This window comes from Pinus tabuliformis, chromosome 1_2 (genome assembly GCF_031772625.1).
Source record: "Pinus tabuliformis cultivar Carrire ecotype Pingquan chromosome 1_2, CPIR1, whole genome shotgun sequence".
Taxonomy (NCBI): Eukaryota; Viridiplantae; Streptophyta; class Pinopsida; order Pinales; family Pinaceae; genus Pinus; species Pinus tabuliformis.
The window spans coordinates 217,836,420-217,908,508 of record NC_142298.1 but is presented as its reverse complement, the minus strand read 5'-3'; the positions used below and the strand labels follow the sequence as shown (position 1 = coordinate 217,908,508).

General features: G+C 42.4%; 1 protein-coding gene and 1 pseudogene across 8 annotated transcripts; one reads left to right on the top strand and one right to left on the bottom strand.

Annotated features, from left to right (window-relative positions):
- The first annotated feature begins 13,980 nt into the window (after positions 1 to 13,980).
- On the top strand, positions 13,981 to 15,494 carry LOC149205209 (25S ribosomal RNA; annotated as a pseudogene).
- A 32,114-nt stretch (positions 15,495 to 47,608) lies between these two features.
- On the bottom strand, positions 47,609 to 50,273 carry LOC149205208 (bZIP transcription factor 16-like). Of its 8 annotated transcripts, none has more exons than XR_016252422.1 (7): positions 50,052 to 50,273; positions 49,807 to 49,864; positions 49,662 to 49,674; positions 49,026 to 49,327; positions 48,189 to 48,266; positions 47,868 to 48,014; positions 47,698 to 47,772 (listed from the first exon to the last, which is right to left on the bottom strand). XR_016252422.1 is itself a non-coding variant. In XM_089394952.1 (5 exons), the coding sequence occupies exons 3-5, from the start codon at positions 49,245 to 49,247 to the stop codon at positions 47,976 to 47,978; spliced, it is 339 nt and encodes a 112-aa protein (XP_089251078.1). In that variant the 5' UTR covers positions 49,248 to 49,327; positions 49,626 to 49,674; positions 49,807 to 50,020; the 3' UTR covers positions 47,881 to 47,975. The 8 variants fall into 8 exon arrangements, 1 of the variants encoding a protein (XP_089251078.1); XR_016252420.1 differs by having other exon boundaries at positions 49,626 to 49,674; positions 50,052 to 50,269; XR_016252421.1 differs by lacking the exon at positions 49,662 to 49,674.
- Between the last annotated feature and the right edge of the window lie 21,816 nt (positions 50,274 to 72,089).

The following is a 72,089-nucleotide window of genomic DNA, read 5'->3' as shown; positions in this document are numbered from 1 at the left end:
CCATCACCCCCTTACTCGAATCTTGGCTACCAGCTGGTCTTTCCACTCCCTAGATGCCATGGGTAGATCTGGAGGGTTAACCTTGGGCATATGCAATCGTACCATCAAGACTCTGAGAGTCTGAGGACAATGGGGATATTTAGGAGCGGACATCTACTCTCCTACTCTTGAAGTAGACTTCTGGAGAAAATTGCTTAATTCAACCCTCCTCCAACAAGATAACATCATCATAGGGGGGGACCTAAATTTATCCTTTGGGTATGCAGAATCTTGGGGCAATCAAGCACAGGTGGATGTGTTGTCTGTATTCTTTGAAAACCTCCTGGAGAACCATAGCTTAATTAATATCCCCTAGGCCAAATTACAGCCTACCTAGAGGAATAATAGAGCAAGGGATGCAAGCCTAGCCATATGGCTCGATAGGTTCCTCATGAAAGAATTTTTGGTCAATAGGGGATCCTGTATCATATAATGGGCAGGATCTGGAGGCTTATCTGATCATAGGCCTATCTACCTAGAGCTGCAAGATGCAATCTAAAAACCAAAGGCCCCGTTCAAATTTAATTCCACATGGCTATGGAATGTGGACTACTTAAAAATGGTGACCGAATTTTGGAAGGCTAACCCTCTCAGCTCCGCAGGGAACCTCATGCATGATTCCGCGCATAATATGAAGGAGTTGAAGTCCCTCTCCAAGATTTGGGCTAAGAGGAAAAGGGAAGTGGAAGAGCATCTTCTCAGAATAACAGAGGAAGAAATCTACTCATTTGAGGAGGTCACTGGAGGATTCATAGTATCTTAGGAGCAAAAAGAAAAATACACAACAACTTTTCAGAAGAGAACTGAAATCTTAGGAGATAGAGAAGAGAGCTAGAAACTCTATAGTTGAGTCATCTGGTTGAAGGAGGGGGGTGACAACACTAAATTCTATCATAAACATGCCAACAGGAGGAAGGAGATTAACACAATATGAGACCTTAAAGATACACATGGATGATCAGTACAATCTTTCCAAGAGCTCGCAGCACTGGCATGTTCACATTTCAAAGACATATATAAGGCTCCTCCTAATGCCACCCTGGCTGAAGTAATGCGAATTGCACAGCTCTTTCCCAGTTATGTAGACCAGGAGGCAGAATAGGAACTCATGCGAGAAGTTACACTAGAAGAGCTAGAAGCTACTTTGAAGTGGCTTAAGAAGGACAAAAGTCCAAGGCCGGATGGATGGACAGTGGAATTTTACATTGCCTTCTTCGAAGTCTTAGGAACAGAACTCTTGCGAATCATAGAGGAGAGTAGAAGGAGTGAAAGGATATCAAACATCCTTAAATCCACTTTTATCGCCCTCATCCCCAAAGTTGACAAGCCCTCTTCCTTTGATGACTATAGGCCTATATCCTTATGCAACTGCATATATAAAATTATAGCCAAGAAGTCCAACTGACCTTGCCCATCTTTAATCTGTACAGACACTTCGTGTGCCAAACCCACCACTTTAGCTCTTGAGTTCACTACCTTGACCTCCACATTCGATGGGAAGATCTTCAGTCCAACTTCCTTTGCTAACCACATCATCATAAAGTTATGTGTGGGCCCTGTGTCCACTAGTACTTGGATGGTCTCGCCATGAACCACCAAGTCTACGAAACCTAGACTGTTAATCCATGGTTTCTCCATAACTTTTGTCTACATAATTTCCCGGTCTCTGCAATTCCCTCTGATACCACTTGTCATGCCCCCAATTATTTTTTCATAAATTGGCTTTCATACGACATCAGCCAAATAGTTAACATTATTCATCTTTAAATATTTCCCGAACTACGCCTAACATTCATTCTTTAAAACCAGTAATATTAATGTGTGGAAACCATTAATAGAACATTCAACAATAGAGAAACACTTAACTGTATGCAGAATAATACTCTTTTATTAAATATTTCAATTTACAAGTTCCCCAGGAGACAAGCTCGACCAGCTTTACATAACTTTCTGAATGACTGTGTCATTTTCCCAACTCGGGTGCACCACCTTGTGCTGCTAGCTCACCAAACTCAGTTGCCTCTGCACATTGGTCACACTGTTCAACAATACACATTTATCATTTTGCACTGCCTGGCACTCCTACTCGCGGTCGCCTTACACGATTCACCCGTCGGTCTTATCATTTGACAGGCGCACACGCCCGTGTCACCCTACCTGAATGCACCTTACCACATTCGCTTGAACCACCTGCCATGTGGGCTCATGTGCACATCCAATTTGTGTCCACCGCAAAACCTTCACAATGTGAACTCCACACTTCCACTTTGCTTCTCCATCAACTCGCCGTTAGGTTTATATATATGAACTCCATCATTGTGTGGGGGTGTTTGGCCGACCCACCAACCGCACATCTAAACTCGTCAGCTCGTTTATTTTATAACATTTCAGCCCACTGTAATATATGTGGCCACCCAACCGTGGTGACTCTTCACTGTTTCGGCTCAAGTCGGCTTGTGGGCTCGAACATTTGCTCCCCCACTATAAGCCCACGACCTAGCTCGTAGCCCACACCCACTCGTCTGCTCGCCAAGTCTTCCCCAACTCACCCTCACGCTTGTGTCTTGCCCATCGCCAGTTCATCCATCTGCCTGGTTCCACTGCTCAGGCATGCCTGGTGGGTGCTCCCATGCCACCTGACCGTCGTAACAACCACAGGGCGTTATAGTTTCGGTTGTGTTGGTGCCCATGTAAACACATTTAGGCGAGTCGTTCGAGGGCATCTATGTAAACTCATTCAGCGGTCATTTGAGGGCGTCCGTGTAAACTCATTCGGGTGGGTCATTTTAGGGCGTTCAGGCGGGTCATTTGAGGGCGTCCATGTAAACTCGTTTGGGCGGGTCGTTTGAGGGTGTCCATGTAAACTCATTTGGGCGGGTTGTTTGAGGGAGTTCATGTAAACTTGTTTGGGTGGGTCGTTCGAGGGCACCTGAGTAAACTCGTTTAGGTGGGTTGTTTGAGGGCGTTCGTGTAAACTTGTTTGGGTGGGTCGTTCGAGGGCACCTGAGTAAACTTGTTTAGGTGGGTTGTTTGAGGGCGTTCGTGTAAACTTGTTCGGTGGGGTCGTCCTGTGTGAGGGCGCGCCCGGGCACATGAGCCCATAACAAAAATGCTAAGTTGTGACTCGAGGTGGGTTTTATGCATGTTCGTCTAGCTCATTTACCCGGCTCTCCCTTGTTCCTTTGTTTCAGTCGTGTGGGTGCCCATGTAAACTCATTTAGGCAGGTCGTTTGAGGGTGTCTGTGTAAACTCATTCGGGTGGGTCATTCAAGCAGGTCGTTTGAGGGTGTCCGTGTAAACTCAATCGGGTAGGTCGTTCGGGTAGGTCATTTGAGGGCATTTGTGTAAACTCGTTTGGGCGGGTCATTCGAGGGCGCCTATGTAATCTCGTTCAAGCGAGTCATTTGAGGGCGTTTGTGTAAACTCATTCAGTCAGGCCGTTCAATGTGAAGGCGCACCCGGGCACATGAGCCCGTATAAAAAATGCTAAGTTATGACCCGGGGTGGGCTTTGTGCACGTTCATGCAACGCGTTTGCCTGGCTCTCCCTTGTTCCTTCATTTCAGTCATGTGGGCACCCATGTAAACTCATTCGGGTGGGGCATTTAAGAGCATCCATGTCAACTCGTCCAGGCAGGTTGTTTGAGGGCATCTGTGTAAACCCATTTGGGTGAGACATTTGAGGGGATCCATGTAAACTCATTCAGGCAGGTGATTTGAGGGCATTAGTGTAAACTCATTCAGGCGAGTCGTTCAAGTGAGTCGTTTGAGGGAGTCCATATAAACTTGTTTGGGTGGGTCATTTGAGGGCGTTCATGTAAACTTGTTTGGGCAAGTCATTCGAGTGCGCCCATGTAAACTAATTCAGGTGGGTCATTTCAGGGCATTCGTGTAAGCTCATTCGGTCGGGTTGTTCAGTGTGAGGGTGCACCCAAGCACACAAGCCCGTATAAAAAATGCTAAGTTGTGACCCAAGGTGGGCTTTGCGTAGCTCGTTTGCCCGGCTCTCCCTTGTGCCTTCGTTTCAGTCATGTGGGCACCCATGTAAACTCATTTGGGCGAGTTGTTTGAGGGAATCTATGTAAACTCATTCAAGCGAGTCATTTGAGATTGTCCATGTAAACTCATTTGGGCGGGTCAGTCGAGGTTGCTGGTGTAAACTCGTTCGGGCGGGTCATTTGAAGGAATTTGTGTAAACTGATTCGGTCGGGTCGTTCAATGTGAGGGTGTGCTGGGGCACAGGAGCCCATATCAAAAATTCTATGTTGTGACCCGGGGTGGGCTTTGTGCACGTTCATGTAGCTCATTTTCCTGGCTATCCATTGTGCCTTCGTTTTAGTCATGTGGGTACCCATGCAAACTCGTTCAAGTGGGTTGTTTGAGGGCGTCCATGTAAACTCATTCGGGCAGGTCGTTTGAGGGCATTCGTGTAAACTTGTTCGAGTGGGTCGTTCGGGCGAGTTATTCAACAACGCCCATGTAAATTCGTTTGAGCAGGTCAGTTGAGGGTGTTCGTGTAAACTCTTTCAGTTGGGTCGTTCAGTGTGAGGGAAGGCCTAGGCACATGAGCCCATATCAGAAATGCTAAGTTGGGACCCGGGGTGGGCTTTGTGCACGTTCGTGCAGCTCATTTGTCTGGCTCTCCCTTGTGCCTTCATTTCGGTCGTGTGGGCGCCCATGTAAACTCATTCGGGCGGGTCGTTTGAGGACATCCATGTAAACTCGTTCGGGCGGGCCATTTGATCTCGTCCATGTAAACTCGCTCGGGCGAGTCAGTTGAGGGCGTCTATGTAAACTCATTCGGGTGGGTCATTTGAGGGTGTTGTTGTAAACTCGTTCGCGCAGGTCATTCAAGGGTGCTCGTGTAAACTCGTTCGAGCGGGTCATTTGAGGGCATTCATGTAAACTCTTTCAGTCGGGTTGTTCAGTGTGAGGGCATGCTCGGGCACACGAGCTCGTATCAAAAATGTTATGTTTTGACCTGGAGGAGGCCTTGTGCATGTTTGTGCAGCTCGTTTTCCTAGCTCTCCCATGTGCCTTCATTTCGGTTATGTGTGTGCCCATGTAAACTCATTCGGGCGGGTCATTTGAGGGAGTCCATGTAAACTTGTTCAGGCGAGTCGTTTGGGCGGGTAATTTGAGGGAGTCCATCTAAACTCATTCGAGCTGGTTGTTTGAGGGCATTTGTGTAAACTCACTTGGGTAGATCATTTGAGGGCACTAGTGTACACTTGTTCGGGCGGGTCATTTGAGGGCGTTCATGTATACTCATTCAGTTAGGTCGTTCAGTGTGAGGGTGCGCACGGGCACATGAGCCCGTATCAAAAATTCTAAGTTGTGACCCGAGGTGGGCTTTGTGCACGTTCGTGCAGATCATTTGCCTGAATCTCCTTTATGCCTTCGTTTTGGTCGTGTGGGTGCCCAGGTAAACTCGTTTGGGCGGTCGTTTGAGGGCATCCATGTAAACTCGTTCGAGCGGGTCGTTATATGGCGCCCATGTAAACTTGTTCGGGCGGGTCGTTCAAAGGCGCCCATGTAAACGTGTTCAGTCGAGTCGTTCACTGTGAGGGCACACCCAGGCACACAAGCCCATATCAAAAATGCTAATTTGTTACACAGGGTGGACTTTGTGCACGTTTTTGTAGCTCCTTTGCCTAGCTCTACCTTTTGCCTTCATTTCAGTCATGTGTGGGCGCCCATGTAAACTCGTTCGGGTGGATTGTTTGAAGGTTTTCGTGTAAACATGTTCAGACAGGTTGTTTGAGGGCATTCATGTAAACTCGTTCGAGGGCGGCCATGTAAAATCTTTTGGGTGTATCATTCGAGGGCACCCATGTAAACTTGCTTAGTCAGGTTGTTTAGTGTGAGGGTGCACCCGGGCACACGAGCCCGTATCAAAATTGCTAAGTTGTGACCAGGGTTGGGCTTTGTGCACGTTCGTGTAGCTTATTTGCCCAGCTCTCCTTTGTACCTTCATTTCGGTTGTGTGTGGGGGCCCATGTAAACTCTTTTGGGTGGGTCGGGTCGGGTCGTGTCATGCCCCTACACTGGCGGTACACTTCCAATGGCATTATAGCGAGGTGCGGCACCACTGACCCTTTTCTTTTCACCAATACTCACAGTCATGGACTACGCCTAACATTTGTACTTATTTTATCTCTTCGTTACCAAGCATTAAGTTATCCTTTATACACGATGAAAACCATAAACATTCATCATAACAACATTAACATGTATAAATGCACAACAGTATAAAGGGAGGGGCAACTCCCCGATGTGAGTCTGCCCATATATCAATATATATAAATCTTCAACTTTCAAAGTACAAGTCAAATCTTGGAGGAAACCCCAAATTTACACTTAGCCAAATTTTACATTCATCAGCAAAGTCAGTTTCCCAGCTTGTTGGCACCTCCGAATCATCACCACACGTTCTTCCCAACTCTCCATTTACTCCCTAACACATTCGTTTAGCTTGCCGAACAAGCCGTGTCATTTTCCCAACTCGGGCGCACTCCCTGTGTCCATGTTGCGCAAATTGGGTGCCCTCTGCATGCCTCATCACACCACTGTTCACCAAACCCAACACTTTGTTGTTCAGTTCACCCGACGCACCCAACCATAGGTCATCTCACCCTTTTCATCAACTCACATTCGATGGGCGCACCTTCATGTTTCCCTGCATGAACCACCACCCCGTCGACCAACGTTTACCCAAATCATTTAGTGGGCACACCCATTGTGCATCCCTGCCTGACATTCATTCATTTACTCTGCCGGTTCACCCGTCGTGCAGGTTCATGACACCTGCACCTTGCGCCTTTGACCACAGAACTCTTATGTCCAACTCGCACTTCGCACTTGTTGTTCGTTGTCCAAGTGATGCCTCCATACCAACTCACCTCCGCCTATATATAAGCTTGTCCACTCATTGTATGGTTGCTCAGTCGACCTGCCAATCCATTGCACAACCATTGGCATGTCCGCTTGTTTACATCATCGGCCCACACGTTATAACATGTGGCCGCCCCACCAATACATTGGCCGTCCATACGACCTCCCAACCATTGTGACTCTCACCCATCGCTCAAGTCATCTCATGGGCTTGAGCATTTACTCACCCACTATAAGTCCACGGATTTGGCATTCTCCATGCTCACCCGCTTTCCCATCTCATCTACAACTCACTCACTTTCCGTGCCTTTGCCAACCTCAGCTCATCCCTCCACTATTCAGCTCACCCGGCGGGTCGCCATTGTCGTTCATCCGTCGTGACAACTACAGGGTGTTACATCCTCCCCCACTAGAAGTCATTGCTATCCTCAACAATCCGACCATCCACCATCACTGCCATACAACATCTCATAATCCATTAGAATATTCATATCCTTGATCCATGATATCAACTAACCCATACTTTGCAAACATCCCTACAACATATGAAAAATGACTGTCTCCACCATGTGTCATCCCATCATGTGAACTACTGCCATGACACTCCAACATAATTCTAACACATCTCTACACACTAGCATCCCTCATGACTCGAACTAGTCAGATAGCTAATCCAACTGTTGCACTCAAACCATAAGAATGCACATCCTTATGTCATCATCAATCTTTTCTCAAACTTTTGTCATAATCCTGAACTCATCAAGAATCTACTCCAAACCCATGCTTAGGTCCATGGAATCTCCATCCCATCTGCAACATGCCATGATGCTAATGCCAAACCATTCCTGCATCATCTACTTGTCATACCTGCTCAACTCTTTAAGGACTTACTACCATGAAAAGCTAACAGTGAGCCCCATCTTCTAAGTCATCTAAGAATATGTGGAGGGAGCGGAGCCTGAAGGCTCTCCCTCATTAATCAGCTCAATCCACATGTCTAGATCTTCCACCTCCATCCTCTGAAGATAAGTATCCCAATCCTCCACGTGGATATTTGGACTCATATAGTTCTCATCATTGTCATCATCATCCTCAACTTCCTTTAGCCTCCTAGACAAATCCAAGATACTATCGGACAATGTTTTGATAACTTGTGACTATTCTGCAAGCTTTTCCTCAGCAGTAGACATCTACTTACATACCTCATCCATGCGCTTCTTTTCCTCCATATGCATCACTGCCAACTTACACTCGGGTCTCGATACTCCAATGGTTGGAACACCAATGGGTACATCTTCCCTTCTATCATAAATTTACAGCATCTTCAAATGTGGTACTATCATCACATCATAGTGTTTCAAGAACTCCATTCTTAGTACAACTTCATAGTCATCAATCTGCACTACCGTGAAGTCGACTTTCCCGGTCCACTCACCTAGTGTTTTGTCCACTTTTTCAGCCACACCAATCACAGAATTAGGAGGAGAATTCACCGTCTTAATCTGTGCCTGCACTGGTACAAATTTTAGCCCAATCCTTCTTGCAACATCTTCACTCATGAAGTTGTGAGTAACCTCACTACCCACCATAGTGAGTACATCTGAACTCTAACCTTCATCTGAACATATTCCAAACTGTTCCTTTCCGGATCTCTTCGTGAGACTGATTCCATAGCAGCTGCAGCTCCAAGAATCTACATCACTCCCATAGAATTTTCTTCTTTTTTCATATTAGATTGTGCTATCGTAGCCACTTTCAGTCTTGAAGAAAAATTCTTCACTGTATGTGGTTCCACACATATCCAACACTTCAATGGCTTCTTCATCTTTGACTTGTCATTCGATTTCAAAGCATCATGTTTCAAAGCATCATGGTTCATTTTTAAACGAGCTTGACACAAGATCGGGAACAATGCTCGTAGCCCTTGGTTCATTTTTTAACGAGCTTGACACGAGATCGAGAACTATGCTAGTCACTCTGCGGTTCATTTTTAAATGAGGTTGACACAGGAACAAACTATTCTCGTGCACCTTGTTTCATTTTTTCACGAGGTCGACACAAGATCAGAACTATCCTCGTAACCCTGTTCATGGGCCATCCAAGAATGTGGCTCCCAAGAGGTCTTCACGGGATGGAAGAAATGCACTCTGGGAGGAACACATGTCAGGGTGCACCAATGATAGGTCGGGTTCCAATGCCCCCAGTACATCTTGTACTAGACCAGCTGTATGGTCATCAGGAGAGGTGGAAATGGAATGGGTAGCCACATAATTGACCTGTGGCAAGGAAGGTACTGCTGGCGAGCAAGAACTAGTAGGGGGTGACGGCTGCGCAGGAGGCACCGGGGACTAACGAACAATAATTGATCGATGGTCACCATTCTGCCATCATGCGGAAAACAAACCACATGGAAAATGGAAGAAACGAGGGCCCCCATGGCATAAATATAGTCATGGCCAAGGAGAAGACTGAAATTCGCACCTTGGACAACCATGACATCTATATAGACAGTTTTCCCCCCAAAGTAACATGCAACTTTGGGAGGATTCCCATAGGTTGACAGGGTTCTCCATCGAACGCCAACAGATTCTCTGTAACCGACACAAGCTGTGGGGAACCCAAAGCTTGCCAAGTAGTTGAAGGCATAAGACTGATAGACGCACCCTCGTCCAGGACAGTTCTAGGTACAGCCTTATCGTAGGCCTATACTGTGATATCGAAAGGCACATAGGATGGAAGGTGGAAAGCAATCAAGTGAATCCAATTGAAAGTGATGACCAAACTACTTGGTGGGGGAATCGTATGATTGCCCCTGTGCCCCCCAGGACCCAGAGAAGGACTCCCCAAATCAGCTGGGATAGGAGAGTCGTTTTCAAACTCTAGAGAATCTGATGAGACGAGAAGAACATGAGCATGATGCTCTCCCGAGATAGAGCAATCAACAGGTGGTGAAGCTAAGTCGACACTCTTTCCGACCAATGGTTGGTCTGGAACAGGCTGAATGTAGCCAGGCTCGGAAGAGGGAGGACAGACAAGAGAAGAATCTGAGTCAATTTCTTTGTCGATGGAGGGAGGGTCTAAAGAGAGCCACTGATAACCAATGGGGAGTTGGGGTGAAGAAGCTGTAGGACTTTCGAAAATGGGGGAAGCTTTATCCATGAGTGGACAAAGGTGAAGGGGATGGTTGCCTTCACATAGTCTACAGGGGAATCGAATATTCCTATCCTTCTTACCATTTCCAGTTGCTAGGATAACATCGCCTTGAGCTTCAGAGGACGATGAGGGATGATCCAGATCATAAGACCATACTTCTAGGATCCTTGGAATGCCAGTACAATCACGAAGAAGATGGTCACCCTTGCATAACTTACAAGGGAACTTAAGCTTCCGTAGAGTAGTAGAAGGTGGTTCGACCTGGGGTGGACTTGAAGTAGTAACTACACATGTGGCCTGGGGTTTATCGGACTTCTTCTTCTTCTTTGTCTTCTTCTTCTTCTTCTTAGGCTCCCGGTTACTAGGTGTGAAGCTTTCACTAAGCAAAGGGGGAGAGGAGGAGGAAGAGATAGGAGAAGAAGGCGTAGGATCAACCTTGGAATCAACATGTTGAGGTTCGGATGGAGACGGTGGAACAGGAGTCATGACGCTCAAGACCACTGAGGTTGAAAAAAACCATACGGGCAAACCAATCGTTAACCCAGGCAAAGACAATGTTGCCATGTACGGAGCACCGGCATTTCCAAAAGGAGGAAATGGACCAAGATTTCCTTCTAGGGGAAAACCTTGGCCAGTAGACTCGGGGAATGTTGCCATTGAGAACGAGCCTAAAAACACTCTTATCACAACCAAGAACTAGAACTTTTACCAGGAATATTTCGTGGGTGGTAAAATTTATGACATGAGAACAAAACTTGACCTTTTGATGTTTCAAGAGTCGAGAAAAGGATGAAAAGGTGACTCTATCTCTTTCAAGGTTTAATGAGCCTGAAAGGACAAGTGCTCAAATGGACATTTTCTTTTAGGGAATCCGAAAAGGAACGAAAGTGACTACTCTTGAGAACTAGGAAAAAGGTTTACCAGACAAATCCGTAAAACTGCATATATACCTTGGCAATCATATGAAAACCAAGGACTTTTCGTACAACAGTCAATCTTCCCGAATGTTGTGTTCGGTGCGTTACGGTTTGTAAGGTGGCAGACACAGCTTCCTATGGATAAAGGATGATAATCTAGTGGGGTCTCCCCATATACTCGATGGTACGTGGGAGCACAATTCCGTACTAGACCACTATTGATTCACCGAAGGAGGAATCACCCAACCTTGAGTGGAAAAAGAAGTGACTAGGTTTAACAACGACGGAGCACGTCTCTAGCCTAGACCTCTAAATGTGTGCGTTATGCTCCAATGCGTTGTTAGATTTAGTCAGTTCATTTTAAAGTTGATCTTGGATTATGTTTCAGTTTTCAGGCCTTACCGTATGTATATAACAAAACCTAGGATGCAGCTAGAATGAATGAAATATCCTTTTTTTTTAATGAACACCTACCTATGGGAGGGTAAAGAGATCATTCCCAAACCAAGAAAACCAAGGCAAGAGAACAGTCACTCAATGAAAGCAGACATCAAACGCTAAAGTGCACGGATACTACTAATGAGAGATTTAATCAGTCGCTTTTCAATATGCAACTTTGAAATGAAAATTCACTTTCACTTTCGCATGATAAATGAAATGCAATCTTTTTTATTTTGATGCCTTTAATCTAAAAGAAACCAATAAGCAACAAAAAAATGTGGAAAAATGGTTGGTCCAAACAATTGTAATCTATGTCCAGGTAGTGAAGAGAAATCGAATCAATGCCAATATTGGTCCAATAACAATCACTAAACAATCAACTGAAAGTAAGAAAAGGGGAAGGCTCAATCAAACCAACAGCAAGCAGAAAACGAAACCTTGCAAACAAGCAACTGAGCAAAACTAATCCAAAGGACTTGAAATAATAAAACTAGGTCACAAAGAAAAAAGAAAATATTCGTTCAACAAAGCTCAAGAGAGTGCCTCAACCTCTAAATAGTGAAAAACAAGTCATCAAACAAGTGAAAACATTGAAAGACTAGCAAGACTGATAGATTCAGGAGGCAGAATTGAAAAATTCAACTCTACAGCGATCAACGCAAGCAATACACTAGCAATAAAGCGCTGATAAGGAACAATACGCAACAACAAAGAGATGTCAGCGTGGAAGTACACGACTTTTCCACGATGGTCCGATTTACAGAACCATCACGACTATTAAGCATGATAACGCGATGAATAGGATACTACAAAAGGGGTGACGTGATGACAACACGACTATTAAATTAAAATCCACGATGATGTTCAAACAGCAACAGGCGAACCAAAAAACTCCCAAATAAAAAACAATCAATCTTTAAGAAAATAAAGATATTTCCAAGATGAGGCCAGGAAACTCAGAAAACAAGTAACTAATCCCCAAAACTCCAAAAGAGACCAAAACAAAAATCAAGACAAGAGTAAACAATAAAAGAACAAAGGCCAGCTCCCCATCGGAGTCGCCAATTTGTGATGGAGGAAATTGTTCCCTCTGTGGACAGAGGCAACCCCTCTAGCCCTAGAGTGGGTCTAGTCACAAATAAGGACAAAACAATAATAGCTTTCCTTAAATAGTTCAATTTGGAGGCCTACCTCAACCGGTGGTCGATGGAGTTCCATTGTGTTGCTCCAACTTCCGCTTCCTTCTCCTAATGAGTAATCAACCTAAAACAATGCAAAGGAAATACAACAAAGCACGTAACCAGAACAACAATGATCTATTTACCCACAAAGTCAAGAAGTCATGAGCTATCTAGTACATTACATACAAGACATAGGAAAACATCATTGACTGCATTAATTTTCAAATAGAGTAATCTTACAACCAAAGTCTTGACGTCACAAGCCTTCTTAGAGGGATCCAGCCAACATGTTCCTCGAGCATTCACTCTATGAAGATGGATCTCCCAATACACAAGTCTCTCTCACTCACAAGTTTTACACAAGATCAAAGGCACTTCACAACCTTCCTCAAGCTATCAACAATCCCACACTTGTCACACTCACACCAGCTATCTAAAATGCTCACAAGTACTAACAACACTATCAACAACCACTCCAAAGACTAAGAATTCCAAACTAGTAGCACATAGCAATGGTGGGAGTTTAAATAGGAGAAGGAGTCTCCATGAAAGGTGGGAGGATGAGCTTATCTCCAAGGAAGGTAGCACAAATGATGGAACAACCATGCCAGAGAAAGGAGGGTGACATAAACTAGGCCAACAACTAGGTCTGGAGTCATTTGGAAGGCTGACTGTTGGGACAAATTAACCCAATCTGGATCATTGCGGGCACATAACTAGTCTTCCATGCTGACATTGCTATTGAATAACGTAGCTAGTCATGTCATCACGGGAAACTACAAGCGACAGTTGCACTAGCACATGAAATTCAACCATTGCGGGAATCACGTGTACTTCCGCGATGGCAGTGCTTCTGGACTATTTTGGAGCGCCCTTCAGTGCGTTTGTTAAGCCAACAAACGCGATGAGGCAGAAACGTTTTGGAAAAGTGGGTCATTTGGCAGCATCATAGAGCATGAGCATGAATGATTTTGGACTCATGACACAGTAGGAAGGCTGGGATGAAGGCAGTGACAAATTACTGTGTAACACTTGTATCAAGGGTGCACTCTGCACGAGCATCGAAAGGGAATCGGATTAATATTCCCATACTGGGACATGGCGGTGGGTCTCAACATTAGGAAATCTAGAGATATTGTCGGGGGCCTCAGGAAGAGTTATATTTTCCTTTTAACAACTTTCCCAACCTAGAATCGGTTCACCTGGAGATAGGGTCGAGTAGCTGGAAGAGCACCACACACCTTGCGGTGTCTGGTGCGACCTTAGTGAAACTTGAAAATTTGGAGGACCGAGTACCATTCATGCTCGGTCATACTCATAATTGCATCAAGTCTCCAAGGTGAACAACCTCTGGTCAATAGAACAATTTAGGTAAGGGAAGTCAAAAAAATGGATCTGTAACTTCGGGAAAATGATTGGCTCTGAGGGCTGGGCCTAGGGGTCTGTGCCCTCAACTAGTGGGTTGTCGGAAGTCTACCTGAGCTACTCTCACTGCGATGGTGGGTAGTCACTTGCCATTTGGGCTACGGGTGTAGAATGTCCCCTACTTGGGGATTATCCCTAGGCAGCCAATAGTGACTCAGAACTGGTACAGACAAGGGGAATCCGACTGTTTAATTAAAACAAAGCATTGTTATGGTCCCTGCGGATGCTAATGCAATGTGATTTCTACCTAGTGCTCTGAATGTCAAAGTGAAGAAATTCAACCAAGCGCGAGTAAATGGCAAGAGTAATTATGACTCCCTTAAGGTGGCCAAATGCCTCGTCATCTAATTAGTGACGTACATGAGTGGATTAATGAGATTCCCACTATCCCTATCTACTATCTAGTGAAACCACAGCCAAGGGAATGGGCTTGGCAAAATCAGCGGGGAAAGAAGACCCTATTGAGCTTGACTCTAGTCCAAATTTGTTAAATGACTTGAGAGGTGTAGAAGTGGAAGCCTTTTCGGTGCAAGTGAAATACCACTACTTTTAACGTTATTTTACTTATTCTGTGGGGCAAAGATGGGACACTGCCCCTGTTTCTGGCCTTAAGGTATGTTTCGATAGGTCGATCTGGGTGGAAGACATTGTCAGGTGGGGAGTTTGGTTGGGGCAGAACATCTGTTAAAATATAATGTAGGTGTCCTAAAATGAGCTCAATGAGAACAAAAATATCATGTGGAACAAAAGGGTAAAAGCTCATTTGATTTTGATTTTCAGTATGAATACAAACCATGAAAGTGTGGCCTATCGATCCTTTAGATTTTTGGAATTTGAAGCTAGAGGTGTCAGAAAAGTTACGACAGGGATAACTGGATTGTGGTAGCCAAGTGTTCATAGCGACATTGCTTTTTGATCCTTCGATGTCAGCTCTTCCTATCATTGTGAAGCAGAATTCACCAAGTGTTGGATTGTTCACCCACCAATAGGGAACACGAGATAGGTTTAGAATGTTGTGAGACAGGTTAGTTTTACCCTACTGATGAACCACACCACAGTATTAATTCAACTTAGTACAAGAGGAACCATTGATTCACATGATTGGTCATCGCACTTGGTTGAAAGGCCAGTGGTGTGAAGCTATCATGTGTAAGATTATGACTGAATTCCTCTAAGTCAAAATCTGCGCTAGAAGCGGTGCATGTCACTCTTCATCTGTATCTCGACCAACAGTAGGGGCATCGTTTTGTTGCCCCCAGGGGCCCGCGTCATTTTCAAACCGTGACCATTAAGCATCTCAGTTAGGGCAGCTTTGAAGTTCAATTCCAAATGGTCGTTGAGAAGAATCCTTTGCAGACGACTTAAATATGCGACAGGGTATTTTAAGTGGTCGACTGGCCTTGCTGCCCTATCCACTGATATTCAGCCCTTGGTCACCTCGATTCAGAGCTTCGCTCTTGTCACACATTATTCAAAGAAATCCGAACAACTCTCTTGCTCTCGCGCCTTTGCCTCTTCCTCTAGCTGACAATTTTTTATTGCTCGGAGGCAGGAAATTTGGGGTTTCCATGTGGTGGGCTCCAGTATTGTAGCAATAATGCTACAACTCCTGGAGCTTCCTTCTCTAATTTTATCAACCCGGTAGTTCGTAACAAACTTGGAAGCGATAGTGCTGTATGCACAAGTACTAGCTCTTGTCGCAGCTGTCACTTGGTCAGCTGGCACAAGTCTGCTAGGGCTCAAGCCAACTTCTATATGGTCTCAGAAGAAGATTTCTAATTGATGAACAAAGACTATCTGAAAGGAAATTAATCTATGTTGCAAGAATGAACTGAAAGTCAACCAAGCATGGAAACCCTAGTAAACCCTAATCTGACTAGTTTAACCCCTACAATGCAATGATGCGAATGTAACTCTCTAAAAATGATGCCATTACTTCTAGTGATGTGAGATGCATGAAATTAAACTACTTTCATTGAAAAGAACATTGTTTTCATATTTTTGCTTAAGTGGTTGGAGTGATTATGACAATGTTTCTTATTAGGGTTTGACTGTGCAGGGGTCGTGTGAAGGAAAGAAAGCTTGGGAAAGGTCAGGGAGGCTAGGAGAGGTTCCAGGGGATCTCTAACATCATCCCACAGAAGTTCCACATGTTCAGATGCTCAACAACCGAGTTTGCAGGCTTCTACAGGATGTCTGTAGGGGATCCTACAGGAAGTCTTGGGATTTCTACAGGAAGTCTGCTAACTTCTACAGGATGGTCTGTGGTTGGAGTTTTGGGTGATGGAGGAGTGGTATGGGTGGAGCGGTAGGATGGAAAGGAAGCTTGTGATGGCTCAGGGACAGAGAAATAAGATGGAGAAAGATTGGGTGCAGTTGGTTGGTGGATGGAAGGATGGAAGTAATGAGAAGCCAAAGAGATGGAACTACGTGAACAGTAGGGGTGTTGGAAGGAAAACGAGCTGAACATGGGTCGAGTAGGTGACTTTAGGCGTGGTTGAGAAGTAGAGGAAGATGGCAGCGTGATGCAATGCAGTGTAAAGGAAACAAATCTGCTATGTCCTGCACAAAACCGAGAATTCCATCAACTTATTCTAACTACGTGATTAAGTCAACGAACAACAGCATAAACCTCAGAGAAAAACCGTGCATGGAGTTGGAATAAAGAAGTACTATTTAAGATCAGAATGCATGACTGTGTTGCAGCTAGAATGAAAGTGTAAGACTGCGTTTTTTTTGTGGTTGGTACGGTCTACACCCCCAATCTCTAAACAGAGATGTCAGTGAGTGCACTGTCAACCTTTTATTGTAGCTCTAGCAAACACTAATCCTTCTACTCTAATCTAAGCAAAAGCACTTGAACCATAAACTAATCCTACTTCAATCACATAACAGAAATCAAATCAGCAGACTGTAATTTCTAAATGCATGTCAAAACAGAGGAATGAAGTGCTGAAAGGAAAAGGAAATAACAATACAAGGGAAAAGGAGGTCTATTGCTCTCAGGTTGGGCCCTAACCTGAGAGCTATAGCTCCCTTAATAACTCAGAATTAGATCCAAATCTGCCTGCCTTTATTAAATCATCAAGATTCTAACATCATGCCAAAACTAGCTTACACAAAGCAAAAACCGAGCTGTAGCTCGTGCTTAGAAATTTCAACAATAGTTCAAAGATTCAAAAAGCTCCTATCAAAGGCTACGGCCTTCATATTTATACATGATGAGGATCAAGGCTGGCTTCCTCAATTAGTGGAGCTTGGCTGTCCAACTAAAAGTAAACTGCTTGTAAACTGCTGTTCCTGTAGAATCCGTTGGCTGCCTCTAAGCTCGATGGGGAGAGATGTTGGAGCTCGGAGTTAGGGTGGAGATCACGAGGGAGGTCATTTAAGACTGTAGACAACCTCCCTATAAACCTGCAATGCCACCCTTGCTGTCTCCTTGTCTCCTTTTGCGTGGTCTTTGCTCCCTTTAATGCCAAAAAACCTAAAATCATCATGTATTAGCCACATAGATATAATGCCTACCCTTCTTCCTACAAATAACACGAATATACTAAGAAATGAATGCATAAGTGATAAAAGATGAAGGGTTGAGCAAGGTAAGTAGGCCAAATGAGCCCAAATTGTTACCAAAAATTGGGGCTCATCATCACCCCCCAGCTAAAATATTTGCTCATCCTTGAGCAATTTTGCTCCGGCTCCTTGTCATTGGCCGAGAACTAGGCTTTGCAATACGCTCTTTCTTTCCTACTTTTGGTGGCTCTGCCTGTTCTGCCCTTGGTGGCGATGAGGGTGTCGTTCCCTCCTTCTTCTCTGTTTTCTTGACCTTGGCCTGGGATTTTGGAGCCGACTGGTCTAACCTTCCTTTCTCAGTAGTTGTTTTTGGGCTTCCCCTCTCATAGTTGACCGATATCTTCGAGGGGGACTTCTCACTCGGTGGAGTAGGGGCATCCCCTGTAGTGACTTGGCTGCTGGATGAGGGCTGTGGTTTACCCGTCTTTATTCGGACACTTCTTCGGGCCTTAAAGTATAGAGGGGTCTCCCTCTTTCTTTTCTCTTTTGGTTTAGGTGGCGTGCTGAGGGCGGCCAGCACAGCTGCTGCCTCCCGTTCTAGAATGTCCGCCTTCTTCTCCTTGGGTTTTACTTTTGCAGGGCTTCCTGTAGAAGACCCTTTCTTTGTTTTCGGGTTTCCTGTAGAAGCCTGTTTCTCTGTTTTCGGGCTTCCTGTAGAAGCCTCTTTATTTGTTTTCGGGCTTCCTGTAGAAGCCTGTTTCTGCTTTCCTGTAGGCACTGTTTTCGGGCTTCCTGTAGAAGCCTGTTTCTGCTCTCATGTAGCCACAGGTGTCACCACCTCGGCTTGCTTTGCTACAGGGGTTTTGCCTTTTGGTTTGGTTGTGGGTGCTGATGAGGTACTTGGGCTGATGTGGACCTCTCTAGCTTTGTCCGTTCTGCTCTGCAACCTTTTCTCCCTAGATGATAAGATGGGTGTGTCAGCTTTCTCCTCAGCATCCTTTTTCTTTTGTTTCTTTTCCTACTTTTTCTTCTGCACTGTGGTCGAGCTCTTCGGGCTTGCTTCTTTCTTTCCTGCGGCCACTGATTATTTTTCCTCACTGCTGGAGGAACCACTTTCTTCAGTCAGCATCCTTATGTCTCCATCCCTTGTCAGATTCCTGAATGCTTCCCATGAGAGGGGAACCTTATATGAATGAATTGCATCCTCAACAAGAAGTTTGATCAATCCATGGTGGGCTACCTGATCAGGTATGCCTTCTTTTAACTTTGTGGCACACTCAATTAGAGACTGTAGCAGGAAATAAGGGATGCTAAGTTTATTTTCTACAAGAAGATCAATCTGGTGCCTCAATTCATTGAGCAACCGAAAGTGATACCCGTACACAATGCTAAAACGGCCTTCACAGGTTATATACTTCATGATTTGCAGGCTAACTTCATTCCACGGTGGCAACAAACTGGTTCTTCTCACCCCATTTTTGTCCTCCGAGAATTCCTCCTCAGGTAGAAAGAATTCTTTCTTTGCCTGCTGGCTCAACTTTCTTTCTTCCTTATCCCATGGTAGACCCATTGGGAGTTCAGTAATTCGACTGATATACTGCAGGGTGAGCTTGAGGCTTAGGCCCCTGAAGGTCACAGTGGCCAATGTTTTAGATTTCGGCCTCAAATCTTGTAAAAATTCTTCTGCCACTTCGTCGTCATAACCCTGCAACTTGTCACAAAAGGATATCCATTGCACCCGTGTAAAGAGCTCCACCACCTCCTGGTTTTCCCTTAACTTTGATGAATCAGTGGGTTCCCGTCTAATAAACCCACTCGGCATGATAAAAACTGCTGCTAGAGGTGGCGAATGCGGAAGAAGTTTAGCTTAATTGGACTGAGCGTAAAATTACGCTTTCGTCGTGCACAAAACTTATCTCTGAGGACCTTAACACAGACTAACTATACTGACATCCTGTAGAATGACAGTCTATGCACAGCAGACGACACTTGCAACCATTTCCTACGACCAGACTGTGGACGACGCTTCTGCCACCTTTAAAAACCAATTGCATGGAGAGTTCAGGGTTACCTTTTTATCTGCCACCTTTTTACGTGAGGAACCCGCCTTCCTATAGAAACAGATTTCCTGTAGGAGCTGCGCGTGATTTCTGAGAAAGACTGCAGTTGGTGAGGGCTCTTGGTGTTGCTTCATAGGCGTTATGATCGCCAAGGCTCGGAGTTCCGAACTACAGAGGGATCCAGATGTTTATTTGAGTTTCAAACGGTGGGTGATAAATGCATGCGGGCAATCTAGCCGATTAGATTTGAATCGGCGGAATCCGTGGCGCGGGGGTGAGCTGTCCCCACCGGACCGTTGGGTGATGTCGTCCCCATCATTTGTCTGCGAGTTCACTTACTGCTGCATCATCCCCCAGCAGATCCACTGCCATTTCTTCTGCTAAATTCGTTTTTCCCGACGGGGATTGCTCTCACGTGCGTGCTGTGCATTCCTTTTCTCACGGCCACCACCCAAACATCTGACTGGACCATTAACCGGTCGACATGGCCAGTCAACTGGCCATACAGCCGCTCAACCCATTCACCTCACACTTTGCAAACAATTCAAAGTAAAATTCATGCAATCTGACGGAAGGAAGGGTCGAGACACTTACCTGCGCGGCTGCAACACGATTTCTCGGGTTTTGGACGATGATGGATCTGTCTGCTACTGGTGGATTTGCACAGGCCCGGAGGTTCACGTTTACAGGCTGCCGACGGTGGAGTTGATGCTTGGCTGCATGCGTCCGCGTTTTCTTTTGCATATGGCCAGCGCTGTGAATAGTATACACTTTAGCGGGCTTCACTGTTACAGGACTCCCACGGGATGTCTTGTGATAGTTCTTCCTCCTTGGATGCATGCTGCATGACGAAGGATCTGGCCTCATGATCCCGCTCCCATAGCTTCTGAATGACTGGAATGGAGATGGTATGAGATCTCAATGTTTTTTCAATGAAAAATTGCTTTTTCTTGAGAACTCATCGATCTGCTTTGCTGGTGCAGGTACTTTGTTGCATGTCGACAAGGATGGTAGGGCGAGGTGACAACAATGTGCAAGGGTGACAACAATAGCTTGCATGCGTCCAAACTGATCCTTAGTCGTTAGATATCCTCATAAAATGGATTCTGGGCCGTTCTGAACTTCTACAGGAAGTTTCCTGTAGAAATACAGAGCTTCCTGTAGAAAGGTTGCGCTTCCTGTAGAAAATCTGCATCTTCCTGTAGAAAACTGCATCTTCCTGTAGAAAACTCAAGCCGTGATAAAATGGTGCACATACCTTGGAGAAAAGGAGTATTCTTAGAGGAGGTGCATGATAAGGATCCTTAGATTTGAGTTGAGAGGCTTCCTCTCCTCCATAGAACACCTGCAACCTGCATGCAACTTTACATTATGAACTTGCTGACCTTGTTTTTTCTCTTTTTTTTCTTTTTTCCTTTTTCTCTTTTTTTTTTTTGAAAGATAACAGGGGCGCCTCAATGAGGTTTTCACCCTTTGCCATCTGCCTTAAGCTCCTCAGGGAGGTTTTCACTCAAGGATCTTTTTTCAATTTTTTTTCCTTTTTTTTTTTTGAAAGACAATAGGGGCGCCTCAATGAGGTTTTCACCCCTACCACCTGCCTTGGGCACCTCAGAAAGGTTTTCACCCAAGGATCTTTATTATTTATTATTATTATTATTTTTAGATCTTTAAGGGTATGCCCAAAGTAGAGGCAGAACCCTTCTCTATGACCAACACCGATTTCTCCATTGTTCTGATGAACTCTTGTCTGGAGAGAGGTTTCCTGTAGATCTTCAATCGATGCCCATTGACAAGCATGGGGATGGCTTCCTCATCAATGGTCCGAATAAGAACAGATCCATTGTCATGACATTTTTCTACTGCATATGGTCCCAACCACCTGGTTCTCAGCTTTCCCTTGAAATCTTTGTATCTAGAGTCATACAACAATGCCCAATCTCCTGGCTGGAATTGCTTGTCATTGAGGTGTTGGTCATGCCACACCTTTCTCTGAAGTTGAACCACTTCCGAATGAAGGAGGGCCTGCATTAGGTGCTCGTCCAGTCCATTCAGCTGCAATAGCCTTTCTTGTTGTGCATGGCTGAGATCTAGGTCCAGCTGAGCTGCCATCCTCAAAGTGTTGTATTCAAATTCAATGGACAGCAAAGCTTTCTTCCCATAGACCAGGTCATAAGGTGTGAAGCCGGTGGTGGTCTTCCAGGTGGTGTTGTAAGCCCAGGTGGCTTCAACCAGGCGATCTGCCCAGTCCTTTCTACTGCCGCTTACCACCTTAGTCAAGATCCCTTCCAATGCTCTATTGGTGACTTCCACCTGCCCATTTGCTTGAGGGTGATAGGGGGTGGAAGTCCTATGCTTGATCTTGTGATGAGCTAGTAGATCTTCAACTAGGTTGGATCTGAACTGGCTCCCTTGATCAGTGACTAGCTCTCTTGGGTATCCAAACTTGTAGAAGATGTTTTCTCTTAAGAACTCGGCCACCTTTTCTTCTGTTGCTGCTTTGATTGCTTTAGTCTCTGCCCACTTTGTCAGGTAGTCAGTACACACAATGATGTAAGACCTTTGCCTTGAAGGAGGGTTGATTGGACCCACAAAGTCCATATCCCACTTCTCAAATGGCTCAAGAGTCACTTGAGGTTGGAGAGGCATCTCATCCCTTTGGTTCGGTTTCCCCATTCTTTGACATTGGTCACACTGGCTGATATATCTTCTGACATCTTGATGAAGTGTGGGCCAATAGTAGCCTGCCTGCAGGATTTTGAAGGCGGTCCTCTTTGCTGAAAAATGTCCTCCACAAGGCCCATCATGACAGGTGAGGAGGATATCAAAGACTTCCTCCTCCCTTACACAACGCCTTAAGATCCGATCGGGGCCAAGCTTGAACAGATTGCCCCCGATCCAAGTAAATGAGGCACTTTTTCTGATGATTCTGCTCTTCTCTCTTGAAGATAGGTGCGGAGGGAACTGTGCTGAAACAAGGTAGTTTGCTATATCAGCAAACCATGGAGAGAGTGCTGAGATAGCAAACAGATGCTCATCGGGCATCTGGTCATCCACTGTTCCATCCTCATCTGCAGACAAATCCAATCTAGATAAAAAGTTAGCAACAACATTTTCTTTACCTGGTTTGTCAACAATGGTTAAGTCAAACTGCTGCAACAAAAGTAACCATCTAATAATACGAGCATTCACATCTGGTTCATTCATTAAATATCTAATTGTAGCATGGTCTATATGTACAAATGTCTGATAGCCAGTGATATATTGTCGGAACTTGTTCAGTGCATGGACCACAGCCAAAAACTCTTTCTCGGTTACAGTGTAATTCAGTTCAGCTTTGGACAAGTTTTTACTAACAAAGTAAATGGCATATGGAAGTTTTTGTTCAACTTGTCCTAAAGCTGCACCTATGGCTTTGTTCGAGGCATCAGTGTGGATGTGGAAAGGTAGGGCCCAGTTTGGACCTATCAAGATTGGGGCTGACAACAACTTGTCCTTTAACTCATTCAAAGCCCTCTGACAATCGTCAGTCCATTTAAACTCCACATCTTTTGCCAAGAGGCCAAACAATGGCGAGGCTCGTTTGCTGAAGTCCTTAATGAATCTCCTGTAATACCCTGCTAATCCTAAGAAACTCCTAACATCCCTTACCTTTTGAGGAGGTGGAACCTTCTTGATGAGAGCAATTTTGTTAGGATCCACCTGTAATCCTTGGCAAGAAATGGTATGGCCCAGTACGGTTCCTTCAGTCATCAGGAATTCACATTTTTCAGGACTAAGGGACAGGTTCATCTCAATGCATTTGGTTAAGACTTTCCCCAGATTGGACAATGCTTCCTGGAAGTTGGCCCCATAAGGAGTGAAGTCATCCATATAGATTTCCACTGCATCATGGACCAGCTCCGAGAAGATGCTTAAGACAGCTCTCTGGAAGGTAGCAGGGGCATTGCATGGCCCAAAGGGAAGAACTCGGTAGGCAAAGGTACCCCAAGGACAAGTGAAGGTGGTCTTATCTTGGTCTTTCGGGCTGATCTGGATCTGGTTGTACCCGCTAAACCCATCCAGGAAAGAGAAGAACTTCTTTCCTGCCAGTCCATACAACACTTGATCTATGAAAGGTAGAGGGAAATGGTCTTTCTTGGTAGCTTTGTTTAGTTCTCGGTAGTCCACACAGATTCTCCATTTCCCATTTTTCTTGGGAACCAACACCAAAGGGGACATCCATTCACTATCTGAGATGGGATAAATGAATCCGGCATCCAACAGTTTTTGCAATTCCTCCTTGACAATGTCCTTAAGGGCTGGATTCATTCTCCTCTGGGGCTGTCTAACCGGTTTACAATCCTCTTTGATATATATGTGATGAGTACAAACTGAAGGATGGACTCCTTTCATCTCCTTATAGCTCCAAGCAAAAGCATCTAGATGGTTGGCCAACAGGCTACACAGCTCCTTTTCCTGGGAAGGAGATAGGGAGGAGCTGATCTTTAACATTCTCTCAGGGCCGAACTCCACATTTTTGACTCTGGGAGTGACAGGGTTGGCTGTACAAAGATCCACTAAGGTGCTGGCTTGGGCATCCTCCACCAGTTTCTCTAAAGGTAGTGCACTGGAAGGTGGATTCTGGATCAAGGTCTCGATCAAGTCATCCTCGGTTGGGGGATTTCTTCTAGTGGTATCTAGGGTGCACAAAGGTGTTGAGTATACTTCATCCTCTTCTCCTTCCTCCAACCAAAGTGGTAAGTCATGCTCTATGGAAGGTTGGGCAGGAGGGTATAGGACTAACTGCTTGGACATAGGACCATTTTTTATGGTCATATTTCCTGCACGACAACTTATGTAAGCATCTGCAGTGGCTAACCAAGGCCTACCCAAAATAAGTGGATATCCAGTAAGTTTTGCCTTGGGTTGCAGAACCAAGAAGTCGGCAGGGTATTCCCAAGAGTCCACAGAGACCAAGACATCCTCCACAATTCCTTCGGGAGTCACAGTGGAGCGATCTGCAAGTTGCAAAACTGTCGAGGTCTTCCTCAAGGAACCCTGAAGATTGAGTTTGAGCATGGTATCTCTGGTCATCACATTAATGGCAGCCCCCAGATCAATCAAGGTGTGAGGTATGATGATGCTATTGATGTGGACATCTACTACAGGACTCCTAGGATCTAGATACTTTGGGCAGATGACTTGTCCGAGCATAAGGTCAGACAGTTGTCCTAAGACATTGATGGTTGAAGCATCTTTCTTTCGCCTACCTGGGTGTTTGAAACACTTTTCCTTAACCAGCTTGTTGTATATTGGCACATCCTTGATGGTTTGGAGAAGGGGTATTTTCACACACAACTGCTTGAGCTCACCCAGAAGCTCATCCTCCTCTGGGTTGGGTTGTGTGGTGGCTGTTAGTCTCTCAGGAAAGGGTGGAATAGCCTTTGGTTCACTTTCCTATTTATCCTCCTCATCCTCTGGGGAGGAGGTTGGCGATCCTGAAGAGTCTTTCCAGATCGAAGATTGATCTCCTGGATCTCCACAGCATAAGTAGGGCATGATGTTTCCCCAATGTATACCTGCTGGGTCTGTCTATTGTTGGGGTTCGAGTTCGGTTGAGCAGGTATTTGAGGTTGCCTTGGCGGAGCAGGAGGTAATGGTTGAGGTTGAACTGGTGGTGGAGGCAGAATGGCAGGAGGAGTGTTGTACTGGGGCCTCCACCCCGACTGAGGTGCATTCCACTGAGGCTGTGACTGGGCATGTGAGTGATATGAATGAGTAGTGGGTTGAGTAGGATACTGAGGTGGGTAAGACCATGGAGGAGGCATGGACCAAGAAGGATGAGCAGGGGGACCCCAGGAAGGCATAGGAGTCGATTGGTTGGGGCTGTAATAAGCTTGGGGTACCCCTTGCATCCCCTGATGGTAAGGTCTAGATCCTTGTGGCCTTCTTTGGTTGAGGAAGTAGAGAGGTTCAGTGGGAGCTTCTGTCCCTTGGTACATGGCTTTAAATCCAGGTAAGGTTGGACATTAGTTTGTGGGATGGTCCTCCTCACAAACAAAACACACTTCAACCGAATGTAATGGACATTCATTCTTAGGGTGTCTCCTTGTACATCTAGGGCAGAAGATAGCCAGGGCTCTCTCAGCTTCTTCCTTCTTCTGCTGGATCCTGAATGTGTCCAGCTGCATGGCAATGGTCTATCTCACCTCACTCTTAAGATCTTCTAATTGGTTTGCAAACTCATGTTTGGAGAAAGGGACACCAGCTGAGAGGAGATTTCCTCTACCTCGTTTCCTAGCTTCCCTGGAGTGATTTCAAAACACAGTCTTGATGTCCTCATAAGGCAGTTGGTAAATGTCCCCCCAGCTAACATGTGAAGGGTATCTAAGAGGTCTTCAGGGACTCCTCGAAGCAGGACCAACTTGAGGGATTCCGGGTCAAGTGTGCACCTGGCCCGCTTATAACTAAGTTGGAATCTCTCCTCATAATCCTCCAAGGACTCATCATTTCCCATGGTCATCCGAAAGATTTCTCCCTTGGTTTCCTTGGACCTACAGTAATCCCGGTACTTGGTATTGAAAGCTTGCTACATTTGAGCCCAAGTAGTGATACTATTCCCAGGTAAGCCCATGAACCAGCGTAATGTTGCATCCTTAAGAGTTGAAGGGAAAAGTTTCAGCTTCTTCTCATCTTTAGTTTAGTCATAGGTCCTACAAAGGACAGCAAACTCAAACAGGAAGGTATCAGGATCTTCAGTGGTCAGTCCATGGAAGTGAGGTAAAGCAGAGGGGCTAATGTTCTTCATTTTCATCTCTCCATTGGTCTCTCGGATGGGGAAGGCACCTTCTATTCTCTCATCTTCTCCTCTATTGTCAGCCATAGCTTCAGATGGATTGGTCTCTAATTCTTCTTCTTCTATAGGATCTTCGTATATCTCAGGAGGTTCACCTATAGGTTCTTCTGGATCACTGTCACCGAAGAAGAGAGAAGGGTCACTCAGTGATGTGGTGGGGGTGTTGGGTAAGAATTTGCCTGTTTTATCTCGATTCCTACGAGGCATGAAATGGAAAGACTTTTTTTGATTGCTTTTGTTTTTTTTCTGTGGTACCTGCAAAACTGAAACAGATTGATCTACAACTAACTATAAAGATGCAGAATTAAATTGAAAGCAGGAAAGAACTAATCTACTCTTGCAGGAATGAAATTGTAGAATTGAAATGCTAACCTATGAAAGTAGGAAATGCTAATCTATGAAAGCAGGAAATGCTAATCTATGAAAGCAGGAAATGCTAATCTATGAAAGCAGGAAATGCTAATCTATGAAAGCAGGAAATGTCTATGCTACTTTTGCAGAATGGAAATGAAGCAAACTACTTAGCAGAAGCAAGAGTAGGAAAGTAGAAGAAAAGCAACAATTACTAATACTCTGACGCTTCCCCGGCAACGGCGCCAAAAATATGGTGGGCTCCAGTATTGTAGCAATAATGCTACAACTCCTGGAGCTTCCTTCTCTAATTTTATCAACCCGGTAATTCCTAACAAACTTGGAAGCGACGGTACTGTATGCACAAGTACTAGCTCTTGTCGTAGCTGTCACTTGGTCAGCTGGCACAAGTCCGCTAGGGCTCAAGCCAACTTCTATATGGTCTCAGAAGAAGCTTTCTAATTGATGAACGAAGACTATCTGAAAGGAAATTAATCTATGTTGCAAGAATGAACTGAAAGTCAACCAAGCATGGAAACCCTAGTAAACCCTAATCTGACTAGTTTAACCCCTACAATGCAATGATGCGAATGTAACTCTCTAAAAATGATGCCATTACTTCTAGTGATGTGAGATGCATGAAATTAAACTACTTTCATTGAAAAGAACATTGTTTTCATATTTTTGCTTAAGTGGTTGGAGTGATTATGACAGTGTTTCTTATTAGGGTTTGACTGTGCAGGGGTCGTGTGAAGGAAAGAAAGCTTGGGAAAGGTTAGGGAGGCTAGGAGAGGTTCCAGGGTATCTCTAACATCATCCCACAGAAGCTCCACACGTTCAGATGCTCAGCAACCGAGTTTGCAGGCTTCTACAGGATGTCTGTAGGGGATCCTACAGGAAGTCTCGGGATTTCTACAGGAAATCTGCTAACTTCTACAGGATGGTCTGTGGTTGGAGTTTTGGGTGATGGAGGAGTGGAGGAGTGGTATGGGTGGAGAGGTAGGATGGAAAGGAAGCTTGTGATGGTTCAGGGACAGAGAAATAAGATGGAGAAAGAGTGGGTGCAGTTGGTTGGTGGATGGAAGGATGGAAGTAATGAGAAGCCAAAGAGATGGAACTATGTGAACAGTAGGGGTGTTGGAAGGCAAACGAGCTGAACAGGGGTCGAGTAGGTGAATTTAGACGCGGTTGAGAAGTAGAGGAAGATGACAGCGTGATGCAATGCAGTGTAAAGGAAACAAATCTACTATGTCCTGCACAAAACCGAGAATTCCATCAACTTATTCTAACTACGTGATTAAGTCAACGAACAACAGCATAAACCTCAGAGAAAAACCGTGCATGGAGTTGGAATAAAGAAGTACTGTTTAAGATCAGAATGCATGACTGTGTTGCAGCTGGAATGAAAGTGTAAGACTGCGTTTTTTTTGGTGGTTGGTACGGTCTACACCCCCAATCTCTAAACAGAGATGGCAGTGAGTGCACTGTCAACCTTTTCTTGGAGCTCTAGCAAACACTAATCCTTCTACTCTAATCTAAGCAAAAGAACTTGAACCATAAACTAATCCTACTTCAATCACATAACAGAAATCAAATCAGCAGACTGTAATTTCTAAATGCATGTCAAAACAGAGGAATGAAGTGCTGAAAGGAAAAGGAAATAACAGTACAAGGGAAAAGGAGGTCTATTGCTCTTAGGTTGGGAACTAACCTGAGAGCTATAGCTCCCTTAATAACTCAGAATTAGATCCAAATCTACCTGCCTTTATTAAATCATCAAGAGTCTAACATCATGCCAAAACTGGCTTACACAAAGCAAAAACCGAGCTGTAGCTCGTGCTTAGAAATTTCAACAATAGTTCAAAGATTCAAAAAGCTCCTATCAAAGGCTATGGCCTTCATATTTATATATGATGAGGATCAAGGCTGGATTCCTCAATTAGTGGAGCTCGGCTGTCCAACTAAAAGTAAACTGCTTGTAAACTGTTGTTCCTGTAGAATCCGTTGGCTGCCTCTAAGCTCGGTGGGGAGAGCTGTTGGAGCTCGGAGTTAGGGTGGAGATCACGAGGGAGGTCATTTAAGACTGTAAACAACCTCCCTATAAACCTGCAATGCCACCCTTGCTGTCTCCTTGTCTCCTTTTGCGTGGTATTTTCTCCCTTTAATGCCAAAAAACCTGAAATCATCATGTATTAGCCACATAGATATAATGCCTGCCCTTCTTCCTACAAATAACACGAATATACTAAGAAATGAATGCATAAGTGATAAAAGATGAAGGGTTGAGCAAGGTAAGTAGGCCAAATGAGCCCAAATTGTTACCAAAAATTGGGGCTCATCACCATGCCGCGACGGAAAAGGTGTCAAAGCCCGAGAAAATTGGGGTTTCCATGTCGCACTCTGGCACCCAAAATTTTGGGTTTCCATGTCGCGCTTTGGCATCAAAAATTTGGGGTTTGCACGTTGTGACGGAAAAGGCACCCAAGCATGGGAAAAAATGGGGTTTCCATGCCGCACCCTAGTGCCCAAAATTTGGGGTTTCCACCCAGCGCCTAAAATTTGGGGCTTCCACTTGGCACAAAAAAATTTGGGGTTTCCATGTCGCACCCAAAATTTGGGGTTTCCATGTTATGCCCAAAATTTGGGGTTTCCACCTGGCACCTAAAATTTGGGGCTTCTGCCCGGTGCAAAAAAATTGGGTTTTCCACATCGTGCCATGTCCAAAACCCCTGGCACCCAAGCCTGGGAAACTTGGGGTTTCCATGTCGCACCCTGGCACCCAAGCCTAGGAAACTTGGGGTTTCCATGTTGCGCCATGGCCGAAACTGGTGGTGCCCAGTTCTGGGGAAACTTGGGGTTTCCACGTCCCACCCTTAATGGAACTACAAGTTTCCACATTTTACGACATGATGCAAATGCGGTGAACCTGGGGTTTCCATGAGGATGCAAACAACCTCGCAAGTCTGTGGAACTTGGGGTGTTTTGAAATTGCTACCCAAGTCTGGGGAACTCACGTTTTCATGTCGCGGCACGGCCGGAACCACCAACAGAAACCACCCAAGTGTGGGAAAATTTGGGTTTCCATGTCACGACACACCCTGAATTGCCCAAGAGTCTATGGAACTTTGGATTTCCATGTCATGGGGTGACGAAAAGCCATCAAAGTCCAGGTAACTCCTGGTGTTAATTTCGCAGCACAATGGAAACTGCTACCCAAGTCAGTGGACACACGGGGTTTCCATTTCGTGTCACGAAAAATATTGCTACCCAAGTCTGGGAAACGTGGGGTTTCCATTTCGCATCATGACAAAAATGGCTACCCAAGTTTGGGAAACGTGAGGTTCCCATGTCGCTCATGCCATGGCTAAAACTGCTGCCCAAGTCTGGGAAGCTTCGGGTTTCCATGTTATCGCACGATAGGGAATGGCTGCCCAAGTTTTGGGAGCTTCAGGTTTCCCTGTCATCGCATGATAGGGAACGACCACACAATTCTACCAAACATGGGGCTTTCCATTCCGTGGCATGACATAAACTACCCAATTATGGGAAAATCGGGTCTTCCATGTCCCGCCATGACAAAAACTGTGACCATGGTGCAGGGAACTTGGGTTTCCATGCTCTGGAACGATAGATAACCGCCCAAGTCCGCGGAACCCAAGGGCTTTTATTTCATATCATGAGGGAAACTACCTAATTCTGGGAACCTCTGGGGTCTCCATCTCCCACCTGGGAAAAACTGCGGCCCTGGTGCAGGGAACTTGGGTTTCCATGTCATAATACGACCGAAATCGCCCAAGTTTATGGAACTCACAGTTTCCATGTTGCATAATGATGAAGAACTATCCAAGTATTGTGAACTCGAGGTTTCCATTTCGTGACGGGGTGGAAACCGCTTGCTTGGTCTGTCTCTGGAACTTGGGTTTCCATGCCTCGTTGCGACGAAAGCCATCTAAGTGTGGGGAAAGTGGGGTTTCCCTGCCCCGCCATGACAATAGCTACCCAAGTGTGTGAAATCTAGGGTTTCCATGTCCCATAGCACCGGAAACCTCTACCACATATGGGGGCAGGGCACCTGGGGTGTCAGGTATTCAAGTCGGGAGCAGCCGAGAGAGTCGAAAGACTGAACCCATAGTACGAGTACCCACATTTGGTTATATACGACTCAGGTGAGTGTTCGGTTATATGCAAAGACTTGACATGACATTCGCTTATGCGCGACGTTGTTGGGTGCCCAGATGAAAGAGGTGACCATGTGTGGATGAGTTAGGACGCGGACAAGTGTGCGATGTGCGGCAATGGGTGTAATTAGCTAAGCATTGGAGCTGACCCATGGGTGTGACGATGCACACGAAGGGATGCAACAGTTCATTGGAATCGAGTTTGTCGAGGCTATGTGGCAGGTCGGCTAGAAATGCATGTTGATGGAGCCAACCCTTGTTATCCCCGAGAGACACAGCCCTTGGGTGAAAGGATGTGTATAAGTAAGAAGGATGGTGTTCAACGAAGGGACATCGAAATTAGACTTCCACATTGTAGAACAAGTGCTAAGGAAGGAGTTGGATGAAAACAGAAGGAAGCGAGTAAGAGGGGTGCACCGGTGGGTGGATTATAGCAGGCAGGTTGGACTTGGTAGTGTGGACAGGTAGAGCAAGGCGAGTTACTGACTGGAAGGTAGGCCACAATGTGTGTGGGCCATGTGCCCTCACTATGGATGCACTGATGGGCAGATTTTGGGCGGCATGGAATGGAAATTCAGGCGGATAGGTGGCATACTTGGGAATGAGCAACAACGGTTGGAATTTAGTTGTGGATTTGTATCATGTAGGCCGTGGGCAGTGTAGCATGACCATACAACACGACGGGTTGAAAGAATAATTGAAGAAGATAAATTGATGGTAAGTTATTTTTGCTGCACTGTTAAGAACACTTATTGGAAAATTGACTAAGTGTTGAAGTAGGCACAGACCGTGTACTCAAGTATTGGTAAGAGGAAAAACCATGGCAGTGCCACACCTGCTTATGTGTGGTTGAAATACTACCACTACGATAGGGGCGTGACATGGGGTCTCCCACTCCCTCCTCGACAAAAGTTGCCAAAGTACGAGGAACCTAGGGATTCCATGCCTCACCTTGTCGAAAGTTCCCAAGTGCGGGAAATTTGGGGTTTCCATGTCTCGTCGTGATGGAAATCACCCAGGTGCAATAAAATTGGTGTTTTCATGTCCCTCCCATGACGGAAGTCGTAGCCCAAGCACATAGACATTGAGTCTGCAACCTCACATCAAGAAAAAGGCTTGGTTGGTCAAGAGAATGAAGGTTTCTTCATTGGTAAAGGATCTCGCTCAGGATTAAAGGTTGGAGTCTCTTCTAGAGCTAGTCTACCAATGACAATCAAAAGTTGAAAGAAGGATAAAGCATTGGGGAACGAAGTGCCGAAGAAACAAAGTACAGAGAGTAGGAAGGACTTGACTTGTGCTTGGAGGATATTCTTGACAAGGGTCTAGGGCTTGGAAATGATCAATAAGAAGCTTCAATAAGAGAAATTTATGAAATGGTTTTCCTCTCTAAGAGAGAGAGGTTTTCCCTAGCAGAGAGCCAACATCTTGTGTTCTTATTCTTATGTTTTTGGCACCACTTTGATGAAGTAAACACACATGCATTAATAAGAAGAGAAGAAGATTAAACTAACAAGATAAATTGTAAAAGAGCTTCACAAATCGTTATCTAGTCTAGAAGAATCCCACTATACCACATTGCCCTAGATTCTTCAACGCGATAACGGAGCTAAGGTAACACATCAAGGAAAGGGAATCTCAAGAACATCCGCAAGGTTGAAGCTTCAAGCCAAGAAGTCTCAATCACATCAAGGACAAGAAGGTCTACCATCTATCATTCATCATGGAAGACTACAAAGCAAGAAGTAACGCCTTGTATAAAGGCACCTACAAGAAGAACAAATCAAAGAGGGACCTACATCAAGCTACACCATCTTGAAAAATGAAAGGCACTACGAGTCAAGTCATCAAGCAAGTCCATTTGAAGAAAGCAACTTGAAGAACATCAAGGTCTAAGGAAGGCAAGCAATCAAGTCTTCATGAAGAAAGCAAGTTCACTACATCTCAAACTCTATCAAGTAAGTATATGTCCCCTTCTAAGTATACCTCAATGTCTTTTTTCAAGGAAAGTAACAAATTGGTTGGGACCACTACATGTCCAAAGTCCAATGATTTGGATACCAAGAATATGGATGCTAGAAAAGGGATTGTCCTAAACATAATAAGGACAACAACAACAAGAGAAAAAGCGAAGAAGCTCATGTAACTCAATAAGTGAAAGAAGAAGACAAGAAGAAAAAGAAGGAAGATCCTCCTATGACTAAGTCAACCTCTTTGCTTAAAGTCTTCTTTCAAAGTTTTGAGTAGTATAGGAGCATATAGAAATAGAACAAATTGCATGGTTAAAGATACCTTCTAGAATATAGGAGCATGGTGTAGATATAACTCAAGATATTCACATAGAAGGAGCATACATATTATAGGGTCTCATCCACAATGAAAAAATGATTGATCATAATCAAAATTCTTAGAAGGCCTCCATCATCAAAGGAAGAAACATTTGCAAGGTAAGGGTCTTCAAGATCCTCTAATAGAATTTTCAAAATAAGTTTCGTACATAAGGGGGTAGATGTCTCATTGGGAGTGCCATTTATGGGATTCAAGAAAGGATGATATATAGGCAAGAGAAGATGAAGCAAGAAAGGTTACACCAATTGAGGAGAACTATCAAATAAAGCTGAGATGATAAAAGCATAATCAAGATGAGGTATGTATGCATCAAATTTTAAAGTCATGTCATCATATATATTGGGTCATGGGAAAAATTCTAAAATCATGATCAAGAATAAAAGGATCTCTTTGGCCAACAATATGCTTGGAGGCATGTACTACAATGGAGTAATGGTCATCATGAAGAAGTGATCTCATAAGGAGTATAAGGTGGTTGACTAATCAATGCAAGAAGAAGCAAATGAAGAAAGAAATCAAGCATGTGAAGAACATCGTGGTCACAAAGAATCGCTATTTGACAAGATTCCTCAACATCTCTCGAAAGAAGGCATGGCAACTCTTACAAAGGAAGAAAAAGATCAAAGGACCCTTGACACAATGAAGGCCTTCGAGATCGTAAGGTGCAGATAACTGATTCAACTCTACGAATATGTCATGATGAAGAATCCATCCAACAAAAGCACCATTTGATGTTGAGCAATATCACGATGAAGTCATTAAGGGCCACTAAATCAAAGTATGGGAACAAGAAAGTACAACTAAGCATCCGTGTGATAAGTATTATGAAGGATAGAAAAGATGATAAAGGAGTAGCTAGATGAAAAAAAGGACCTGATATATATCAAGAAGGCCACTTTCCATGAAGGGAGCAATGACATGACAAACCAGGAGGGAAAGTGATCGATGGCGAGTGCCCTACCAAGAAGAATTTCAAACAAATATTTCATGACATTGACGGAAATAAGGAGATCAAGTAGCTGAAGGACCCACGAAGAATACATTGTTGATGAATGGACAAGTCCATAGCTAAGAGGGAGTTCTAACAAGTTCCCAACTACAAAGGAGCTTGGGCAAGTTCCTTGTCAGAGGAAACTTGGCCATGTCTTCCTAAATCAAGGGGAAGAGATAAACACAAAATTCTTGTCTTCACTTAGCAAGAAAGAATGGGAGGGTTGGGTAATCATCTGGCATTTGATGCTCTTTGAGGATGTGTAGGGCATCCAAGACAAGAGTAGGCAAGGTGAGCGATATTCTTTGAGGGCTGGGAATCCAAGATAAGAATTTTCCTAGAAGGTCATACTTAGGGAACACTTGGGTGGCATGTACCTTGAGAAATAATGAATAAGGTGTTTATAAGCCATTGGTCTTGCCAACATTGTGCTCTAATCTTATGAGAGATAAGGCTGTTAGTCAAGGCCTTGCTATGAACAATGTTAGCTACTATGATGGTATAACAGATGGGTTGCCAATCTGGTTTCTCTTATGTGAATTATTCAAGATTGAAAAATAGCCAAACACCTTGTAATGCTTTATAAATACCTCCCTAGTTAAGAGGGGGTGTTGAAGAAAGTGTAACTGGGTTCAGTCTCCATAAATGTACTTTTGATATTTGTATCTGTTTAAGAAAATAAATATATATATATATATATATATATATATATATATGTATGTATGTATGTATGTATGTATGTATGTATGTATGTATGTATGTATGTATGTATGTATGTATGTATGTATGTATGTATAGATATAGATATATATATCATTGATTTTCTTGCTCATTAAAATAGGCCTAGCACATGTTAAAGTGTTATAGGTGAGTCGAAGAGTTAAAAGAAAATGTTGAAGACCTTAAGGGCATGTTACACCAGGTATATTTATGTGTTAGAGTCAAATATATTCCTACCCTCATGCCTTCGTTTGGGTCATGCGCCCATTCAAACCCCAAATTTTGTTCGAGCGGGCTGGGTCATGCTGTGTCGTGCCATGTGTGGGTGCTTGGGCACATGTGGCCGTGCCGAAAATCCTAAGTCGTGTTCGCCTGTGTCTCTTCTGTACGTTCATGCGACCCATTTACCTGATACTCTCTCATGCATTTATTCAGGTCGTGCACCCATGGAAACCCCAAATTTCATTCGGGCGGGTTGGGTCATGCCGTGTCGTGTGTGGTGCTTGGGCACATGTGGTTGTGCCAAAGATTCTAAGTCATGACCGCCCGTGTGTCTTCTGCACGTTCATGCGACCCATTTTCCCAACGATTCCTCGTGCCTTTGTTCGGGTCGTGCACCCATGGAAACCCCAATTTTCATTCGGGCGGGTCGGTTCGGCTCGCCCAGGGCGAGTCGGGTTGTGTCGTGCCATGTGTGGGTTCCTGTGCACATGTGGTCGTGCCAAAAATTCTAATTCATCATCCCCTATGTGTATTCTGCATGTTCGTGTGGCCTGTTTGTCTGACTCTCCCTCATGCCTTCATTTGGGTCGTGCACCCATGGAAACCCCAAATTTTGTTCGGGTGGGTCGGGTCGTGTCGTGTGTGGGTGCCTTGTTAGAAAATTATATATTACAGAGCAATGGAACACATAAAATATTGCAAAAATATAAATACAGAAAATGCATAAAACAAGAGAGACACAGATATACGTGGTTCACCCAATCTGGGCTACATCCACCCCGAACAACCAGTCCTTCCTTTCTATTATCCAACAAAATGAAGAGACACAACCTACAACAGATCCGCTGTAATATCCTTTGTTTTCTCTCATAGTCTCACCTCTCTGCTTCTCACTTGGAGAATACACATATATTACACAGACTCAATACAATGCCCTCATACAAAGAGAGGGGTTGCCTTCTAGGGCAAAAAACCATAAACTAAACATAAGTTCTAGGGTTCACCCAATCTGGGCTACATCCACCCCGAACAACCAGTCCTTCCTTTCTATTATCCAACAAAATGAAGAGACACAACCTACAACAGATCCGCTGTAATATCCTTTGTTTTCTCTCATAGTCTCACTTCTATGCTTCTCACTTGGAGAATACACATATATTACATAGACTCAATACAATGCCCTCATACAAAGAGAGGGGTTGCCTTCTAGGGCAAAAAACCATAAAATAAACATAAGTTCTAGCGTAAGATCATCCGCCTAATGAAGGACCCAGATTGACTAGAAATTACTATACTTTTACAAGGCAATTTTACATCTGTTTTTAGCTTCAGGGGCACTGCCCCCGAAACCCCTGTCGGGGGGGGGGGCTCCCCAAAGGTCACAACACCCACCCTTGGATCCCCCCTGCAGTGAATATTTTACAGGTGGCATTGCCGCCCCATTTCAAACTGGGGTCCAATGTGGCGATACCTTTGAATACAGAAGATAATTAGGCTCCACACCCAACAATCTCCCACTTCGAGACTGATTATAGAAACTCCGCCACTACTTCATTTTCTGGAAAATGACTCCTCTTTGGACCTGGATGTTTCTCATCTTTATCGTCATCATTAAAGACCAATTGAAACTGAGCATATTCTCAGTTTCTCCCTGGTTACAACTTTTGTTAGCATATCTGCAGGATTCTAGCTAGTGTGTATCTTTTCCAACTTCAACTCTCCATCTTCGAACATTGATCGTATGAAATGGTACTTGAGCTATATGTGTTTAGACTTGAAATGAAATGTTGAGTTCTTTGCAAGATGAATGGCACTTTGGCTATCATTGTATAACGTGCCCATATCATGCTTCTTACCTAATTCACCTCATAAACCTTTGTAGCCAAATCATTTCTTTACTAGCCTCTGTAGCAGAAACATACTCTGCTTCTGTTGTTGAAAGTGCAACAACAATTTGGATTTTTGAAACCCAACTGACAGCTGCTCCATCAATAGTGAATACATATCTTGTAGTTCTCCTCTTGTTATCTCTGTCACCTGCCATATTTGCATCAACATATCCCTGTAGAGAAATGTTTGAACCACCAAAGCATAATGCTTTATTTGTGGTACTTTTCAAATATCTGAGAATCCGTTTCACTGCCATCCACTATTCCTTTCCTGGATTGTTCATGTACCTACTTACAACTGCATGTGCAATATCAAGCCTTGTGCAGACCATTGCATATATTAAGCTTCTAAATGTTGATGCATATGGAACTTTAGATAGATAATCCATGTCTTCTTGGTTCTTTGGGAAAATTTCCTTACGAAGTTTGAAATGGATAGCAAAAGATGTACTAACTGGTTTTTCATTGTGCATATTAAATCTTTCCAACACCTTTTGTATGTACTCATTCTAATACAATGTTAATTTACGATTTTTCCTGTCTCTAGTTATTCTCATACCAAGGATTTGTTTTGCAGCTCCCAAATCCTTCATTGCAAATGAATTTGTCAGTTTTCTTTTGAGCACATGTATTTCCTGCATGTTAGACCCTGCAACAAGCATGTAATCTACATACAATAAAAATATAATATATCTGCCATCATTTTGCTTTTTCAAATAAACACAATGATCAGAGTGACATCTAGTATAACCTTATTCAGACATAAACTTGTCAAATTTTAGATACCACTACCTTGGAGCCTGTTTTAAGCCATACAAGCTCTTCTTCAACCTGGACACTAGTTTATCCTTCCCTTTCACTTCATATCCTTGTGGCTGCTGCATATATATCTCTTCCTCCAAATCCCCATGGAGAAAGGTTGTCTTTACATCTAACTGCTCAAGATGCAAACCTTCAACTGCTACTAGACTTAAAATAGTTCTGATTGAAATCATTTTAACAACAAGAAAAAATATTTCATCAAAATCAATACCTTTCTTCAGTGCAAACCCCTTCAACACAATTCTAGCTTTGTACCTCTGTTTTCCTCCATCTTCCTCCTTCAGCCTGTAAACCCATTTATTCTTCAATGTAGTTTTTCCTGCAGGCAACCTGACTAAGTCCCAAGTCTAGCTATGCATTAAGGATTCCATCTCTTCTTCCATGGATACCTCCCACTTATTCCTACTTTCAACCTGCATTGCTTCTTCATAACATTCGGGTTCACCAGAATCAGTCAACAATAAATAAAATAATGAAGGAGAGTATCGTTCAGGGGGTCTACTTATCCTGGTAGATCTTCTAACACCACTTTCAGGTGTTTGGGATGCCTGTTGTTGTTGTGGTGGTTGTTGTTGTTGTGGTTGTTGATTATTACTAGCATTTGCACCTAATGTTGCAAAGGAAACGCTGTAAGGCATAGTGTGTGGAAGAATATTGAAATGTGAATGGGCATTTTTGAAAGCAAGGGTCGATGATAATGAATTTGAATTGAGGAAGCCATGCCAAAAACCCTATTCAGGGGTTAAAGTGCCTATGAAATGGAATAAAAGTAGTCATACATATCCATTGAACTTGTTTAGATACCTTAAAGATTGCCTAGTTGAAGGTGAAGTTAAACAAATGAATTCACGCGAACAACAACTAGGTATCCATATCGATATACAAAATTTTAAGGAGAGGCATGTTAATCTTTTCAAACAACATTCTAATGTATTTGCCTAGAAATATGAAGACCTTAAACCATGTCACATTGTGATGAACTAAATCCCTGTCAGGATATATTCCTTATGATGCAATGCGCTTAGGAAGTTTTGTTGTTGGAAAGTTTGATTGGGCTGCATTGAATTAAGCAAGGCTAAAACATTAATGTTGACGTTGTAGCTATAGTTGTTCTGCATGTTGTTGAATCTCTTTGCAAGTTTGGTTTCATCGTGCCCATATGCTAAGGAGAGGGTCCTCTTGAGAGAATTGAATTTGTTGTCATTATCCACTGCTAATTCTTCTTGTTTTGGGACAACTTCATAACGACAATCGCTATTGTTGTCATTGTTATTGCTGAAACTGTTGTGAGAGAGGTTGGAGAACTGGACTTGAGGTAGTTTGCTGTTGTTTCCATTGCCATCCATGGCTTCATCGTTTAAAAAACCATCTATGAAAGGATCGTCACTCTCCAACAACCCACTGAAAGAGGAAATGTTGGGCAGTTACAGTTTGTTTCGCTGATAAATATCAGGAAAAGAAGCCATCACTTCATCTGCACTTGGTGATTCATCTTGTTCTACCCCTTGTACTCCCTGAGAATGACCATTTTTCTTGTAAATTCGGCACAACACCCAATCATCAAGCTGGAGAACAGAAGTACCATCAAAATCAACAATACCAATTTTAGTTGAATGAATCAATTCCTATTCATAAAGAATCAAAACACAAGAACTGTGAAAGGAAAATCATTCATATTGATCAATATTCAAGAAGATATCATTTTGTAGGGTGTGTTATTTGTATTTACACAATTGATTTTTTTATCCAATCAACTATGCTATTCTCTATGCTTTTGCTAGGTTCCTTCATCACCACCATCATTGGGAAATTCATTTCCCTCTTGAAGTATGAAACGAGTAGCAATTCCGAATTGATCTCACACTACCACCACAAAGAAGCTAGCAATCCTAATATACAAATCAAACCAGCGATCCTATCAAGCGATCCATGTAGTTCACAATCTATAGCGTTGATAACCCAAAACTCAAATCTTTTATATTTAATATGCACAGAAATTTTCACATTAATATGTCTGGATCTCATTCTAAGATCTTTACAGATCTGATACAGAGGTAAACCAGATTTTTCATACTACGACAAGCAATATTAGCAACTCTTTGAGTCTCTCTTATGTAATGTCTCCTCCTTATTTGATAGAGTTGACGTTGTATGAGCATTGACTGCATTGAAGGGATCATCCAATAGATAAATGTCAACATCGTTATATACTGCTCTAGCCAACTGAATCCTTTGTTTTTGTCTCCACTCATATTCAATCTCTCTCCCCAATCTCAGTGATATCTCCATGAGCAAAACTCTCTATATCCTTGTCTAATGCGCAAGCTTTTATTGCCTTCTTGTATTGAATTTTGTCTATTGGTTTCCCATAGAGTATGTTATCTCTGACAGTACCACTCTGAATCCAAGTTGTTTGTGCCACGTAGGCAACATTGCCATATACTTCAACCTGCACGTAGTCCAATCAAAAAGTTTATGGAAGAATTTATGTATATAGAAAGCAAAAAAGCAGCATCTACAATCTTGTTGAACTATGAAATGGTTACTTTTGCTCAAGAAGAGTAGTTAATGCTCAACTTACATCTGAAATTTTTGGGATTTCTCCAAGAACTGTATATAGCATAGTAGATTTCCCTGATCCCACTGAGCCACAAATTGCTACCTTTTCTCCAGTTTTAATGTGCAGATTTATTCCCTTCAAATGTTGGCCTTGTCAATGAAGATTCTGGATCCCAGCTGAGTATGGCTTGATGAATTTCGATGGTATTATAGGATCCGGAAAGTGCTTTCCTCACAACAAAATCTAGTCTCAGCTCATCATATTGTAAGAACTTGTCCAAAATGATCTAAGGAGACTTTAACCTGAATTAATATAGCCAAAACTTCAGGTAGCATTCTCACTGGATCTTGTATCACACAGAATGTTGCAAGCACTGTAAATATGGTTGTGGCAGTTAACGGTGGATCCCCTATGATAGGATACCCGGCAAAAACTATAGATGTAGTAATGATGGGTGACATCCAGTAGAGTATGGTACCATATGTTCTATTAAATTGTGTTGAAGACAACCATTTGAACTCCACAGCTCGGAGATTTTCTATCAGCTCTTTAAATTTTTCTTCCCATGCTTGTAGTTTGATTATTTTCATACTATTAAGAATTTCAGATGTTATTTTGAGTCTTTCATCCTGTGCAGTCATGAACACAACTTGGCACTTCTTGAGGGTTTTGGCCTTGGAAATTTGAGTGTTAACTTAAATTTGTAACATTATTCAATCATCATTATACATCATTTTACAATTTAATTAATTTAATTGCACCAGATGTTGCAATGGAAACGACGTAAGGCAATAGCATATAACATTAATTAATGTTTTTTTGACAATTTTTGAAAGTCAGAAAAATATCAAGAAAAGGAATTTGGAGGAGATGAATGTGATGGCAAGGCAAATCTGTTAAACTTCAACGATCAAATATGTTGAATAAATCTGCCACTATTGGAAGAGGAACATCTAATCCCATGACACCACTGATGCATTGGGCTGAAGGTCCCTCACCAATTTGAAGAATATACGGCTCTCTAATGATATTGCTCAAAGGAAACCAAGAAAACAATGTTCTGACACCACAGGGCATTTATTATTAGCTCCATATTTGCTAAAATTTGCATTTTCTCTCTTACAAACATTCTGAAGCTAAGTCGTCTTCTTGCATAGATGAAGATGAACAATTTTCAAATGATGAGGAGAATTAGGGATTTAAAAATATAAATTTCCATGCCTGCTAGTTCTTAAATAATATCCCAATAACTACAACACATATAAAGAGCAATTTCTTTGTAGGAAAAGAGAAGGCAAATATGTTAAACTTAAACGATCAAATATGTTGCATAAATCTGCCACCAATGATGTTGAAATAGTACATTTATATTGGTCTCACGAAGAAGCATGAACCTGCCAAGTTCCAACGCAAAAATATTTCTTAAAATGTATATATGGAAATGTGTTCATCTCTTTATTGGATGCGTTGTGAATTTGATATTCATGAGTTCTCTTCGTGGGCGCACCTCTTCTTTCTTGGCACACACTTAATGTTTGATTCTTGGTGACATGCTTGGATTTTTCAACACCTGGATATTTGCTTGTTGGCTCTCTCGGTCTGCTGGCTGAGATTTGAAAAGTGGAATGACAAAAACCAAAAGTGGAATTGCGTGGGGGTGGTTCCCTAGGAGTGAGCTTCACCAATGCACAATATACACCTAGTAGACTTGAAACCCAAATAAACCATTCCTAAGAGATCTTTGATATGACCAATGAGGAAGTTTAATCTTGTTGCCACCGACAATACCAAAATCATAAAACGAAGTGCAAATAGAGCATTGCTTACCCATCCAACAGTGTCGTATTTTTCCCGGCTATGTAAACTGCTTTTAGCAACTTTACCTTCTTGGAAATCTTGTGCCCATTTAGTGCAGTTATCCACTAACGCGTTCCCCACACTCTCTATGCAACCACCGACAATGTCTGCTAAAGCACTATGTAATTCTTCGACCACTTCCATAAAATTCCCTGTTGAACTGCAATCAATGTTCTTGCATAATCTGTATAAGGCGTTCCCTGCCCCTGCCTTCTTCCAATCCAGAGAGTCTCCTCCATGTTCAATCACCGTAACTTTCCTTTTACTTTCTTCTGCAAGATTATCGATTGTAGCCGCTGCATCTTCCATGTATACAACACTTGTAGTATCCAGAGCATTCTCTGCAGTTTGTTCCTGTAATGTTTTGAATACACTATCTGCTGCTTTACTCAGCAAGCTATCGGTTGCAGGATCTGAGTCCTCCACCAAATCCATCAGTTCACATGCCTCAGAGTATGCTTTTAAAGCATTTCTCCCACAATCAGGTGACAACCGAACGATTATATTGACCAATGAAACGGCTGTTAGCTTCAATGACAGTTTTCTCACGTATATGTAATGCTCTTCCACATCTAATACAGGGCCAGGATCTCTTTTCCACAAGAACTTCAAACCCGCTTTATTTTGTAATTTTGCAGGATCCAAACTCCGTATACCCACACATCCTGTTGATTTTCTATAGTTTCTCAGAAACCAGATTAGGGTATCGCATTCTATACCATCCATGTTGCCCTCTTTCACAAGTTCCTTTGCTTTCTTGATGGAATTTCGGTTTGTTACAAACACGGTCCAAGGAGCCCCCCACAGAAGCTCCATGTTCTCCAAAAGTGGCCTGTATTCTGAAAAATCCCCGTCCTCTGTTTCACCCGGCTTTGATAAAAACTTTGAGGATATTTTCAGCATACACCTATTATCCAACACGAACTCTGCCATAAACCAACAGAGTTTACTAGTATAAACCATAAAAGATTGCAGCCAATACACACATCGCAACAAACCCCATAAAAAGGCCCATAAGAAACGTATTTCTATTCCTTCCGAGCCAATCGTTTTATTTACCTTTTCATCAACAATACTTTTCTGCTTCTTGGATGTTGCTTCCTGCAACTCAATGATGTACCTGGTCCAAAAGTCCTCTACCTGGAAATAGGTATACCATCTTTCATTTGGATTCCAGCTTTGCCATCTTCCATAATACGCTACAGAGGTAAGACATCTCCAGCCGATGATTGCCCACCCTATCAGGATGAATACGACTTCCATGTTTGTTGTGATGAATTTTAACCGAGATTTGACACCAGGAAACACGTCTATAATTGGGCCCTGAACAAGCCATCCGACGATTGAACTTAAAATACAAATTGTGACTGCTACTGCGGCCGACGCATCTAACATTGATCTTGCAATTATGTTTTCAGGATAACAAGCATGGGAGACAATCCAAGATTTGAGTACCAGATCTTCTACTGTTGCGAGGAGTTCTCTGTAGCGTTACCTTGAATTGCTAAAATAATGGGAAGTTTTTGAGCGATGATATCCCGGATGCTTTTATTGGCTATTGTTGTAGAGCTGGAAGAAAGACATGAAGAGTCTCTGCGAAGAGTCTCATCGCCAGCCGGCAGTCTCTGCGAAGAGTCTCATCGCCAGCAGAAGAGTCTCATCGCCAGCAGGCGAGACCTGGCCTTTCATTGGCCCATTACCATGGAAAAAAACTATATTTCTATGAAAAAAACAGATTAAACGGACGGCAGAAAACACCCCAATCATCTAACACACAAAATCAATGACTCGAGATCGCACACGTCACATTTTAGGGATGTCTTTCTCAGAGGGAACGCCTTACGACGTAAAAATTAAAAAATTATATATAAGTAAAAATGAAAAAACATTAACAAAAATTATTTTTATTTATTATATTAGCCTTGGAGTGTTGTTTTCGTATTTCCAAAAAGGTTTTCCAGTTATTTTTTTAATTATTAAACATAAACCTACGATCACCCCTAATGTTATTACTTTCAGTTTGTGACTTGTTTCTTAATCATAAGGTCAGTTTGTGACTTGTTTCTTAATCATAAGGTCTATTCGATAAGTAGGAACGTGTAAACTTCTGAGGGAATTCGATAATTAGAGATAACACAGAACGCTCTTCATTTTCATGGAAATTCTGACCAGAATTCTGCGAATATTTCCACAGCGATAACAGTTTCGCTTGTATAATGGAGAATTAGATTATTGTTTTATCTTTCATTTTTATTGTGTCAAATTTTTGTTGTGTTAAATTTAATGAAGTGAAATGATATTTTAGGGTTTATGTGTGATTAAAAATAGTTTATGAGAATATTTATTTTTTATTTTTTTGTAATTCAATTTTTTTCCCAATTTAAATTGATGATGAGTTGGTCCAACTTTCTAACAATTTTCTCTAAACAAATAATGCCAAGAAACTTATGCGAACATGTTTTCATAACTTTCTATGATGTCTTTGAATGCATCACATTCCAAAATGAAATGTTTTTCCAATTCCACTGCTCCAGACGTGCAAAATATACATACCCATTTTTCCCAAGCTTCTTTAGGCCTTTTCCACCGCCCTGTGTCACAGCGAAATTGATGTGAGTTGGTCCTTAATTGAGCAATAAGAACCTTTGCCCTCCACGAAATGCTAGCTCCATTGAACTATTTTTGTTGTAGATTACAAGTAGGGTTGAATTCCTCAATGTAGTACTTCTTTTACTCCTCTTTTCCCCATACCTTTTAAAGAAACTTCTCCATAACAAACTCCTTTAGCTCCTTGCTATTTGTGAGACATGCATTGAAGTAGATATTCCATTTTTGCATCCATGTGTAGTTTTGTTTCATCCATGTTTTCTTTTTTTACGAACTCCTTTAGCTCCTTGCTATTTGTGAGACATGCGTTGAGCTCCTTGCTATTTGTGAAACATGCGTTGAGGTAGATATTCCATTTTTGCATCCATGTGTAGTTTTGTTTCATCCATATTTTTTCACTCGTTCCTTGCTATTTGGGAGACCTGCATTGAGGTAGATATTCTTTTTTTGCATCCATATATAATTTTGTTTCATCCATATTTTTTTTTCACTAATTCTAGGCGAGTCCTCTCCCTTAGACCCAACAGGGTCCTCTCCCTTGGACCCAGTGTAGTGTTGAATGACATTTTTCCGTTACTTTTTGTTACTGTGAACAATTTACATACCCAGTGTAGTGTTGAATGACATTTTTCCGTTACTTTTTGTTACTGTGAACAATTTACATACATAAGTCTGAGTGTGACTATATTTCAGAATTCAAATGACCGAGCTTCTGATTAAGTGCCAATTCCTTAATCAATCGTCTTAGATTTATGAAGTCTCTTGACTCTACATGGAGCAGCATGTATAAAAATCACTTTTGTTAATTTACATACTCAATGATCTTTTACAGTTGTTTTTTCATGTTCGTATATTTGTTTTTTTCCTACCGAGTGTAGCGAATTTACTTGGAAGTGCAGAGCACAGAGAACACAAAGCGAGCAGCTAACAGAAATTTAGGTAATGTGAATAATAATGGAACTGTGTTGGGTTAATAGATTTATAATTGTTTATTTATACCATTAGCTAATGTGAATAATAATGATGGAACTGTGTTGGGTTAATAGATTTATAATTGTTTATTTATATCATTATTTAAAGTTTTTTATGAGCTGACACTAAATTTTTATTTATACAATTATTTAATTTTTTTTATGAGCCAATATTAAATATTATTTTGGCCACGGACAAACAGCTTTACACATCATACTAAGCTGTAAAATGCTCAGCACAATAATTTAAGAGTATAATTTAAGAGTATTTTGACTGCTGTTATGGTTGTTGAATTCTCTAAAGACTCTCTGAATTATGTTGTCAAGCTACTCATAATTAGTGCTGAATTTACTGCTATAGTGATGAATTTGTTAATGTTGATCTAATGCTATGGCTAATTGTTCAGTACTCATGCACACACCCCCACTCTTGTCATGAAGTTCTTGTTGCTACAATGTTCTTAAAAAGAGAACAAGACATTTTTTTAGTACATTCAACGAGATACTAGACATGTCAGTTATACTAAGCTGTAAAATGCTCAGCGCAATAATTTAAGAGTATTTTAACTGCTGTTATGGTTGTTGAATTCTCTAAAGACTCTCTGAATTATGTTGTCAAGCTACTCATAATTAGTGCTGAATTTACTGCTATAGTGATGAATTTGTTAATGTTGATCTAATGCTATGGCTAATTGTTCAGTACTCATGCACACACCCCCACTCTTGTCATGAAGTTCTTGTTGCTACAATGTTCTTAAAAAGAGAACAAGACATATTTGTAGTACATTCAACGAGATACTAGACATGTCAGTTAGGCAGATTCTTGGTGATATTTGGTGATACATGATGATCTCAAACATATCTACCTAGATTGACATTTGCATCTGCGTGCTTTAAACAAATAATGCATGAAACACGATGTAACTACGATATACAAGCAAGCCATTGATTCAAAACATAATCACATTCAGTACTGAGTGAGGGACCTCGTTATTCCAACAGCTTAATCCATGCACAGCTAATCTTAGTAAAATAACTGGTTCAAAAACTCTTCTTACAACACAATTTAAAAATACTAGGCAATGAAAAATTTATCAACTAATAACAGAAGCATCATCCAAAATACTAGTCATTGAATATGGAATACAGATGGAACATGGTACTCTTTAACGGGGAGCTTGTTTACGTACAAGAATCCTTCAAACCCAATTCTATATTACAGCAACTTTGGGGGACAATGCATAAATTATATGACCCTAAAGTTAAAAGCTAGGGTCAGCAAGTTACAATTAACCTGATGATTCCCATGCCTGGACCCAATTCAATTCCAAGGTGGGCCAATTCCTTTACCAGAAGAACGCTCACCATCGTATATCTGGATGAAGTACTTTCTAAGCAGCCATTCATTATTATCTTTTTCCTGGGTATTAGATCCTACTCTAGAAGAAAGTTCATGTGAAGCAGTTACAGAGATATGAGGATAGCTCAAAACAAACAAAAAGGTTTGGTATACACAAACTGTCATCTAACATAACCTACAAACTAGGATCTCTCTTTAACCTGCAGCCACTCTATTAGATCGAACATTTGCTTCCAATACGGCATGACATTTACCAGTTGAATCGCTCATCTCACTCTCCCTTTGCTCATCTCTTTGGCTAGAACTCAAATTGCTTATTTTAGATAGAACTTGAGGATAGCCATTGCCTCCTTGCTGCATAAACTGTGACTGTGTCTCTCTAGGACCATTTCTTTCTGAATCTCCTACTCTATCCTTTCTTTGAAAATTCCTCAACATTACCTGTTTCACATAATCCAACAATGTCAAAAAAGTTTCATATCCTAAGGCCAATAAACCACACTGACTTGTCTACGCTACCACGAAAGATATGTTACCTTTAGTGATTCATTCTCAGAAGCAAGCTTTAAGATTCCTCTGCTTCAAGCTTTCAGATTCCTCTGCTATAAGATTTATTTCATTTCTGAGTGCCATGTTCTCAGAAGTCAGTGTCTCAACTTTTGAGACAACTCTTCGCATTCCATCTGTTTCATGGAAGTCGGTGTTAGCACAGCACAGCACAGCAGACAGGGTATCAATTGAACAGTATTTACTGCTTTCATAAAACAATGACAACAGACTTTGTCTGTTCATGTCTCACGATTTTACCTCTCTATCTCTGCAAGCCTCTGATAAAAATACTAAGAACAAGTCTATACCTGTTTCTTCATTCGAGAGCGTTTAGCTGACTCCCGATTAGATTGTTTACGCTTCTGTCGTTTTAATTCCCGTTCATCCTGTTTCACAGGCTCGTTTAGGACATGTACAAGCTTATTTAGTTCAACATATTTAAAGCTCATCAATATATTGGAAATAATTCACAATAAAAAGGTCACACTGTAGGTGAATGCAAAAAAAAAAAATACAAAACCCTAAGTTGTATGTAATGGGGATACACACGGAAGTTTCAGAAATATGAAAGGAAAACTTTCCCAAGAAATAGGAAATGACAAATTGATGTGTTGGGGTAAACACCAGAGTGCCCACCTATTACATAGATACAGCCAGGAAATATTCCCTGCTTCTGAATCTCTTCTGGTCTATATCATCAAACTATGCTGCCCTCATATCAGATAAAACTGTTATTATGCATTAAACCATCTATTACTTAAAGAGCCCTACAAATGAGATTTAGCTTATTCGAGTTATAATTGACTGTGGACCACTTCTATCTAAATCTTCTTAAGAAATGCACTTATGTTCAAAGGACTTGTAAGAACAAGATGGATATGAGAATATAATGATAGTGTGATCAAATCATATTTCATGGATTGTGCATAACCAGAAAAGATGAAAGAAGGGTTGTCATCCCACAAAACAGTTGATAAAGAAAACAAAGCAAGCACCAAAAGTCTGAGCAAGTCTATAGGAAGATGACGCAAGTAAATCCAGCTTATATTCACTAACCAGCCAACCACAGAATGGCCAACAGCACCATTAACCTGATGCAATACAAGATAGAATGATACATAGAAGGTAAAGCTTGGTATGCATACCTGGACCCATAATTCAGAAGGCACTCCATCATGACCTGGAATGAGTTGAGATGCTGCAGGAACAATTGTTGTTACACTGTTAGTTGTTCCCCGTCTTCCTTTTACAGGAGTTACAGATCCTTGGGCAGGCACATTATAGATGCCCATTCCAATATTTAGATTTGTAGTAGGTAGACTAACTGTTGACATTCCTGGAACAGGTGCTGGTGGAACCAAAGCCATTGTGCTTCTGTTTACAGTTGTATTAGCTTCTCCAGCCTGGGCATTATATGCTAGAGTATTGGCATCAGTAGCACTTGTTCCTGTCATTGTCGTGAAAATCAACAAATGTTACTAAATTACTCCATTAGCTAGATTGATAATATTAGGATTCAGGACTAGATATCAAACATGAACAACGCAACCTTTCTAAAAGGAAGCAGTAGCACACATCCCTTCAAGATGAAATATTCTAGAAGTTATTAGTGATCTAACTGTAATGGAAAATAAAAAGTATTACTAAATTAGTCTGGAAATCAGGAGATCCCCTGATAACAGGATTCATGAATAGCCATAAGAAATTTTAAATGCATTCCGTAATACATGATAGTTAAAACATACCATTAATGGTTAGTGGTTCCAAGCTTCTTGCCCTACCTGTTTCGCATCCCTGAAAAGTATACAGAGTAGAATGCAGTGATAATTAATATAAAACAGCAAAGACATATTTGGTAGAGTACCCAGACAGCAAATAAAATTAATTTTCAAAAATTTGAACCTAAATAATATGGAAGGAACTTACATTTTGTGAATTGACTCCCTCGCTACCTTCACTTGAACCTTCACTACCGCTGCCTCCACTGCAACCAGCAATTACTTGGATAAATAACAGGCAACCATAATAAAGGATATTAATAGGACTCCAACTCAAAGTCCAGAATCCATTTCCACTTTAATATAAGTTAAGCTAAGATTCATTCCAGGGATTCCAAATGGAATTGTTATACTGTCAGAATTAACCGAAAAAAAACAGCTTCAAATACCTACCTCTGTGGGAATGCACCATTTGTAGAACTGGACAATGCTTTCCCCTACCTACCTCTGCAGGTCCGCCGCCCCCTCAACACCCGCATGCAGGTCCGCCTCTGCAGGTCCGCCGGCGCCCCCTCAACACCCTCTAAACCCTAAAAAACTTTAACTTCTTAATCAACGGTTCATTTTTCTCCAATCGTCTAACACTAGATCTAAGGGCTACGATTATGACACGAAGACATTTTGGGAGGTTGATTTCAGAGGGGAACGCCTTACGGCGTAATTATTTTTAGGCACCTTTACTTTTTCAGTGATTTCATCAAGAACTGCGTATTCCTTGTTTTCTTTTTCCTGTTTCTTTTCCTGCAACTGATTATTATACAAGACATTTTCATTGAATATTACATCTCTGCTCCTAATGATTTTGTGATTTTCGTAATCATATAAGTGATAACCAAAATCATTAACACCATATCCAATAAAGGTACATTTCTTTGACTTTGCCTCAAGCTTTGTTCTATTTTCTTTATCAATATGGACAAAGGCCTCACAACCAAAAGGATTTAAAAAAGAGTAGTTACCTTTTTACCTGTCCATGCTTCCTCTAAAACACCACCATCCAAGGAACTTGAAGGCGCTCTGTTTATTAGATAAACAATAGTATCTACAGCATCTACCCAAAATTGTAAAGGCAATCCTGCATGCAATCTCATGCACCTTGCACATTCCATTATTGTCCTATTCATCCTTTTTGACACACCATTTTCTTGTGGTGTTCTTCGAACTATCTTCTCTCTGTGAATTCCATGCTCTGAAAAATACCTATCAAACTCTTTGCTGCAATATTCACCTCCATTGTCTGATCTGAGACACTTTAATTTGTTTCCTGTCTCAATCTTAACCAAAGCTTTCCATTTCTTTAAAGTATCAAATACATCAGATTTATTCTTAATACAATAAATCCAAGTTTTTCTAGTTGCATCATCAATAAAGTAACATAATAATGAGAGCCAACGAGAGATGATACCTGAGCAGGTCCCCATACATTTGCATGCACAAGCTCTAATTTTTCGCTCTTCTTTTCTTTCCCAACTCTAAGAAATCTGAATTTCTTCTGTTTTTCATAAATGCAATTCTCACAAAATTCCAAATCAACATTCTTCAAACCTGGAAACAAATTCCTTGAGTGAAGAATCTTCATCCCCTTTTCACTCATGTGTCCGAGCCTATAATGCCATAATGCTGCATCTACTCCTTTAGAAGTTAAAACATTAACAGAGTTAGAAATACCATTGATAAATACATTGTACCAACCTTTTCGCCTTTTGCTATTACCAGGGCTCATTTGGTAACCTTCCAAGCTTTATCTGTGAAAGTTGTCACACAACCTTCACCGCCTAATTGCCCTGTTGAAATAAGATTTTTCTTTAGATATGGAACATGCCTTACCTCCTTTAGTAGCCATTGGTTTCCATTCTGCTGTTTTACAAGAACCTTACCCATTCCAACAATTTTACAGGGTTTATCATCACCCAAACGAACTTGTCCAAAATCTCCTTGAACATAGTCATGAAAGTATTTCTTATCAGGTGTGGCATGGAATGAGGCCTTGAATCTACCACCTAGGAATCAGTAATATTTTCGAAAGAAAGAATCAAAGCATCTTGTAACACCTCACCTATGACATTTGCTTCATGATTGTTTTCTTGCTGTGCATCTCCTTCTTTTCCCTTCTGAGGTCTACAGTCTTTCTTTAGGTGTCCTTTCTTTCCGCATTTCCAGCACACTATCCCCGATCTAGACTTGGATTTGTCTTTCCTTGATTTACTGCGATATCCTGAGCTCTTTCCTCTTTCAATTTTTCTTCCCTTAGACTCTGCACTCAAAGCATTATTCGATGTCTCACCGGAGCTTTTCCGTCGCATTTCCTCGCTAAGGATAGCACTGACAACATCATCAAACTTTAAAGTGCTAGATCCAAAAACAAAGCTACTAATGGCCATTACTAAAGCATTCCAACTTTCTGGTAATGAGCACAAGAATAAAAAAGCTCTAACTTCATCACAAAATTTTACCCCTACAGAACATAACTAACTTGTAACAATATTAAGATCATTTAAATGGCCTGCAACAGATCTATCTTTCGATATCTTCATATTAAATAACCGTTTCATAAGAAATACCTTGTCTGAGGCCGAGGGTTTTTCATATAGTTTCTCCAATTCCTTAATCAAACCCTTTGTCGTTGTTTCCTTCGAAATGTTGAAGGCGACCAATGCTGCAAGGCACAACTGTACTATTTTGAGTGCCTTTCTATCGAGAAGGTTCCATTCTTCACCTGTCATTCCCGTCGGCATCTTTGTTTTTCCACCCAATGGTCGGTACAAATATTTTTGATACAGATAATCTTCCATCTGCATCTTCCACAACGAGAAGTTTTGGCCATTAAATTTCTTGACCCTAAACTTACCATCTTCTACCATTACTCCCACTTGAACGAGGAACCCTTCTTTCCTGCGAGTTTATTAGCCAAATAGACCTTCGGCTTTGATACCTGTTGTTATAAAATTATATATTACGGAGCAATGGAACACATAAAATATTGCAGAAATATAAACACAGAAAATGCATAAAACAAGAGAGACACAGATATACGTGGTTCACCCAGTTTGGGCTACGTCCACCCTGAACAGCCAGTCCTTCCTTTCTATTATCCAGAAAAATGAAGAGACACAACCTAAAGTAGATCCTCTATAATATCCTTTTTTTTCTCTCACAGTCTCACCTCTCTGCTTCTCGCTCAGAGAATACACATATATTACACAGACTCAATACAATGCCCTCATACAAAGAGAGGGGTTGCCTTCTAGGGCAAGAAACCCTAAACTAAACATAAGTTCTAGCGTCATATCATCCGCCTAATGAACGGCCCAGATTGACTAGAAACTACTATACTTTTACAAGGCAATTTTACATCTGTTTTTAGCTTCGGGGCCGGTGCCCCCAAAACCCCCTGTCGGGGGGGGTGGCTCCCCAAAGGTCGCAACCACCCCCCCTGGACCCCCCTATAGCGAATATTTTACGGGTGGCACTGCCGCCCCATTTCGAACTGGGGTCCAATGTGGCGATACCTTTGAATAAAGAAGATAATCAGGCTCCACACCCAACATGCCCTTGCAAATCCATTCAAGTGAGTCTGGTCGGCTTGCCCACGGCAAGTCGGGTCATGTCGTGCCATGTTTGGGTGCTCAAGAACATGTGACTGTGCAAAAAATGCTAAGACATGACTGCTTATGTGCCTTCTGCACATTCATGCCACCCGTTTTCCCGACGCTCCCTCGTGCCTTCGTTCGGGTCGTGCACCCATCGAAACCCCAAATTTAATTCGAGTGGGTCAGGTCATGTCATGTCATGTGTGGACGCCTTTGCAAACCCGTTCAAGCAAGTTGGGTCATGTCGTCCCATGTGTGGGTTCTCGAGCTCATGTGGTCGTGCCAAAAATGATAAGTTGTGACCCCCCATGTGTCTACTGCATGTTCGTGCAACCTGTTTGGCCAACACTTCGTTGTGCCTTCATTCGAGTCGTGCACCGATTCAAACCCCAAATTTTGTTCGGGTTTTGCATCGACGGAAACCCCAAATTTTGTTCAGGCAAGTCGGGTCGTGTCGTGTGTGGGTGCCCGTGCAAATGGGTTCAGGAGGGTCGGGTCGGCTCACCTAGGGCCGATCGGGCCACGTCGTGCCATGTGTGGATGCCAGGGCACACATGGCCATGGAAAAAATGGTAAGTCATGACCTCCTGTGTGTCTTTTGCATGTTCATGTAGCCCGATTGGCTAACGCTCCCTCACGCCTTCATTCAGGTTGTGCACCCATGAAAACCCCAAATTTCATTTGGGACGTGCACCCATGGAAACCCCAAATTTCATTCAGGCGGGTCGGGTTGTGTCATGTGTGGGAACCTGTGCAAACGCGTTCACTGAAGTTAGGTCATGTCATGTGAGAGTGCCCAGGGCACACGCGCTCGTATCGAAAATGCCAAGTTTTGACCTGGGGTGGGCTTTGTGTACGTTTGTGTGGCCTGTTTGACTCTCCCTTGTGCCTTTGTTTCGGTCGTGTGTCGGAGCCCGTGTAAACTTGTTCGGGCAGGTCATTTGCCATATAAACTCATTTGGGTGGGTCATTTGCTCTGTAAACTCGTTCAGGTGGGTCGTCTGAGGGTGCCCATGTAAACTCGTTCGGGCAAGTCATTTCCCATGTAAAATCATTCGAGCAGGTCATTTGAGGGCACCTGTGTAAACTCGTTCGGGAGGGTTTTTTTCCATGTGAAATCATTTGGGTGGGTCGTTTGAGGGTGCTCGTGTAAACTCGTTTGGGAAGGTTGTTTCCCATGTAAACTCGTTCGGGCGGGTTGTTAGAGGGCAGCTGTGTAAACTCATTCGAGTGGATCATTTTCCATGCAAACTCGTTTGAGCGGGTTATTTGAGGGTGGAAATGTAAACTTGTTTGGGCGAGTCGTTTGAGGGTTGCCATGAAAATTTGTTCGGGCAAGTCCTTTGCCATGTAAACTCATTCAGGCAGGTTTTTTTCCATGTAAAATCGTTTGGGCGGGTCATTCGAGGGTGCCCATGTAAACTCGTTCAGTCATGTCGTTCAGTGTGAGGGCGTGCCTGGGCACACAAGCTAGTATCAGAAATGCTAAGTTGTGACCCAGGGTGGGCTTTGTGCACAATCATGCAGCTCGTTTTCCTAGCTCTCCCTTGTGCCTTCATTTTAGTAGTGTGGGCACCCATGTAAACTCGTTCGGGTGGGTCATTTGAGGGCGTCTGTGTAAACTCATTCGGGTGAGTCATTTGAGGGCATCTATGTAAACTCGTTCAGGCGGGTTGTTTCAGGGCATTCATGTAAACTCATTCGGGTGGGTCGTTTAGGCGGGTCATCTGAGGGCATTCGTGTAAATTCGTTCAGGTGGGTTGTTTTAGGGAATATGTGTAAACTCGTTCGTGTGGATCAGTTGAGGGAATTCATGTAAACTCGTTTAGTCGGGTCATTCAGTGTGAGGGCACGCCCGGGCACACGAGCCCATATCAAAAATCCTAAGTTGTGACCATAGGTGGGCTTTGTGCACGTTCGTGCAGCTCATTTTCCCGTCTCTCCCTTGTGCCTTCGTTTCGGTTGTGTAGGCATCCATGTAAACTCATTTGGGCAGGTTGTTTGAGGGTTTCCATGTAAACTAGTTCAACCGGGTTGCTTGAGGGGGTTCGTGCAAACTCGTTCTGGCGGGTCATTTGAGGATGCCCCTGTAAACTCGTTCAGGTAGTTCATTTGAGGGTGTTCGTGTAAACTCATTTGGTCGGGTCATTCAGTGTGAGGGTGCGCCCGAGCACACGAGCCTATATCAAAAATGCTAAGTTGTAACCTAGGGTGGGTTTTGTGCACTTTCTTGCAACTCATTTACTCGGATCTCCCTTGTGTCTTCGTTTCGGTCGTGTGGGCGCCCATGTAAACTCGTTCAGGCGAGTCGTTTGAGGGCATCCATGTAAACTCGTTCGGGTGGGTCATTTGAGGGCGTCCGTTTAAACTTGTTTGGGTGGGTCATTCAGGTGAGTCATTTGAGGGCATCCATGTAAACTCATTCGATCGGCTCGTTTGAGGGCATCCGTGTAAACTCGTTCAGGCAGGTCGTTTGAGGGCGTTCTTGTAAACTCATTTGGGTGGATTGTTCGAGGGTGCCTGTGTATACTCATTCGGGGGGTCATTTGAGGGTGTTTGTGTAAACTCATTCGGTCAGGTCATTTAGTGTGAGGGTGCACCCAGGGACATGAGGCCGTACAAAAATGCTAATTTTTGACCCGGGGTGGGATTTGTGCATGTTCATGCAGCCCGTTTGCCTGGCTCTCCCTTGTGCCTTCATTTTGGTCGTGTGGGTGCCCATGTAAACTCGTTCGGGTGGGTCATTTGAGGGCATCTATGTAAACATGTTCAGGTGGGTCATTTGAGGGCGTCCATGTAAAATCGTTCAGGCAAGTCATTTGGGTGAGTTGTTTGAGGGTGTTCGTGTAAACTTGTTCAGGTGGGTCGTTTGAGGGCACCCGTGTAATCTCGTTCAGGTGGGTCATTTGAGGGTGTTCATGTAAACTCGTATGGTCAGGTTTTCTAGTGTGAGGGAGCACCCGAACACATGAGCCCGTATCAAAAATTCTAAGTTGTGATTCAGGGTGGGATTTGTGCATGTTCGTGTATCTCGTTTTCCCGACTCTCCCTTGTGCCTTTGTTTTGGTCATGTCGGCGCCCATGTAAACTCATTTGGGCGGGTCATTTGAGGGCATTCATGTCAACTCATCCGGGTGGGTCATTCGGACGGGTTGCTTGAGGGCTGTGATGCAAGAAAGTGTTCCCTCTACGGACAGAGGCAACCCCTCTAGCCCTAAAGTGGGTCTAGTCACAAACAAGGACAGATCAACAATAGCTTTCCTTAAACAGTTAAAGTTGGAGGCCTACCTCAGCCGGTGGTCGATGAAGTTTCGTTGCACTGCTCCAGCTTTCACTTCCTTCTCCTCAATGAGTAATCAACCTGAAACAAAGCAAAGGAAATACAACAAAGCACATAACCGGAAACAACAATGAACTATTTACTCACAAAGTCAAGAAGTCATGAGCTATCAAGTACATTACATATAAGACATAGGAGAACATCATTGATTGCATTAATAATGAAATAAGAGTCAGCTTACAACCAAAGTCTTGACATCACAAGCCTTCTCAGAGGGATCTAGCCAGCATGTTCTTCAAGCATTCACTCTTTCAAGATGGATCTCCCAAATCAAGTCTCTCTCTCACTCACAAGTTTTACATGAAATCAAGGGCACTTCACAACCTTCCCCAAACTAGCAACACTCTCACACTTATCACACTCACACCAGTTATATATCAAAGCACTAACAACACTGTTCAAACCAATAATTTTCCAACTAGCAACTAGCTGATCATATCAAAGGTGAGGGTTTAAATAGGAGAAGGAGCCTCCATGAAAGGTGGAAGGGAGAGCTTATCACTAAGGAAGGTAGCACAATTGACGGAACTGCCACACCTGGGATGGCAGGACGACACAAACTATGCTAACAACCAGGTCTGGAGTCATCCAGAAGACCGACTGTTGGAACAAATTCACCCAATCTGGTTCATCGCAAGTACATAATTGAGCTTTAGTGCTGACATCGCTAGTGAGCAATGTAGCCAGTCAGATCATCACCGAAGACAACAAAGAGCCCCGTGCTGGTGCGTGAAATCAGGTTATCATGGGAATTAGATGTACTTCTGCGCTGGCAGTGCGGCTGGACTGTTTATGAGCGCCATTCAACACGTATATTAAGCCCATAGTCGCAATGAGGCAGATAACTTAGGAAAAGTGGGTCAATTGGTAGCATAGGAGGTCATTTGTTTAGTATGAGCATGTTTGACTTGGACACATGACACATTGAAAGGACCGGGAGTGAAGGCAGTGACAAACTACTGTGTAACAGATGCCCCTAAAGTATGAAGCCCGAGAGAGTGGGAGGGGTGAAATGCTTTACAAAATGACTGAGCTGGAACACCACCTAGAAGAACTTGTAGGTGCAAGTACAATATCTCTGATAGTGAAATACATGTAGTCTAGGCATGGACGCAGCCATCCAAAAGGCATATAAACTAGGTTTGTGGTATGGATGCAGCCATCCAGCTAATAAGACCATGATAATGACAAAGGTGTGGTCACAGCCATCCATGAAGACTCAAGTATGGTCGCAGCCATCCATCAATGAGTCATGTAATCACGAACCAATACACGCAGCACGAACATGTGTAATCGGAGTTCGGGGTCTTGAACCCAACCAGTCATAGTAAAAATTCTAACATGCAAATAGAGGTGTTGAAGTCGAGCATGAGAGAAAGTCGCTTGATTACCAGTTGATGATGTAAACCATTAACAAGTGCAAGAGAAACCATCAATAATGCCAATGGTTCTCAAAGTACTGTCCAGTACAATCCACGAAGTGTGAAGAATGAGCTGAAGTCGAACACTCATGGAATCACCTAATCGACAACCAATGATGCAAGTCGATTGTCAGGTGTGAAGAACTTTCCATTAAGGCATGCAAGCTCCAAGGTACCAAAAGGGATCTCTGGATCAATCTCCTGGATAATGAGCTGATGTCGACAGGATACAACCTGTCGCAGGAGGGACATAATGTTTCCCCCATCAACGACATGAGACCAGGAACAAGAGGTATATGGTGAAACAGAGTATCAGAAGAGGAGACAAAGGTGTAAACTGCAGAAGCATTATACTCTTGAACATATCAGTGACACGACTCCAGAGGGCGGCAACATTCAGATACCAAGGGATCAGAGGCTAGATGGAAACAGCATGGATCAGATGGAATAAGGAAAAATGACAACCCAAACCCGTGGAAAGCCAAATGACGGTGTATGGATATCCCAACTCGACAAGAAGCAAAAGTGTCGATGTTTGCTGCCATAGACAATCAATGATGATTTCCAAATTTTCCGCCACCATTCCTGGCGAGTACCCCATTTATTTTTGAAAACAAGCTTGAAGGGGATAGCATATGCTTGTAATATAAGTTCGACCTTGGGTCGAATCCAACCTACTAATAGTTTAATGAGCCCTAGGGAGGAGAAGCTCGAGTCTCATCATGGTGACGAGTCCAATGTCATCAGGGTTTAACGAGTCTGACATAGGTAAAACTCGAAGTCTTTTTCATGTTTAGGGAGTTTAAAAAAGACACAGAAAATAAAACTCCAGGGGGGTCCTTTTTCATAAATTTATGTCTCTCAAGCCCAAAAAATTATAAAACGATACTCGAAAGAACCGCTTGACCATTACAATCAAGGAGTACTTTTCATAATTAGTGGCCTCGATCCAAAAAAGTAGAAAAGTGATCGAAGACACGTCGTTTCGTAACCAGTATTGAACCTGCAACAACAAAGGTCCAACAATATTTTCGTGCTTATACGGTCAGAAAAGAGCTCAAAGCAGACCTCCATTTTTATTCTTTTTAACGATTCAAAAAGGGAAAAAATAATCGGCAATCTTTTCATCTTTTACGAGTCAGAAAAGAGCTTAAAGGTGACTCGTCCTAGAGGAATGAGTGGTATAAAGGGTAGCAACTGGTTTCGGCAATGGTGGAATTTGCTCAAAACATGTAATGGTCAAGAGGCTGGCTAATAAAACCACTCATTGCTATGGTTCCTCAGGGAAGGAAAAACAACCAAGTGAAATCATATGATCGGCCAAAGAGATGGTGGCAATGGAATGAAAAAACCAAGGCTCATCTAGCAGAATTTAGCGGATAAACAGTAATCACGAGATGTAAATCAGGTATGGGTTCATTTTTACACAATCTTGAACCATGGAGAACTCTGCTTGGATTTGGTTTCATGTTTACACAAGCTTGAAACAAAAAAATATGCTTGTTATAAGTTCACATGCCCCTAGCATAATGACGCAAATCGAGGTGCATGCCCCCCAAGATTCATTGCATTCAACGAGGTGGATGGAATGAAGGTTCACTTTCGAGATCTTGGAAAGACTCGACTTGGATTTTATGAGATCTTAAACAAATACTTGATTTTGAAAGGCGGTTGTTTGATTTTTTAATGAGGTTGACACAATAAAAGAACTATCCTTGTAACCCTTGTTTCATTTTTTAATGAGATTGACACAAGAGAAAACTATCCTCGGACACCTTGTTCATGGGCCATAAGAGAACATGGCTCCTAAGAGGTCTTCGTGGGATGGAAGAACCATGGTCTTAGAGGAACACATGTCATTAGGCACCAAAGATAGATCAGGTTCCAAAGCCCCCAGTACATGATGTATGAGACCATCTGCATGATCATCAGCAAAGGCAAGGACGGAACGGGTAGCCACATAATTGACCTATGGCAAGGAAGGTATTGCTTGCGAGCAATAACCGATAGACTATGCAGGAGGCACTAGGGGACTAAAGCAAGATAATTGATCTATGGTCACCATTCTTACATCATGTGGAAAACAAACCACACGGAAAAGTGAAGAGACAAGGGCCCCCATGGCATAAACATAGTCACGGCCAAGGAGAAGACTGAAATATAAAGCACCTTGGACAATCAGTACATCTATATAGACGGTTTTGCCTCCCAAAGTAACAGGGAACTTCAAAAGGATCCCTAACGGTTGACTGGTTCCTCCGTCAAATGCTAATAGATTCTGTGTGAGTGGCACAAGCTGTGGGGAACCCAAAGCTTGCGAAGTAGTGAAAGGCATGAGACTAACCGATGCACCCTCATCCAAGATAGTGCTAAGTACTGCCTTATCATAGGCATGTACTGTAATATGAAAAGGCACATGGGATGGAAGGCAGAATGCATTCAAATGACTCCAGGTGAAGGAAATGACTGAACTACTTGGTGGGGGTATCGTATGATTGCCCCCATGCTCTACAGGAATTGAAGAAGGACTCTCTTGATCAGCGGGGAGAGGAGGGTCGTTCTCGGACTCATGAGAATCTGATGAGATGAGAAGAACATGAGTAGTAGAATCATGATGCTCCTCCGCGACAGAGTGATCAACAGGTGTTGAACCCAAGTTGACACTCTCTTGGACCAATGGTTAGTCTGGAACAGGCTTAGCACAGTCAAGTTTGCAAAGAGGAGGATGGACAAGAGAAGAATCTAAGTCAATCTCTTTGTCTACGGGGAGAGGGTCTGAAGAGAGCCTCTGATAACCAACGATAATTTGGGGTGAAGAAGCTGTAATACTTTCGAAAATGGCAGAAGCTTTATCCAGGAGTGGACAGAGGTGAATGGGATGGTTGCCTTCACATAGCCTATAGGGGAATCGAATCTTCCCTTTCTTCTTACCATTACCATTTGATAGGGTAGCATCGTCATGAGCTTTAGAGGATGATGAGAGACTAGCCGAATCGTGAGACCATCCTTCTAAGATCCTAGGAATGCTAGGACAATCACGAAGAAGATGGTCACCCTTGCATAATTTACAAGGAAACTTAACCTTCCACAGAGGAGCAGAAGGTGTTCCGACCTGAGATGTACTTGGAGTAGTAGCTGGATAGGTGGCTTCATGTTTATCAAACTTCTTCTTCTTCTTCTTCATCTTCTTCTTCTTCTTCTTCTTCTTAGTCTCCTGGTTACTAGATGTGAAACTTTCACCAGGCAAAGGAGGAGAGGAAGAGGAAGAAACAGGGGAAGAAGGCGTAGGCTCAACTTTGGAATCAACATGTCATGGTTCAGAAGAAGGAGCCGGTAGAATAGGAGTCATGATGCCCGGGACCACCAAGGTTGAGAACAACCATATGGGCAAAAGGATGGTTAACCCAGGCAAAGACAATGTTGCCATATATGGAGCACCGGCATTTCCAAATGGAGGAAACGGACCAGGATTTCCATCTAGGGGAAAACCTTGGCCGGTAAAATTGAGGAATGTTTCCATCGAGAACGAGCCTGAAAAAAACTCTTTTCACAACCAAGAACTCAAACTTTTACCACAAATATTTCGTGGGCATTAAATTTTATGACGCAGGAACAAAACTTGACCTTTTCATATTTCAAGAGTCAAGAAAAGGACAAAAAGGTGACTCTATCTCTTTCGAGGTTTAATGAGCCTAAAAGGATAAGTGCTCAGATGAACCTTTTCTTTTATGGAGTCTGAAAAGGAATGAAAGTGACTACTCTAGAGAACTAGGCAAAAGGTTTACCAAACAACCCGTAAAACTGCATATACACCTTGGCAGTCATATGAAAACCAAGGACTTTCCGTACGACAGTCAATCTTCCTGAATGTTGTGTTCGGTGCATTACGGTTTGTAAGTCAACAGACATGGCTTCCTATGGATAAAGGATGATAAACCTATTGGGGTCTCCCGATATATACACGACAGTACATAAGAGCACAATTCCGTACTAGACTGCTATTGAGTCACAAAAGCAGGAATCACCCAAACTTGAGTGAAAACAATAGTGACTAGGTTTAATGACACTGGAGCACGTCTCTAGCCTATACCTCTAAATAATGAGCGTTATGTTCCAATGCGTTGTTGGATTTATTCAGTTCATTTTAAGGTTGATCTTGAATTATGTTTCAGTTTTCAAGCCTTACCGTATGTATTCAACAAATCCTAGGATGTAGCTAGAGTGAACGAAATATCCATTTCAATGAACACCTACCTACAGAAGGGTAGAGAGATCATTCCCAAAACAAAGAGATACCAAATTCAAAATCAAAACAAGAGCAAAGCGAAGAACATAGGGACCATCACTAGTGATGCACTGACAACTAGAGATGTCATCGCAAGTGTTACACTAACAACTCGAGATGGTCACGGAAGTACACCTATTTTCCGCAATGGTGCGATTTCAAGAGTCGTCATGGGAATTAAACTAGCAACCCGAGATCATCGCGGGTGCAAAGCTACAAAATGGCGATGACATCGTGACTGTACACATCTTTTCTGCGATGATCCGATTTCCAGGATCATCACGACTATGTGATGATTTTCAATGATGCACATGATTTTACAAAAGAGTGATCGCAATGTCAGCGCGACTATTAGACTAAGTTCTGTGATGATGCAAAAAAAAAAGGCAAGCGAGCAAAAAACTCCCAAACAAGAACCAGTCAATCCAACAGACAATAGAGAGATTTCCCAGATCGATCTAGGAAACCCAATAGATGGCTAATTAATCCCTAAAACAAAGAGATACCAAATTCAAAATCAAAACAAGAGCAAAGCGAAGAACATAGGATAGAATCCCCAGTGGAGTCGCCAATTTGTGATGTAGGAAAGTGTTCACTCTGCAGAAAGAGGCAACCCCTCTAGCCCTAGAGTGGGTCTAGTCACAAACAAGGACAGATCAACAATAGCCTTCCTTAAACAGTTAAAGTTGGAGGCCTACCTCAGCCGGCGGTTGATGAAATTCCGTAGCGCTACTCCAGCTTTCGCTTCCTTCTCCTTAATGAGTAATCAACCTGAAACAAAGCAAAGGAAATACAACAAATCACGTAACCGGAAACAACAATGAACTATTTACTCACAAATTTAAGAAGTCATGAGCTATTAAGTACATTACATACAAGACATAGGAAAACATCATTGATTGCATTAACAATGAAATAAGAGTCAGCTTACAACCAAAGTCTTGACATCATAAGCCTTCTCAGAGGGATCTAGCCAGCATGTTATTCAAGCATTCACTCTTTGAAGATGGATCTCCCAAATCAAGTCTCTCTCTCTCTCTCACTCACAAGTTTTACATTAAATCAAGGGCACTTCACAACCTTCCCCAAACTAGCAACACTCTCACCCTTATCACACTCACACCAGTTATCTATCAAAGAACTAACAACATTGTTTAAACCAATAATTTTCCAACTAGCAACTAGCTGATCATATCAAAGGTGAGGGTTTAAATAGGAGAAGAAGCCTCCATGAAAGGTGGAAGGGAGAGCTTATCACCAAGGAAGGTAACACAATTGACAAAATTGCCACACCAGGGAAGGAAGGGCAACACAAACTATGCCAACAACCAGGTCTGGAGTCATCCAGAAGGTTGACTATTGGAACAAATTCACCCAATCTGGATCATTGCGAGTACATAACTGAGCTTTAGCACTGACATCGCTAGTGAGCAATGTATCCAGTCAGATCATCACCAAAGACAACAAAGAGCCCCGCGCTTGTGCGTGAAATTGGGTCATCACAGGAATTAGATGCACTTCCGCAATGGCAGCGCGGCTGGACTGTTTATGAGCACCATTCAGCTCGTATATTAAGACCATAGTCACGAAGAGGTAGATAACTTAGGAAAAGTGGGCCAATTGGCAGCATAGGAGGTCATTTGTTTAGTACGAGCATGTTTGACTTGGACACATGACACAGTGAAAGGACCGGGAGTGAAGGCGGTGAAAAATTACTGTGTAACAGAAGCCATATGTCAAGCTTAGCCAACCCCTTTCCAAAGGGAAATTGTTATGGCTCTTGGATGTCATTCATTTGACACCCTTTGTTTAAGGATATGGACCACATTAGTGTTAGTGGGCACCCACTAACACTAATGTGTTCCATAGCCTTAAACTAAGGGTGTGTAATGAATGACATCCAAGAGCCATAGAGGCCCTATGTCACGACTTCCCCTAAACACCTTACATGGCATGGCATGTTGTAGGCTCACGCGCCCCATCAAACTGCACATGGAAGTTCACGCACTTCTCTATGCTTATGGACCCTCAATCTATGCCACCACCTCTAGAGCGTATTACTCAGCTGAACAAAGACATTCTCAGAGTCCTGTGACTTCTAGACTTCTAGCTAATTTCCGAGCTCTCCAGGTATGCTCCGGCCCCAATATCAAAACCTGGAAGCCTTCAACCTCTAGTTTCACATCCCCCATTAGCCTACACACAACAATGCCCATCGTTCTCTGCACCCGCAGTCCCTTAGGCTATGCCACCACTTCCAAGGTTCCCAACTCGGCCATATAAAGTTGTTATTAACACTGGAGCTCCAAGAGTTCCTACTACTATCCTGGATATCCAACCCTATTGGCTAATTGGCTAACCCTTCATAATTCCCACAACTTTCTTTTAAGCACATGACCTTTTTCTGAGAATATACACATGTGCATACTAGCCCCAAAGCATATACACCCATACACACAGGCACACTACCCCAAAATGTAAGTCTCAACTCACCAGCCTAATTAATATGTTTTGGCTCACAAACCTAAGTTTCGCATGTACATGGCATTTACAATACGGGGTTCAACTAAGGGTGTTAGATTTTATAATTGTGTCATTGCAAGGGTGGATGGGGCTGGGGATTTTTACAATAAAACCCTATAGAAGATATGATTTTTTAGGCTTTGATGTCGTACCCCAAATAACTAAATTTTTGTCTAAGGCACATTTCGAGGATCCTAGCCATGATCAGTGCTTGGCACTTGGAACCGATGCTTGTGGAGTGCAACACTTGTGGATCGATCTCTTGACATGTGTACACCTTGGAGAGTGAGCACTTGCTTTTATCTTCTATTTAATTAATTAAACACCCTTAGTTTAAGGCTATGGTCGAAATTAGTGTTAGTTAGCGAGGGTTGTTACAGCTCTTGGATGTCATTCATTAGACACCCTTAGTTTAAGGCTATGGACCACATTAGTGTCAGTGGGCGCCCACTAAAACTAATGTTATCCATAGCCTTAAACTAAGGGTGTCTAATGAATGACATCCAAGATCCATAGAAGCCCTACGTCAAGCTTTGCAACCCCTCTCCAAAAGGTAATAAGGTGGCAACAATTAGCATATCTTCATTATGATCATATGTTAGGCAAAGCCAACAACTCAACAACATCCACCTTAAGATTTCTTTGGCAACAAAACAAAAAATGGCAAATACATCAACAACATTCCCCTTGAATATTTACTTGGGAAACCAAATAAGGAATTTTGGCATAAAGGATATTTCACCAAGTACTATATCCTATTGGAGCATATACATTGAGTAACGACATTGGTGCACTATAAGTTCATCCGTGACAATGTGGGTTGTCTAAGATTTCAAGCCGATGAATGTAGAGTGCATCACTAGAGAATTTATCTCTTGACATGTGTGCAGCTTGGAAAGTGAGCGCTTAAATTGGATACCTCATCTTGCAGACTAGGTGGATGACTAAGGAAATTAAAGAATATTCAAAAAATTGGCAAACATTTTGATTTACTCCCCTGCACCAATAAAATTGTAATATTATTAATGGAAGATTTGCAATGATAACAAAGACAAGTAATAAAATTCACAATAAAATTTTATTTAGTATTGAACACAGGAACATAAATTTCTCATCAAACACCCAACTGGCTCATTTTTTCTTTGGAGTACAATAGAAGTCGGATGAGGTGCACCTGGGCTTGCACAAGGCAAACTACAAGCCTCAGTTGATCAATACAAAAGTACCTAGCTGCTGTGAATTCGCTGCTCCCGAGAGAACTGTGTTGTCCCCTCAAACCTACACTCATGGCTGACTTCCTGTTCTCATTTACCCCCACAAAGAAACCCATCAATTTTTGCAATTTTGGGGATGTACTCCTTTCCAAAAACCCAAAAAAAACTAGAAATGGTTTTCCGTAGTTTTGATCTACCAATTTTGACCTCCCGAAATTGGCCTCCCAACAATTTCTTCACATCCTAGCTCCCCAATCCTCTGGTTAAGCTTCTTTCTAAGTGACCCCTACTAGTGACTTCGTAGCACTGGGTGAGGATGATGTATTCCCTTTGACTATCAGTGCAACCTGAGTATCTGGCTTGCCTTCTTGTTGTAATTGCTCCTTTCCGAAGTGGAAGCTTGATGAGAATACCTCCAATGACCTTCACAACCAAATTCCCTAGCTCTACTGCTCCACCCAACACGCAACCTCTCCCACTGCGTCCCTGCTGCTCCCAAATAGTTTCCTTGTTGGCCAAACGACTGAGATTAAATCTCTAATCAACGGCTCAGATTACAATTGGCTTGATCCATGTATTTTAGAACATTCTCACCCAATGTTATATTAATACCCATTAATATTTTAATTTTCCTAAGTTTATACTTAGGAACCCATTAAAAATATTAATTATTTTACTATCTCCCTAACTGGGTGGAAGTTCCCGAAACCAAAGCTCTCCTAGGGTGGCCCTCGAAGCCCAACGAAGACTCCCTTCTACTTATTCTTACCCCCTTAGGCCCCACATGGGTCCCATCAAATGTTACGACCCCCAAGTTAGGAAAATATAGCTGCCTCCAAGGGGTGCATATTTTGGATGGGTGAATGGCCCCCACAATCCACTAAAAAGCACATCATCCCCCTTTCTCCTAACTTCTTCCATAAAAAATGCATTAAGCCAAAAATAACAAAATTGCCAAAAATGGTTTCTTTTCACCTTGGGAAAACAATTAGGGAGGGACATTACAAAGATCCACCTGTAAGGATGTTTTGTAATTGTCTTCAGTCATACAGGCCTCCCCTATGCACCTCTTGTTGGACACAGATTGTCATTGATGTCAATATGGCAATATTCAAGGAAGGCAACAGAGCTAAAGAAGAGGATAAAACAACCATCAGAGCAACAGAGCAAGCAGAGCAGACCAAGCCAGAGGAGCCACATTGGAGCAAGAGGAGTAAACAAAGGAACCATATATATATAACATATATATATGCCAAAGAAGAGGACCTATCGGAGGTAGAACCCAGATATATATATATATATATATATATATATATATATATATATATATATATATATATATATATATATATATATATATATATATATATATATATATATATATATATATATATATATATATATATACATGCATTTAAACACTATCGAGAGTGGCCTTAACACTATCGGCAGGCAAGCTATGCATCCCCGACAATACACTATCGGAGGCCAAAACTCACGTATATATGTCGTTACACTATGGCACATGGAAACCAGACTTGAAAATATATGCACGGGAGATTGGGGATCCTATCAGTTCCAGCACATTGCATCGGCACTTTGGTTATAGTGTGTCAAGTGGCCCCTTTGCGATCGCCGATAATGATTATCGCATCGGGAAATCAGAGTGGAGGGAATACAGTGTAAGGCCCTAACCATATGCAACTTCCAATCGCCGATAGTGATATTACATCGGACCTAACCCTGTGTGACTTGCGATCGCTGATAGCGATATCGCATTAGAACTCCGCCAAGGGCAAACCCCGATTGCGATGAATGGATGCGGACCCGACAGGAATATCAACTGTTGTTTAATACCATATCACGTCCACAGGAGAATCGGCCCATCAGCCATCGGTGATGTCATGAGGTCACTATATAAAGAACTTCAGGAAGCCGCAATTTTCGATTGCGATAATGTTGTGTAGGAGTGGACTCGATGTCATTTAAATATGGGTGTAATAATTCCTGAAGTCCACCCCTTTAGTCTTTTCAACTGTTTCACACATATTTCCTGTGTAATCAAGTTTTTTGGGTTCCACGGGGTTTTTTGGGCCAAAAGGCCTATGATAACTGTTCTAATGAATTATAAGGCTGAGTGTCAGTTACATGGGGTGTATCAGACCGATGGAGATTGCGATTGGAGCATAACATGTTCGTTAAACAAAACAGTCTCGATGGATCCCTGTTATCATTGAAAAAAATGGGCCTGTGTTATAGTTTTAACACATAGTAACCGTAAAGCCAAGAAGTTGAATGGAAAGCCAATATAGAGGAAGCCATAGTGACCAAGGAGGGAAGCTGAAATATCAAGCGAGTCAGAGGAAACAACATCGACTGAGGAGGAAGCCAAAGAGCCAGTGAGTAAGCGGAAATGAATGGATAAAGGCATGAGAATGTATAAAATAGTAAAAACATAGAACTGTTGGTGCTCTTATTGTGGTGAAGAACCAGAGCGTGAGGTAGCAGAAGCAGAAGAGGCAGAAGAGGCAATAGAAGCAGTGGAGGTTGTAGAAGCAAAATAGGTAGGAGAGTAGGAGTGAGAGAACCTCAACTGAATAGAGTGCAGTAGCATACTAGTGTATACCAAGATTGGGTTAGAGCCCAAGAGGTTGGAGCCTCAGAACTAAACAGGACTAAAGTCATTAGGGGTAGGAGCTCCTAAGTGCAGAACCATTGCTAAACAAAGTTGGTGCTCTAGATGTTGGAGCCTCACTGAAGCCCAAGTTGGAGCTTGGCAACTATTCACAGTCAGATATATACTTATATTGTATTTATTTCATTGTACTGTCTCGAGTTTTAATAAAAGCATTTATTCCCGCTGTTGGTTTCTGTGTTCTATGTATACATATACATATCTATATATGCTTTTGGCAATCACTAGAATAAAAAAAATTAAGAAATACTGATTCACCCCCCCCAGTATTTCCAAAAATTGGTATCAGAGCTAGGCTCCTTCATACTAGCCTAACAGCTTGAAGAAGGATCCACAACCATGATGAGAAATCACGAAGCATCAGGAAGACCTCCTTTGTTCGATGTCACTAACTTTGGTTTTTGGAAGAGAAGAATGACCTACTACTTAATGTCCCTTGGACCTGAAGTCTGGCATTTTGTTAAAAATGAATACAAAACTACTTCCACTCTTCCAACAGACCAAGACGAGAGGAAAGCCTACATCGCAAATGCAAAGGCCATGAACTCCATCACTAGTGGAATCACTAATTTCAAGTTTACAAAAATCATGCACTGTACCTCTGCCAAAGAAATGTGGGAGAAGCTAGTTGGCTTGTACGATGGAGACTCAAAAGTAAAAAAGGCAAAGCTTCAAACTCAAAGAAGACAATTTGAAAGTTTGAGGATGGAAGATGAAGAAGATATTGCAGCATATCTCCTCCGAGTAGCTGAAGTGGTAAATTACCTGAAAGGATTGAAGAAAGTACCATTGTTCAAAAGGTATTAAGGTCTCTTCTAGATAGATTTGACTCCAAAATAAGCCCTATAGAAGAAGCAAAGGATCTAGATACCCTCAAAATGGATGAACTCCATGGAATTCTCACTGCCTATGAAATGAGGAAAGGTGGCCCAAGCTCCAAAGATGCAGCATTCAAGGCCTCAAAGTCAAAGAAGGGGAAAGAAAGGAATGACTATAGTGATGAGTCAGATGTCGAATCTAAATTGGCTCAATCTGTACGAAAGCTGAAGAGAGGACCTAAGCTTAAAGGAAAGTATCCTCTTATCTATTTTAAATGTGGTAAAATAGGTCATTATGCAGCAATATATCCTCATAAATATGACAGTGATGATGAAGGAAATTCTAAAATAATGGCACACAAAAAGAAAGGGTTCAATAGGAAAAAATTATTCTCCAAGCAAGATGAGTTTGATGAGGATGAGTTTATGGTCATCATAAAGAAATCAGATGAGGAAAGTGATCATGATGAAAGCCAAGAAACATTATTCATGGCACTCATAGATGATGATGACTCAGGGCTAGAAGGAAATGTAGATGAACTATTAATAAGTTCCATTGAAGAAAATGAGAAACTACGGAACAAAATCATTTCTCTCAAAGTGGAAAATGAGGAAATAAGAAGGAGAGAAGATCTCTTGGAAGCAAAGCTTAAAGAAAAAGAAGAGACTTGTGAAGAATGTGAGGCCGAAATAGTGTCTCTGAGAAATGAGTTGGAGAAAATTAAAAAGGGCTATAAAAGCTCTCAAATACTTGAGACTATTCTGAAAAATCAAAAACCTCAACATGACAAATCTGGAATAGGTTTCAAAGGAGAATCCTCAAGCACTAAGAATAGTGTGAAAAGATATGCCAATGCACTTTCCTGCAATCCAAAAGATGAAAAAGTATGTTATCAAAAGTGCATCCTAGATCCCAAGAATGAAGAGAGAATTACTCCAAAGAAGAATGTGGAGTCGAATCATGGACATTATAGCAAATACAAACCTGTACTCCACCAAGGGCCCCTCGCAAATCCAAAGAACGAGGGAGGAGTAATTACCAGGAAGGAAATCGACTCAAACCATGGTTGCTTCAACAAGTACAAAACCATCTTTCTTGGACATTGCTTTCACTGTAAAAACTTCAGTCATCAAGCAAGAGATTGTATGGCTTGCAAAAGTGAAAAGAGAAAGCTAAAGGATAGAATAATCAACTCATATGCCCCCAAAAGGCAGGGACAAATAAAACCTTCTATTCATTTGATCCCTTGACCAAATTTGATTTGATTTGCTCTTTCTTCTACAATAATGGACACTATGAACAAGACTGCCCACTCAAAGGAAGAAAGAGAAGTAGCAAGAACTCCAACATGGACAAATGTGGCCTGGCTCTATATGCTCAAAATAATGGAAACCAGTGGTTTATAGATAGTGGGTGCTCTAGACACATGATAGGAGATAGAAGGAAGTTTGTATCACTGAGCAAAAAGGAAGGGAATGTGTCCTTTGGAAGTGGATCTGGCAGAATTGTAGGAAAAGGAACAGTTACTCTGATCAATGGAAAAGGAAAAGCTCAAGATGCTCTGCTGGTTGGCGGAATCAAACACAACCTCCTGAGTGCCAGCCAAATTTGTGATCAACGACATAAGGTTGTTTTCAGCACTAAAGAATGTAAAATAAGGAACTCTACCTCAAGGAAACTTGTGGTAGAAGGGGTGAGAACACCAAACAAAATTTACATTCTAAACAAGATTCAAGAAAATAAATGCTACTTGAGTCAGACAGATGAGAGTTGGCTGTGGAACAAGCGATTTGGACATACAAGCTTCAAAAATATGATCAATATCAGCAAGATCAAAGTTTTACGAGACATCCCAAGGCTGTTCAAACTAAATCAAGCAGTATGTGGTCCATGTCAACATGGAAAGTAGACCAGAATCAACCACAAGACAAAGGAGCTCTCTACATCGAAGCCCTTGGAGATCATCCATGTTGATGTGTGTGGGCCAACTAGAAATCAAGCACGCCAAGGAGAAAAGTACTTTGTGTTATTTGTTGATGATTATACTAGAATGATGTGGATATATTTCATAAAGTATAAATCTGAAACTTTTGAGTGTTTTAGAATCTAAAAGCCCTTGTAGAAAATGAAAATGATTCAAAAATTAAGTGCCTCAGAACAGACAGAGGAGGAAAATTCACATCAAATGAGTTTAGTGAGTTTTGTAATATTCATGGAATTAAAAGGGAATTCTTAGCTACCAGAACACCTCAGCAAAATGTGGTAATGAAAGAAGAAATCAAACAGTCCAAGAAATGGCAAGAACTATGCTATTAGCAGTAAACTTACAACCTAAATTCTGGAGAGAAGTAGTAGGGACAGCTGTCTATACACTGAATCGAACTCAATTAAGACCAAATTGTGAAAAAAATCATTATGAGCTATGGAAAGGAAGACCTACTTCAGTGAAGTACTTCAAGATATTTGGAAGCAAGTGCTTCATAAAAATAAATGATGGCTCACTCAGAAAGTTTGATTCTCGGGTTGATGAAGGGATATTTCTTA

Coding starts and splice junctions, on each gene's coding strand:
- LOC149205208 (XM_089394952.1), bottom strand. CDS start 49,247: ATGGCTTTGGTTCCACCAGCACCTGTTCCAGGAATGTCAACAGTTAGT. Junction 48,267..49,025: donor CTTCTGAATTATGGGTCCAG/GTATGCATACCA, acceptor CCTGTGAAACAG/GATGAACGGGAATTAAAACG. Junction 48,015..48,188: donor GCTCTCGAATGAAGAAACAG/GTATAGACTTGT, acceptor TCCATGAAACAG/ATGGAATGCGAAGAGTTGTC.